This window comes from Balaenoptera borealis (assembly GCF_965194805.1).
Source record: "Balaenoptera borealis genome assembly, chromosome: 15".
NCBI lineage: Eukaryota > Metazoa > Chordata > Mammalia > Artiodactyla > Balaenopteridae > Balaenoptera > Balaenoptera borealis.
Genome location: NC_138871.1, coordinates 42606723 through 42678811, shown reverse-complemented (window position 1 = coordinate 42678811; position 72089 = coordinate 42606723). Strand labels below are relative to the sequence as shown.

The 72089-nt window shown below is 37.0% G+C and overlaps 1 long non-coding RNA gene across 1 annotated transcript; it reads left to right on the top strand.

The window, feature by feature from the left end:
* The first annotated feature begins 15402 nt into the window (after nt 1–15402).
* LOC309612517 lies at nt 15403–47798 on the top strand. The gene is made up of 2 exons (XR_014235239.1): nt 15403–18940; nt 18995–47798. It is a non-coding gene; the product is annotated as an uncharacterized lncRNA (long non-coding RNA).
* Nucleotides 47799–72089: the final 24291 nt, after the last annotated feature.

Here is a 72089-nt window from a genome sequence, read left to right as displayed (position 1 = left end):
AACCCAAGGTGAACCAAAAGTCCTTGTTGGTGGAGGCTGAAAATTACTCATATTTACTTTGATACTCACAGTAACTCTAACACCTAAATGGGGATGTTTGAATATGAAAATAAATTTGTTGAAAAGAATTTTTTTTTTGGTCTGGGGTAAATAATAAAGTGGTACATACTTCATGAACATCAGAGAGTTGTTCCTCTAAATTATAAATTGTTATTCTCTAATTAATACTAGTTTATCTATTTACTATAGCCTGAAAATGGTATGTTTTAATCTCTGCATGCTATATTAATATAAGGTACTTCTATACTTATAACTGATGATGGACTTAAAAAAAAAAAAAACTCTGCAAACTATTTTTTTCTTATAATGATAGTAATGCAAACCCACTTTAGATAAAGGCCCACTCTTACTATACCTGCTCTTTGATTTTATAAAAATCCCTTGACTGATCAATTTCTCCCTAATCTATTAGCTCCCTATCTGGCCTAATTTATACACGGTGCCTAGACTACATGGTTCATCATCTGAACTTGATTCTCTCCAAGCTCTTCAACCACTGTTCTAGCACATTCACTCAGCAACATCTTACCTCCGCCAAGCTAACAGACCACTTGCTCTGCTACACTTGGGATGCTGAGAAGAGCTAGAGAAAAACCTCAAGACCATACAGATTGGCACTACTACACATTTATGGTTTCCAATCTTGGGGCCTCAATGCCATTCCACAGTCCTTATACCCTGTCAGCTCGCTTTCCCATTTGAACTCAGTGATGCTTCAACCTTACCATATTCTTCAGTTTCCTTACCCAGCTGAGCTTGCCTCCTACTTCACAAAAAAATTAAGTCTATGAAGTTTGAGACCTCAGCTTATTCCCTGTTCTCTCCACCTCCACCCCCAACCCCCTTCCACACACACTAGTTTATCTATACCTACATTCATACATACTTGCTTTTCTCAAGTCTCAAAGGTTAAAGTCTACATCTTCCTGTTTCAGGCCCCCTCTTTCTGTGCTTTTGATTTCAGTGCTTGCTGTCTCTTCCAAGACTACACTCTCTTCTGTTATTTTCATGCTTTATTTTCTCTGGCTTGTTCTTCTTATCCTAGAGATATGTTCATGGGTCTTGCAGTCTTAAATGAACAAAGCAATAACAATAGCCACTGCCCCCCACATACATTCCCTATACCCTTCCCTTCTCTCCTCTCCCACTCTCCTTTTTTGCTCAGTCAGCTGCGTCTGAAGAAGAGGTGACTCTTGCTTCCCATAACTCTTCAACACTCAAACTTCTTGCAATTAGGTTCTGCAGAGATTAGTTTTGGGGAAAAATATTACCAACAACTTTTAGGTAACCAAGTCCAATGATCATGTTTTGCTTCCTATCCTAATAAGTCCCCCTGTTCCATTGAACACTACTGACATTTTCTTGCAGCTCTCTACTCCAATGTTGTTTCACTCTCCTCTCCCACCTCTGTCCACTCATTTTTCATTTCCTGGTAGATTCTTTCTCCTTGTCTGCTTCTTTTATATTGTGCCCCACAGAGTTCCAGTTTTTACTCACCGTTACTTCTTTTTTCTTTTACACACTCTCTTACACAATCTCATCATTTTCATTGTTTTAGCTCCCATTTATAATGCCAATGACTTCAAAAAAATGTGTCTTCAGCCCTGCCCTCTCCCTTCCCCTTTGTATTTATATATCCAACTGCCTAGTAGACAGACATATCCCTTTAGATGTCTGATAATAACCATATATGTAACATATCCTAAACTGAACCCATCATCTCCCATCATGCCCTCTACTCCCCATTTATTTCTATCATATTTCTAGTGTAATACAGTGACTTATAATAAGAATTATATATTTGGTCTGGTAGAGCTCCTAAAACCATTGGAATTTCCTAAGTGATAAGTGCAAAGAGAGTCTATTGTCATTCATAACAAACCCCTTTCTACCATACCTGAGTTTGTGTTAATGAGGTGACTATTGGAAAGTCCCTAAGAATGGGCATCTTGTTGCCAAGGGAACCAACAATGCGATTAGAGGGTTGGAACTTTTAGCCTCACCTCCCCACCTCCAGGAAAGGGAGAGGGGCTGGAAGTTGAGTTAATCACCAATGGCCAATTATTTAATCAATTGTGCCTATATAATAAAGCTTCCGTAAAAGACCCTTACTAAAAGGGGTTTGAAGAGTTTCTGGATTGGTGAACACATGGAGGTGCTAGGAGGGTGGCACATCTGGAGGGCAAGGAAGCTCCATGCCCCTTTCTTCATACCTTGCGCTACGCTTCTCCTCCTTCTTACTGTTCCTAAATTATATCCTTTTATAATAAACTGGTGATCTAGTAAGTAAACTGTTTTCCTGACTTCTGTGAGTCATACTTACAAATTATTGGACCTGAGGAGGGGACATGGGAACCTCCAATTCATAGCCAGTCTGTCAGAAGCACAAGTGACAACCTGGACTACAATTGGTGTCTGAAGTGGCGGGAGGGCAGTCTGGTGGGACTGAGCCCTTAGTCTGTCGAATCTGATGCTATCTCCAGGTAGATAGTGTCAGAATTAAGTTAAGTTGTAGGATACCTGATTAGTTTCCACTGGAGAGTCAAATTGCTTGGTGTGGGAAAAACCCTCACACATTTGGTACCGGGAAGTATTGAGTATAGAGAGAGGAAATAGAGTTTTTCCTTTCAGGTAGCAATGGTGATGTATCAAAACACAATCTGCAGTTGTCACTCCTCTGCTTAAATCCTTTCATGGCTCTTCATTACCTAATGTCAAAACTTCTTAGTCTCGTATATTATAAGGCTCTCCTTGACCTGGCACTCCCCTATTTCCCTGGTCTCATCTCTAACCACTCCCAGCTTAATGTTTTAAGCATTAGGAACTCCAAGCCGCTTATAGTTTTTCATGCACTTTATATTATTTTATGTTCTGCCTACTTGTTCATGCTTTTTCTGTGGCCTGAACTGCTATTCTTTTTTTTTTTTTTTTTTTTTTTGGCTCTGTTAGCTCTTATTCATCTTTCAAAACCTATCCCAGGCATTGTTTCTTCTAGCAACAACTTTTATTAACCGGTAATTGTGAGAAGAAAAAAAGCCAAAACAATTCATTTCTAAGGGTAGACTCTGTGAGGGTAGTGTTGGGTGAGAGTTTAAACATCCTTAATGCTCCTTGGTGGATATTTCAGAAGTACCTGCAGAATAACGAGGGCTCGCTCGGGAGTATTTTCCTCTTCTAAATACAATTGTGATAATCTATTTGGGCACCTCGTTGTTTCTATATTTTGTTTCAATTTCCTTACATCTTTCAGATGGAAACAGAACAAAATTACCAGGTGAAAAGTTAGTTTTCATGTCTCTTTCTATATACATGTTGCCAAATTATTTTCAGTTTTACAATTATATAATACCACAGCAGAGTTTTACTACATCCTCCCCAGCATTGAGTATTTTTATATTAAAAGTTTCTTTTGCATTTGTAAATTTAATAATGAAACAAAGCAGGGCATTTTTGTGCCCATTTGCATAATTTGCATATTGTGATGCTGTTCATTTCCCCCTATATTTGTTTACTAGTGGTAGTTCTTTGTTCAGCAATCCTATTTTTATTTCCATGAGTTTTTCTTGTTCTCTGATTGAGCCTCTTTTAATAGCATCCTGTTCATACTTTATGGATACAGTATTGCATGAAATATTCGTGAGGTATTATCAGAGATTATTTTTCTTTATTTTCTTTAGTCTGAATTCTGTCTTTCCTTGATGGTCATTTCTGTTCTTACTTCGTGATCATTCTCCTTCATATTACAGGTTTCCCTCAATGCCAAGTAATCCTTTTGTACATGTTTATATTTAAGAATGCAGCAATAAAAATAAATGACTATGTGCTTTTTGTCCAGGAGCAGAGTTTAACCACTGACACGCTTTGCTTTAGGGTGAGTAGAGTGGGAGCCAGCCATCAAACTGGGAGACCCTAAAGCAAGGAAAGAAAGCTTTGCTATGGGGTAGCTTTATCACACTCTTAAATTCTCCCCCAGAGAAGTGGTTCGTTTTCTTTGGAACAGGCAACTCTGATCTTGTTTCCTTTTTTTTTTTTTTTTTAACTTGGGCAATAAATGCTTGACTTCTGGGGATTCTGCCTGTGTGTGCATGTGCATGTGTATGCGGGAGAGAGTGAGACAGGGTGGAGAGAGATGGCAGTGACTGAATTTTGTGTACGTGTTGCCGATGAGCCCTTTCTTTCCGGCTCCAAGTCTCACTCCCTGATATTTCAGAGTCCAGCTGTGGGGCTCAGGAGGGCAGATCAGTCAGGCCCCCTGCTTTCTCCTCACTCTGTCACCAGTCAACATTCCTCTTCCCACCTTCCATTTTGCAAAAACTGGTTGCTATTTCTCACCCACAGTCTCTTTACGGTTGTGATATTTATCAGGGTTTTCCCTTTTGGACATTGCTGTCCAACTAATTTGCTTTACTCTGAACTTGAGCTCTTTCTATTTTTAATTCATTTATATAAAAGCTTTCTAAAATTAAGGAGTTAACACATTAACATTCACATATGATACAATTATTTCCTCACCATCTTTTTACTTTGGTTTATTTTGATGTAAAGAAAGTTTATTTTTATCTAGTCATCTCTCAGTTTCTCCTACGTTTTTATTCTATTGCTTCTCCATTTGGAAAATTCTACTCATTTTAGATATTTACTATAGTGAATTATGTGTTCCCTTGGATTTTCAGTGTTTTTCAGTGTTATTTTCAGTGTTATTCTCAATAACATTTTATTCCTCTAAATGTAGTTTGGTGTATGGCAAATTTTCAAACTTTTTGTTTTCTTTTTTTGGTGAAAAACTCTTTCTTCAAACAAAATCTTACATGGAAATTTAACTGATAAAAATGAGAAAATGGAATGGTTAGGTGAATTGGTGTTGGATGGTTGGGGGGGGGCAGGGGTCGATTCACTAAATCCCATCTCTCCTGCTTTCATCGCTGGTCCTATGTTTGACAGGGTACTTAGTTTTTGAGAAGGAAATTAAAAAGCACTGGTATATGGTGTAAAGTGAAAGTCAAAACTGATCCTTCCTAAATTGCCAACCAATTATTTAAAAACTGTCATTGGTAAGACTTTTCTTCCCCACTGACTTATAAAACCTTTACGATATATTAATTTATTACACATAGTACACTCTATTTGGAGGCTCTCTTTCTGTTCCATTAACCTGTCTATTTTTACAGCAGAACTCTATTGTTTTAACTAGGATAGAAATATTTTCATTTATAATAAGGTTGATACCCATTCATTGCACTTTTTCCCAGAATTAAAAAAATACCCTTGCCAATGTATTATTCCAGAGGAAACTGAGAAAAGTTATATTGTCTTTGGGTGATATGATTCTCAATCCATAGGAATTCTAAGCTATTAATTTTTGTTTTGATTCTCTAAGATCTTATTTATTTTAGCCAAGTTGCCCTGTCCCAGACTGATAGCACTATGTTAAAATATCTTCAAATAATTGTATTTCTGTTCATCTCTTTTTGGTTCGGAGACAGTTTATTTCCTTAGGTATTTTGTCATCCTGGCTCTGTTATTTGGCACTTAATCTCAGTCCCCATGCGATAACTGGCCTCAGGTAGGTCCAAATTCATCTGTGGGGCCAGTCTACAGGATGCTCAGAAAGAGTGCAATCAGCAGCTGAAGACCAGGAAGAAGATCTTTTGATGAGGAAAGAATGACACTGCCAACAGCCCCGGTAGATGCCGAGGCTGTTAGAACAAAAAGGGCTCGGTGCCAGATAGTCAAATAGGAAGCTGGGGATGAAGTAGAGGGTTGGGGGGCATTCTGTATTCTGCTGTATACTTCAGTGATTTGCTAAGTAAACATCTTGTTTTAAAATATACTACTTGCCTTAAAGCTAAACCTATATTTATCTTATTAGCAAAATTAAAATAATGAGTGATGACTTTTTGTTTTAGTGAGACAGGGACTTAGTGTTTTCGCATTCTATTCTAAAACTTTTCCTTTTTACTAGTCCTGGCTAATTTAATCTGGAGTCACAAGTACCATCATTAAAAAATATTTCCTGGGGCTTCCCTGGTGGCGCAGTGGTTGAGGGTCTGCCTGCCAATGCAGGGGACACGGGTTCGAGCCCTGGTCTGGGAAGATCCCACATGCCGCGGAGCAACTAGGCCCGTGAGCCACAACTACTGAGCCTGCGCGTCTGGAGCCTGTGCTCCGCAACAAGAGAGGCCGCGATAATGAGAGGCCCGCGCACTGCGATGAAGAGTGGCCCCCGCTCGCCGCAACTAGAGAAAGCCCTCGCACAGAAACGAAGACCCAACACAGAAAAAAAAAAAAAAAAAAAAAAAAATTTCCTTTATCTGATTTTTAAATTCTATTTTTAACCATGCTGACAATATAAACCCTTTCCTGATGACTTTTCTTTTCTCCACTCATTGCTATTGTTTTCACTGATTTTGGTTCTTATTTCTTACCCCTATCTGACACAGTTTACCATTGATTCATTTTTTTAAGTGAGAAGAGCATCTCTTAATAGCCTTTCAGAAATTATACCTGGATGATATATTTTCTGTGGTTTTTGGTATCTGAGAATGTCTTCTGGTTATCATTGCACATGAACAACAATTTAATTGATTTTAAAATTACTGGAACATTGACTTTTCTCTAAAAGTTCTATAGAAACTTCCCCAACTGTCTTCTGATACTTATTTTTGCAGATGCCAGTCTAATTTTCATTATTTACAAAAACAAATGTGTATGTGTGTGTACGTGCGTACACGTTTGCACCAATTGCTTGCCAAGTTCCTGTGTCAGTCAAGAAATTTAAGGTTTTACCAGGCTATGTCTAGGTACTAATCTCTGTTCCTAATTTCTGCCTAGTCGTGGTTCTCTTATTAGATCTTTTTTTCTGTTATAACTTGCTTATTGTTTCTGATCCATTTACTCAGTTCTTTATAACTGTTTAGATTCTAATTCATATTTTCTCTCTTTATGTAGTCACTTAGATGTCTGGGAACATTTCTCAAGTTTAGCCTCTGTGTCATTGATTTGATTCTTTGTAGTCTTAAGCCTTATTTTTTTCTGTTTCTAGTAAAGCTAACTCCATTTTGTTTAGCGTGTTTTTCATCTTATTCTACTTTCTACTCATCTCGTCCTGCTAATCTCAGGAGGGTAGCTTGGGGGTGTGTTGGACAACCAGGGAAGGGCAAAAGTTTAGGCTCTCCACTTGGCCTTTGCTGGAGGGGATGAGGAGTTTTTTTCTGTGGTGTTTGCTGTTATAGAGCAGTCACTGTCTAAAAAATTCTGTCCTACTAGGCTATCTCTTTCTGCTCCTTTGGCAAGACAGATCAGGCTTTTGCTGGGGCTTTAGGTCTGCACCCACTGGTGTTTTCTGTCATTTCTCTGCTCCCAGTCTGGAATACATGAGGCATAAAGAAAACCCAGAGAACTCATCACCACGTTGTTCCTTTGGTTCCCAGATCCCTAACTAGTCTGCTTTCTTGTCTCTACTTTTCAGAGTCTTCTTTGGTTTATATGTAACATCCAGGGTTTTTAGCTGTACTTAGTGGGAGAAATAGGGAAAAGGGCATTTAGTCCATATTTTAGGGAGCAGAAGTCTTTAGCTGAAAATTTAAAGATAAATAGGGAATAACGGGAGACAATGAATTGAATGCACTTTTTCCCATTCTCCAGTCAAATCATCATAATTTATATTTTCAAAGAATAGCCCTGGGCTCCTGGTTTGCTCTACCTGCACTAATCAGACACACAGGGAAAGCCAGGTCACCTCCACAAATGTGGTCAACACGTACTGTCTTAGAACAGTTGATATTTTAATTTTACAGTTAATTTCAGAATCATTTTTACTGCTTTCCCTACATTACAGCATTTGACTCATTTGTCTTTCAAAGGACTAGTAAACCTTAATTTGCTTTAGCAGCTTTGAATGGATTTTTATTGTTTCTTACCATTGCCTTTCAACTCATGTAATTTGAAAACGAAATGCAAACTGTAAAACTCAATCAATCTGGTAGTATTCTTTAATATCAATTTTTATATAATTAACCCCCAAACTGTGTTCAATTACTAACAATTAATCTTATGCACTTTGAGGGACAACACTAATTTCACACTTAGTAGCATTTAAAAGGAAGGTGGTGCCAATACTATGGGGAAAAATCCCTCCCTAAGGAGTTATGCTTTATTATCACTAACTGGAGAATAACAGTTCTTTTTCATTGCAATCCACTGTAGGATCCCACATTTCTTTAACTCTATACCAGTAGAATTGTGTAACAAACACACAAGCAGAATTACTCATACTTTAATTACAGTGAGACCATCAGCCTTTTCAAAAAAGATCCCAAATTTTCTGTGTTCTTTTGACAATTTTTTTGAGTTGGTATTCCTATCAATGCTATATGGTTAATTGCTCCATTGATACTGACTGTCAGATGTCAAACAATGGAAATGTAACAGGAGAAAGAATGAGGACAACAACAGCTGAAGGTAGAAAATTGTGGAAAATTTCTTATTATACAGGAAATGTCCATAGAAATCAAGAATTCCCCAAACCATAATGTATTTCATCAGTGCTTAATACATGTTATATTGCTATATGACTCTTTTTATATATTACTGGCTTTTTAAAAAATTGTACTGATTTTTAATTGAAGGATTACATTATATCTTATTAATGACTTGTATGTTCATAAGTATTTTCCCTTAATACTTGGTGTCTAAAGATGATATCAAGTCTGAATCATACTAAAATAATTTTTAGAGTACCATTTTAATTTCTTCTAATAATTCACAGTCAACTATTGATGCTATGAATAAACCAAGGTTTGAACTATCTCCTAGTGTCAGAAAAAATAAGGAATACATATTGCATTGTATGCAAGGTGTTTAGCAAAAGGTGCACACATATCATTTACTTTGGCCTTTCATGACTGACCTTTTAGGTGCTTCTTGTTAGTAACTGAGTGATGAAGAGTTGTAGCCAATTTTAACGTTTGTAATTCATACTCAGATATGCAAACTGATGAGCACATTATAAATTTTTAAAATTATAGGGACAATTTATAGTGCAAAGTGACATAGCTCCAGGGGCTGAGCACTGGCCTGGGAACTCAGAGCTGTGCATTTTAATTTTGATTAACTCTCAGTGAGACCACAGGCACAGTATCTTAATCTCCCTATATCTTGGATTAATCATCTATAATATGTGTGTAACAATTTCCTTCCTGCAGGTGAGTTGAGGAATAACTATAAAACAGAGTTTGAAAACAAAAGATATATATCTGTATCTATATCTATATCACATAGAAGACCAATATGAGGCAAAAGATTTTATGGGTTTAATAAACATCGTATTGTATCATGCACACAAAGCTAAGACAAACAGCCTATTGTCATGAGAAGAATAGAAATCATCATATCCCGATCTAGAAATTTTATTAAAATGCATGTAACATAAGAAATAAAAATTTCATAATAGCTATCAGACACTTTTGTGGACATTCACTATTAAATGAGCTTTATTCCTTATTTCCTGTTTCCTACAATGCTATATACATCTTCCAAATGTATAATAATGCATTTTTAAATGCTTTATTAGGTATACTCTATAAAGGCAGCCTTTTTTTCCCCCTCTCCCTAACAATGCCTAGGTTTTCATTAGGCACTTGAACTTTACACCAGGAAAACAAAAATCACACAAAGGAATTCAACTTAAAAGTAGGACGTTACAAAATAACACTAAAATTCACAGTAATTTATAGCAAAGGGTAAATCTCTATTTTTAAACTCACCTAGTTGTCCTACCTGTTAAATGATATTCTGTATCCTGAGAGCCACATAATACATAGGTGCAAATGGTGAGTTGATGTTGGAATTTGAGTCTCTTTAATTTCCATATATTGAAATATCCATCTTTTTGGCTTAATAAATAGCTCTGCAACATTGAATTTCAGCAGGGAGGCCATTCTCCAGTTGTGGAACAATACAATTTTGAGTCCTTATGTCTTCCAAAGCCTCCCTTGCATTGTGAAGCTGATATTTAGAAAGCTCTAGCAAACTAACACCTGCTAATCATAAATCACGTGCAGAAATCTACAACTGGACAAGCTCAGGAAGATATAATAGATCATATCCGTGAAGAACCTCACAATGAATTAAGAAAACCTTAAACTTAATCCTATAACCTGACAGCAGACTGACTTATGGAGAACTGTAACGTGGGAATTAGACTGAATGCCAGATGGCTTCTAGAAGTCAAATTAAAAAAAAAAGAATAAACTGCAGTCGATGATAAGCACAGGTAGGGAGCCTGAAGAGGACAAGGATGAACTACTGTTTTACACTATATTCTCTTTCTTTTGTTTCTCCCAGTCAGCTTGATGGAAAGTAGTAATGTTTGACTAGTTACAAGCCTAATACCATATGTCAGTTTAAACAGGTGCAAAAACAAAGAATAGAACACTTCCTTACGGAACATCATCAGTTTTCCTCTTTATGGAGTCCCTGATATGTTTTGTGGGAACCCACCTAGTAGGTTTCTTATTGTTATTCCCCTGCTTGTGAGAAATTCTATTCGATGAATACATAGAATGTTCCCTCAGTCAGTGGAAAGGGTTAAATAGAGGAAGGGCCAGTTAATTTACCTGCGACCTGGTCTAGTTCCAATAGGTCAACATTATGAGAGGATACAGAGCTGGAACTCTGAGATCACCCTAAGTGGAAATAAGCCTATTACCTGTTACCATCACCACATAACTGTAAAGTGCTATGACGTATTTCTACCAGTGAAAGATGGTGGAAACTTGCACTGCCCATTATCAATGTTAAATGTGTGGTCAGTACTAGGGCCTCATACAAACAGGCAGCTTGTTCTACACAGCCGGTTGGTAAATTGGATGCAGGCAGACAGAGGAAGACGATATCCCTCCTCCATAGGTGGTCTCTGTTTCATTAGGCTTCCAATTGATGTGGCCGCACAATAATCCAAAAATGTGTGATGGGAACATCACTCTCATTTTTCATTAACACTCCTTCACAAATGTATCAGAGGCAGGTCACAAAACAGAGATCTTTGCCAGGCTTACTTTTATCCTTTTGGAGACTACTGCATATCCAACATCACTGCTGGGTGCTTAGTTTCTACTCTTTTAGATTCATAGTTTGATATGATGAACTTCCTTAAGGAAGTTGTGGAACTAGTAGAAGAGCTGCTAATCTTTAAAAGACAAATTTGGGAGTTTGGGATTAGCAGATGCAAACTATTATATGGAGAATGAATAAACAACAAGGTCCTACTCTATAGCACAGGGAACTATATTCAATATCCTGTGATAAACCATAATGGAAAAGAATATGAAAAAGAATATATATATGTGTAACCGAGTCACTTTGCTGTACAGCAGAAAATAACACAACATTGTAAATCAACTATACTTCAATAAAATTTTTTTAAAAAAGACTAGTGATTTAGGAAAATCAGCTTATATATAATAATGAATAGTAAATGGCTACTGAAGTTAGGTGGGACAAGAAAAAAATAGAGATGATGCCTATTGTCTCAGGAACCAGAAATGTGTAAACCATGAAATGTTTTTGAGAGATGTTAAAGATCATCCTGGCTGATTTCCTTACTTTCATTTCGTAAAAGAGGAAGTGAAGGCTTACACTGGTTCTGGTTTTCCCACTGCAATGCAATTATTGACAACAGCTAAGACTGGAAAGCAGGACTTCTAACTTGTGCCCTATTCAACATACCATGTTCAGTGCATACTACGTGGGTATAGATAACTACTAAGAACTACATAATTCATATCCCCTGCTTCCATGAGCCTACATCATAGAGTCTATTCATATAATTATATCAAGACATCATCTAACATAGACCCCAATTTGTAGCTTTTGGAGAAATCATTAAGGATTATGCTGTGAGTAGCAGTGTTAATTTCCTGGTGTAAAATGTAAAGTGTTACACATTTCCTGTAGATTTCCTGAGGCAATAGTTACCATCCCTGCTTTTCCTTGTATCGCCCACCTTCAGTTTCCATGGTACTATTGGTTGAAAGCCCACCATGAATCCCCATCCAGTGATGCCAATTGTGCCACTCTGCCTTGATTATATCCAGAAGCCTCATCCCCAAGATGAGAGTGAACATCTCTCAGATGCCCAATATCTTTTGTCTAACTCCAGAAAAATGGCGGCCTCCTGCATTCCTGGCAACCATGCTTTGTCTACATGATGGGACTCTGGTTACAGTGTTTTTTTGAAGTAATGAAGGAGACCTAGTGCACAGGGCTTATCCAACTGCCACAATCTCAGAGCCAACTCTGACTCCATGGGTCCCATGTTTTTCTCTTCTGCTTTCATTGAATCATATCTTTATTCCCTCTACTCCTGGTAATTTCTTGCTTCAGTAAGTGGGGAATCAACACCCCTTAGTCATAGGCTTTGACATACACCCAGAAGTTGAATCACAGCTCTTTTTTCCCCTCAGGATTATTCATCTAGCTAGTTTAAGACTAATGTAATCATCCCAGAATATGAATATCAAGAAAAAGAATGACTAATTTCAAACTGTCTGAAATTCTTCAGAATATTTTACATGTATAAATACAGAATACTTTATATGTATATATCACAGAGTTTGCTCAAAATTTCCAGTATGTATTATACGCATTTCTTTGCCATAAATGTTAGAATTCATACTACCCACTGTGGTTCATCTTTGTTCTCTTTTAAGAGCATCCAATCCTCATCACCAAAGAGAGTGTTATATAAGTAACAGTAGCAGATGAAAGAAAAATAGATGGCATATTTTAGTTACATTATTTTCTTGTAATTAAGAGTCATGTAATTAACCATATCCTACTTCTTATAGTATGAGTAAGAAGAACATGTTAATCACATAATCAAAACAAATGGTATGTATACTAAGGGCATCACAGTGCCTCCAGACATACATTAATTTCATTTGTAAAATTCAGCTGTCTTAAAATCTTTTGCAAATTTATCAGCAAAAATAAACAAAATGATTAGTAAACTGAGAAACTTAAAAATATATGATACTATGTATAAAATAGATAACTAATGAGAACCTATTATATAGCCTGGGGAACTCTACTCAATGCTCTATGGTGACCTAAATGAGAAGGAAATCCAAAAAAGAGGGGATATATGTATATGTATACCTGATTCACTTTGCTGTACAGTATAAACCAACACAATATTGTAAAGGAACTATACTCCAATAAAAATTTTAAAAAAATAAATGAAAGTAAAAAAAATAGGAATAGCCACCCAGATTCTTTGAAAAAATGTTTCCTGATTCATATCAATACAAACATTATTTGTATAATAAAGTTAAATGGAAGTATTTAATCATGGATATTTGTCACTAGGCCACTTTGTTTAATGTCATATATGTAGATTTAAAAATTCACTTTAATGGAATTATATTAAAGGTACTGTTTCAGGATAATGTTCAAACAATGTATTTTGCTTACAATTTTTGCTTAAGTAAAAAAGATCTGTTGGGTTTCAACCAGCATGTGCATGGTATGGATGAAACCCTCTGCTCCCATTAGTGGGTTTCAGGGCTGTATCTTTCATGAAACCTTTACATCCCCAGGTTCAGAGTCAGCTGGGAGGTACAGTAGTCAGGCCTAAAACAGATATTTTTAGAATTTGATTTCTAGATTGAATGTGATGTTAGAAATAATAAAAATTCCATTAAGAAAATGAATGAGAAATTTAAATATCTGAAGAGTAGAATTTGGAGCATGGCTATGTTGTCACTAGGAAACCAGATCATTTGCCACAAATGATCTATGTTCCTTGTGGCTATAACAAAATAGGAAAAGAAATATACTAAAAAATGGAAAGTTAGACAATCAGTTAGTATCTGTGATGCTACAAATAACAGAAAACCCAACTCAAGAGCCTAAATGATAGAGGAGATTGATTGCTCAGGCAAGGAAAATCAAGAGGTAGGGCAGACTTCAGGGCTACTTGATCCAGAGGCTGTCAAGGACTCAGTGTTTACCTCTCTAATTTTCTGTGAATTAGGGTAAGGGCATCATCCCAAGCCTACCTCTCCTTGAGGTGAGATGATGGTGCCCAGCTTTAGTGGAGTTCCGTGCTTCCTTTCCAATTCATGGGAGAAAAGTTTTTAAGCAAGTCGATAAGATTCTCCGAGAGCTGAGAGACTGGGAGTGGGCTCACCTTTCCCTAAAAATATGAATTATATAGGGAAGGAGTAAATACATATCCCTTCTACCCTCCCCTCCAACTTCTGATTTCCAAAAGGATGGGGAATGTGGGTAGGTAACTAATATTTGTGCATTATAAAATTAGACAGAATTTTCAAATTAGATTTGACATGTACCAATGAAATACATTAGTCTAGTGCCCATGATTTTATTTAGGGAAAATATCAGGAGATTTTAAACCTTAAATCTTAGTGTATGGAAGGACTTCTATTACAAGAGATATGTAGATTGAACCTTACAAAACACGAGGTTTGGGGGAAATGTAGAGCCACATTTTTATTAACAATAATATTGAGGAAAGGCATATGAAATACTTGATATTTCTTGCTGGTGTGAATCTAAATTTTCATATCCAATAACCCTCACTGCTTTTGTCTTTTGTTCTTTTTAGGCCATGAAAAAGAAAAAAAAAGGAAACTCTCTCAAAAACTAACAATCAGAGCTGCCTGGTTGACAGGGGATGCTTGGGTTGCAAGAAGACCCTGAAGCAAAGATTCTAAATCAAAGATTCAGAGGCAATTTGAGTTTGCATTGAAGATCCTTCTGCCTGTAGCAGTTGTTTATGTGTTATGTTCAATTGACATATAAGCACTGTGAAAAATACTCTATTACAATCTCTAATGACATTAGTATTGTATATGTCATAATGTAATTGTAGATAGAAACTTGGTTTACTTAATTCAAATTATGACTATTCTTTAAAAGCAGAACTTGAAAATTAAGTTCATCTACATAACTGATCAACTTAAGTATTTATTATGTATACTATTCTATACCTAGCAGTGAGCAAAGTGTTATAAAATAAAATATATAGAAAATGAAGTCCCTTTTCAGAGGCTAATTATTTCCCATTCCAAGTAAGAAATATGATATAATGGCCAGAATAGTTGTTTGATTTATATGACAAATATTATTACTTTGACCAGGTGGTTTTACCAATATAAAAGGAATCTGTGGGGAATCGTTATGAAAAAACAAACAAACAACAACAACAAACCTAAACTGATTGTAATCCTCCCATCTCAAAATAAGAGAATTGATTTGACTTAACCAGTGGAGAATAAGTCCTTTGGAGTCTGCATTTCCAAGGAGTTGCAGTTGGCTTTTCATGTAGTGGCTAGTCTTCTTTTTAAAATGAACTTGTATATTCAAATCAGTAGCTAGGGGAAAGCAAACTTCTCCTTCAGTCAAACAAAAGTTCGACATTAGGAAAGAGAGTTGAAGGAGTTTGTGAGTATCCTTTCCTTTTTGTGCTTTTAGGGAATGCAGGTGCATTTCTGTGGCAAAGGAAAAAATTAAAGGAAAACATTCTTCTCAAGAATCTTGGAATTTCATACGTAGACTTAGAAAACAGTGTTGCTAGAATTGTTTACTCTGAATAATACTCTTCAGTCATGTGTGAGCTATTTTATTTGGGGTAGAGCTGCTAATTTAGATAACACTTTAGAAAGAAAAAATAACGATTACAGTGACACATATACTTCTGAACTAGATTTTTTTGTTTGTATGGTCAGATATTATATGGATGGAAAATTTTCCCAATCTTTATTTTTCCTTTGTAAATGTCTTTACAAACCAGCACAGTTCATGAAAAGGTCTTTTATTTATCTATCTAAACTAAACAACTCAAGTTCTAATCTATGTCTAACATCTCAGCCTTTAAATTTCTATTCATTTTATTTTTGATGGTACGTGGGCATTCCTGTTTAATTAGTGGTATGAGTGGGAGAATCTGAGGTCTCACATTATTAGCCAAAGTCACTGGGTTACCTCCTTAAAGCTGATCAGATAGGTTTTCTTTCAACCGTCCTATTACAGGAGGTTTTTGTAAACTAGTGTTATAAACGATTATTTTTAGTTAAGAGAAGCCCCAGGAAAGATTAAAAAAATGGATATAAAGACATTCCAGTTCTTGATCTTATCTTTTTCTCATCTCAACCTTTAGAGAGTCTTGCTGGAAGAACACAAGGAAAAACAGGAAGGCTTCTTACAGATCTTTGAGACCTCCTTCCACTCAAATCCCAGGGGAGCTAGAACGCTATACCTCTGTGGTTCAAAAAGTCTTTGGACCAGAAAAGGGGCCTTTATCTGCCAACATTTCAAACATATTCAATCAAATATTGATCTAGAAAATCAGCTACTTTTTCCTCTAGCAAAGAAATTAAATTAGTACTACCTACTGAAGGCCTATACATGGTCCTCGGGAAGATAATGATGGTACCCTAGGCTATTCCTAGGATCAAAAGTTTATATGGACACCAAACTGATTTAACATTTTCTGTAATGCATGGAGACAAAAGGGTGAAAGATCTGCTTGCCAATAGTAATGTGCTGGAGATTATCTCATGTGGCGAGTCCTTGCATCAAGAAGCCAGGTTATGGTTTTCAAATCCATCTCATCTCTGAAAATAAAAGGAATGGAATGTGGCCTGTTTCACCTCACTGAAAGGTTTTCATCACCAGAAATATCTGATGGCTCTTATTCAAGTTGACAGGAGCACATGTTTCTCTGACTCATAAACAGTCCCTCTCTCTATTGTGTCCTGTTTCCAAGGAGTACCTGATGCTATGTTATTAAAGAACAGGAGGTTTGTCTGCCTATTCTTCCATAAATATGAGGACATCAAAAAAATGATAAAAAGCTTCCCAAATTCTAAAATCTTTTGGAATGTCAAGTGTAACTTATAAAATAATGTGTTCAAGTTAGTGTATGATAGAAAAGATAATCTTTAGCCTCCATATACTGAAAAATGTGACAGCCCAATTTTAATTAGAAATGTTAGGTTGCTTGTCTCTTCCAATAGTACCTACGATTTATTTATGTTACATTTACTTACAGTCTTAAACAGTTCTTTTTCTTGAGATGTCTTTGAATTTTTCTTTACTTTATCAAGAAAACAAGAATGGATTATATACCTTACAAATTGTGCATGCTCAAATCAAAATTGTTATGAATTAGTAAAACTAGGAAAATAAACTTTCCTTGAATCTTACATGCGGTAGCCATGGCCATCAGCATTGTGAACCTACTAATTACAAGGCAGCGTTGCAGAGACTAAGCATGTGGACACCCACTTTACTCAGCAAATTAAAGCTTTCCAGGCTATGGGATTGTTAGTTGTTTGACACAGAGGTTAGATTCTTAGGTAAGATGGGGCATATTTTGGAAATCTGGAACTGACTTTGGGTTTTTAATGGTACTGACCCTTTATTGGGAAGATCATTTCAAACATTTTCACCATGAGGTCACTCAGTTAACTCTTTTGACTGAATTGACTGATGATGCAACCAAACTATTTCTCTGAATTGACATGTTTTCAGCAACATGACAATGCAGTCAAAGAATTATGGAAAGAAATAGTGTTCATGAGTGACTACTGTCTGTCAGTCACTTTGCTAATTGATGAGAATACAGTGATGACCAAAAATATACATGGGTCCTGCTCTCAAATAATTGCTTAGTAAACATAACATTCCTTCTGTGATAAGAGATGTGAAAGAGAGGTACAGACATTTGTTAAGCACCTGGTTTGGGCAGAGCACTTTGTTTATTCACAAATCAGTATGGAAACTTGTACGAAGGTTAAAAAGATGAATTGCAAGTGGAAGAACTAAGGAGATCTGACTTAACGGGATTCATATAGAAAAAATACATAAGAAGAGTTGGGTTTATGGCAAGCTTAGTAGGAGACCATGTGATGTGACTTTCAAAATAACTCAAGCAATTTTAGAATGATTAACAGGAGCCCGAGGTATAGATTAAGAAAGGAAAAAGGCATCAGTGTATTTGACACTGGTCACATGTTTTAGGCTCCTTTTCTGGGAAGTACAACTTAAAAGGGTTATTAAAAATCTGGTGGTGTCCCAAGGAGCTGACTCCGTATGGTGAAAGGTCCAGAAACCACATCTATGAGAAACATTTGAATAAACTGGGAAGCTTGACAAAGAGAAGACAAGGGAGAGTACGATAGTGTCTTTAATAATTAATATGCTGTCATGGAAGATGAATTGGATAATGTTGTATAGCCTTACGTGACAGATCTTAGACCAACCAAAGGGTGGAAGTTACAAGATTAGGTTTAACATTAATGATGAACCTTTCGACAATAAAAGCTAGTTGAAAATGTAATGAGTCCCTTTGTAAGGTATGGAGTCTATGGCATCAGAAATGTTCAAATAGTGGCTTGAATTAAAGCATTTTTCAAGAATGCTATGGAAAGATTTTTTAACATTAATTGAGACACTAAACCAAATATTTTCTAAGGTCTCCCAACTCTGATTTCTATGATTTTGTATTATATTTGATAGAAAAATTTGTCTTCTAGAATGCACAAATGTAAAATTTTCATTTATTCTGCAGAAATTTAGTGAAAGTCTATCACTGTGGGAGGAAAATAAATCACACACAGTCTCTGATCTCCAGGTGCTGCAGCCTAGTAGACATGACAAGCATCTGAAAACAAAGAAGTGACTCAGGATGAAATCAGTGCTGTGACACAGTTATATGCAAACTTCTCTGAGAAAATATGGTAGTATTCAATCCTGATGGAGGTGGTAATAAGGGAGAAGTAGAAAAGCTTAACAGAGAAGGCAGGAGATAATTCTTCCTGTTTTTGTTTTATTTTTGAGGTATGGATAAAACGTAAAAGAGTCAATGACCCAAAGCAAAGGGCACGTTTTGCTACCTCCTGCCAAGGTACTTTAGTATACTATGAGATACACACACACAAGATTAGTAAAGTATAGTTCTGTGTCTGTCCAATATTGCATCCTATATTCAGTACAGAGAATAGAGATGTGGGGCTTTGTTGTTGAGTCCCATATGTAAGCTACAGAATGTGTATACCTGTGTTGGGCATAATATGCTGTATAGATATATAAACAAAACTGTGTAGATCCTAACACATTATGTAACTTTGCACCTAAAATATTTTATTTATTTTTATTAAATATCTCCACTGGAGATATGCAATTTCCTTTCTCCATAGTGGCTTTAAGAAAAAAACACAGCAGCCTTATTGAAATTTAATGCAAATACCATGTAATTCACCCACTTAAAATGCATAATTCAACTGTTTTTAGTATATTTACTGATATGTACAACTATCACCATAGTTAGTTTTAGAGCATTCTCATCGCCTCAGACCCCATTCACTTTAGCTATGACTCCCTATCCTTCTATCCTCCTTAGCCTTAAGCAACCATTAATCTACTTTCTGTATATATTTGACTATTCTGGAAATTTCATGTAATATGTCATATTTTATGATTGGCCTTTTTCACTTAGCATAAAGTTTTCAAGGTTCATTCATGTTGTGGAATGTATCAATACTTCATTCTTTTTGTGGCCGAATAATATTGCATTGTCTGGCTATACCACATTTTGTTTATCCATTCCATCAGTTGATGGGCATTTTGGTTGTTTCTACCTTTTGGCTATTATGAATAATGCTGCTACAAACATTTGTGTACGTTTTTCATTTACCTCAGGTATGTAACTAGGAGTGGAATTTTAACTGTTTGAGAAACTTCCGGACTGTCTTCCAAAAGTGGCTGTGCCATTTTACATTCCCACCAGTGGTGTATGAGAACTCCAATTTCTCCACATCTTCATTATTATCTGATGTTTTGATTCCAGCTATCCTAGAGAGCATGATGTTGTATCTCATTGCGGTATTTCCCTGATGACAAATGATGTCAAGCATTTTTTCATGTGATTATTTGCCACTCGTATATATTCTTTGCAGAAATGTCTATTCAGATCCTTTGCCCATTTTAAAATTTGGTTATTATCTTTATATTATTACTTGTAAGACTTGATATATTCTAGATAAAAGTCGCTTATCAGATATATGATTTGTAAATATTTTCTCCCATTCTGTGGGTTGTCTTCACTTTCTCAATATTGTCTTTTGAAGCACAAAACTTTTAATTTTGATGCAGTTCAATCTATTTTTTCTTATGTTGCTTGTGCTTTTGTGTCACATCTAAGAATCCAGTTCTGAATCTGAAGTCATGAAGATTTACCCTTATGTTTTCTTCTAAGAATTTTATAGTTTTAGCTCTTATATTTAGGCCTTTAATCCATTTTGCATTAATATTTGTATATGATGTGAAGTAAGGATCTCACTTTATTCTTTTGCATGTGGCTATCCAGTTGTCCCAGCACCATTTGTTGAAAAGGCTATTCTTTCCCCATTAAATGGTCTTGGAACCCTTGTCAAAAATCAGTTGATTGTAGATACATGGGTTTATTTCTAAACTCTTCATTCTAACCCATTGATCTATATGTTTATCTTTGTGCTAGTACCATACTCTCTTGGTCACTGCTTACTTTGTAGTAAGTTTTGAAATCTGGAAATGTATGTTTTCCAACTTTGTTCTTCTTTTTCAAGATTTTTTTGGTTATGGTGGGTCCCATGACATTCCCTAAAAAAGTTAGAAGCGGCTTGCTAATTTCTACCAAAAAAAACCCCACTGGGCTTCTCATAGGGATTGTATTGAATCTGTAGATCAATATTGGGAATACTGTCATCTTAGCACAGTTAAGTCTTCTGATCCATGAATATGGGATAGTTTCCCATTTATTTAGATCTTATTTAATTTCAACAATGCTTTGTAATTTTCAGAGTATAAGCCTTGCACATTTTTGTTAAATTTATTTGCAAGTATTTTATTCTCTTTGATACTTTCTTAATTGGAATTGTTTTTAAATTTCATTTTCAGATAGTTTATTGCAAGCACATAGCAATACAATTGGTTACCTTTTATCCTACAAACTTGCTAAACTCATTTATTAGTTCTAATAATTTTTTAGTAAGTTCCTGAAGATTTTCTATATACAAGATCATGTCATCTGCAAATAGAAATAGTTTTGCTTCCTCCTTTCCAATCTGGATGCCTCTATTGTGGCTTATTAGCAAAATCTTTAATAGAGAGGGAAAAAAGAGTGGGGTAAAAAGATAGATACTATGCTGAAACATGCACATTTAGATTTTTGTGAACTCACATTGTAAGAATATTACAGCCAAAAATAGGTAACAGTTTTATAACACTTTGCACCAGTCACTTTATACTTATTAACTTATTTAATAGTCACAACATCCCTATGAAGTTGTTGTATTTCATTTTATAGATGAGGGTGCTAAGGCATAGAAATGAAAACGACCCCACAGCCCATAAGTGGCAAAGCTGGAATGAAGGACTTAATGACAACAGCTAAGAGTTGCATTCTACTTAACAACTTACAAGGTATTTTCAAATAATTTATATTTCAATTAATGCTCAGTATAACTAAGCAGGAAATATGTACCCATTTTACAAATGACAAAACTGGTGTTCAGAGATATTAAATGATTTGAAAAAAAGTCCAGAATTAATAAGGCAAAATCATAATTAAAGTTCTTTTGACTGAGGCTTTATTTATTATATCACAAGTATACTTCTGAAAGCCTTTCTTCACACTGGATATGGAACAGCCCAGTGGCTTGTACGCAGGATAGAAAATATTGCTATTTCAGCTAAGTTTCTTTGGATGCATTGGTCAAAACTATCCTAGCTAATCCAAACAAAAAGGGAATTTATTGGAAGTGATTAGGACAGCCATTGGAACTGGAGGAAAAGCATGACTATCAAGCTTTGGAAAGTCAAATCTCAGGGTAGACACTGGGATCTGGTATACAGAATTAGTGAACAGTCTTTCCAGGGCTTTGTGATCAAGAGGAGTCAGATCCAGCTACTGTCTACTCTGGTGACACTCTACTCAAGATTCTAATTCCAAGAAGAGTCTGATTTGATTGACCTAGCTTGATCCATTGGCCCACTCAATGACTTCTAAGTCCCAGGAACTCTAAGTTCAATGGAGGATGGTGAAGAACTGGGATGCTGTTTTCAAGAAGAGGAAATGGGCATTGTGATAGCTGAGCTCCTCTATCTATTTTGCTAATATGTGCAAACCACTTTTCGTTGCACTACCACAGGTCACAAATCTCTAAAATGGGGAAACTAAAAAGTGATCAGTGGGCATATTTTGCAAATTAACCTTTCAAAGGATTCCTTGAGATTCATGTACGAACGCATTCCATTATTCCATGAATATGAACCCTATACTTATAGTATCTTGTTTTATAGACTCCCACAAGGTACCATGTGTCTATATGTGTATGTATGTGTGTATATACATATGTATATACATACATATATAGTGTATGTGTATATATATCATATGTATAAAATATGTTATATAAATTATATGTGTACATGTATACATGTATATATGTGAGTATATACACATATATACATGTATACATAATATATATATAACACACAATAAAGAAGAAAAATGATAATTTTTTAGTGTCAAAAAGGAGGATATGAATTTTCCACTTTTCAGTGGGAAAAAAAGTATTATCAATTTACTTTGATTTTTATTTTTTACTTTGATTCTCACCTTAGGACACAGAATAAAGTTATAATATGGGAAAGCCATTATGAATGCACTCTAGGTTCAATAGTTTATCAGCATAAAAATGTGCCTTAGCACAACAACAGCTTTTCTTACAGGTAGGACCAATGTTGTAAATTGTCTCCATTGCTTCATGCAGAAATGTACCATGGACTGCTTAATTATAATTTTTTCCTATTAGTTTTGTTTTTCTTCATTATTGTGCCCTCGCTGTAAGGCTCTATAATGCAGCTTACAAAAGAAAAGCCACAAGATGCTGGGGATAGAATGAGAACAATCAAGAGGAGGTAAAGAGACAGGCAAATGAAATTATTATGAATGGTGCATTGCAATATTTCTGCACTGTACTTTTTTATATAAAGGAACAGAGCAATTTAAAAGGTGTATTTTAGCTGTGGTGAAAGAGCAGTTTAATTGGTTATAAGTAAGTGTTCATGACACAGTACAGTTGGATTGCCCCTGGTGAAATCAATTTGTATTCTAACATTTCTTAAGACAGACCTTTGTTTTTCTGGATGGGCACTTTTATTGGCTTATCAGTGAAGATATTTGTGAATTTGGCTGCAGGAGATGTAGAGTGGCCAGTGAGCAAGTTGCAAAGAATGTGGGCTTTAATAAATAGGAATTCCAAAGGATTTTGCAGGTTTAGCTGAGTGGTGACACCTGCTCTCTTCCCTGCTGCCAGAGCATGGAATATGATTTTTGCACTGCCATGTCACATTGGCCCATGATAAACAAACCTATTTATTTTATAAGAAACAATAGCAACATGATATGACAACTTGAGCTGGCCCAGTGCAATTCAATTGTGTTATTTTCTGATAACAGGAGTATAGCTTGTGTCATTGCTGTATATCACTTTCTCTGTGTAAATTTGGGTTTTTTTCAAGCCTAAAAGACAAATCCAGCTTTTATTGCTTTTATTATCTTTGATAAGTGACGTAGCAAGAGCTGCTGCTCCTTGCATTAAACCTAACATTAAAAAATGATATAAAGAGACTTGAATTAAGATTCAATATGATTGTAATTTATAACAAATAATTAGACTGCTTTCAGATGATAATATTGTCTACCATTTGGCTTCTTTTTTGGAGGAGTGGGACATAGGTCTATGTCCAAAGGAACAGTAGTTTCCAGCTCTATTCTTTCTTTCAAAACTCTTATCAGTTGAGATGTTTCTGTTTTAGATTATCTAGAATAATAATTTACTTACTTATATAAAAAGCACAGAAAAGCTTTTGTTTTGTCATGAAAATCAGAAGCACACCTAGATTTTCAAATAAAAAGGATGCATTTACATTTCATGCAACAAATTTTAAAATTATTTTTACTGTGAAGTTTCCATGATAGAAAAGTAGAATTTAGCACAAAAGAACTCATTTTAAACTTTTTTCCCATCTCCAGAAAAAACAATAAGCATGTATACCAAACTTTCAAAGTATTATAGCACGCTTGTTTCATTTTCAAATTCTGCTGTAAATTCTCCTTGCCCCTGTATTGAGAAAAACCAGGTGCCCATAAAAACTAGGGAATATCTGTGTCTTTGATATGAACAGACATTGTATGTTAAGTGTACAAAACAACTACAGAAACTTGAAAAGCAGAAATGAAACACAAAGCAAATTCATGTTTTTGCTGATTGTTTAACAACGAACAATTCTTTACAAATCATCATAACCTAGTCATGAGGGGTAATGCACTTTGCAACTGAGTTTTGAGCATGATGTTGCCTTTTTATTTTGAGTTGTCTTTTCTAGTAAGATACATTTACCCTTCAGGGCTTGAATTTTATGTCTTTTCTTTCTGACATTACTTATATCCACTCATGATCACTTCCATAGATTTATGCTGGGTTGAAAGTTTTTACTCTGACCATCATACCCCATATGACTGGGCTAGAGCTGTAGTGACAGTGGGTAAGGAAACGTGAAACAAGAGCAAAATCTAAAACAAAACAATAACAATAAAAAAAAATAGCCACTATGACAACATCTTTTATTCTGGGAGAGGTGCTTGACTGCATCTGAGTGGAAGAGGTGATATGACTAAAAGTGAGAAGATGATTCCCACTGTCCCTCCTTTGATCCAGGTAATAACTGGAGATGAATATCACAGTGTTGTTGGCATGTCAGTTCACACTTGCCTCCCGGCTCACTTATGACAGGTTGACCTGTCATTTGATTTGCATTCCTCAAGCCAGAGGGCTGCCCTTAAGAATCACTCAGAGTGAAAGAAAAACGGAGCTGGAGGAATCAGGCTCCCTGACTTCAGACTATACTACAAAGCTACAGTAATCAAGACAGTATGGTACTGGCACAAAAACAGAAATATAGATCAATGGAACAGGATAGAAAGCTCAGAGATAAACCCACGCACATATGGCCACCTTATCTTTGATAAAGGAAGCAAGAATATACAATGGAGAAAAGACAGCCTCTTCAGTAAGTGGTGCTGGGAAAACTGGACAGCTACATGTAAAAGAATGAAATTAGAACACTCCCTAACACCATACAAAAAAATAAACTCAAAATGGATTAAAGACCTAAATGTAAGGCCAGACACTATAAAACTCTTAGAGGAAAACATAGGCAGAACACTCCACAACATCACAGCAAGATCCTTTTTGACCCACTTCCTAGAGAAATGGAAATAAAACCAAAAATAAACAAATGGGACTTAATGAAACTTCAAAGCTTTTGCACAGCAAAGGAAACCATAAACAAGACAAAAAGACAACCCTCAGAATGGAGAAAATATTTGCAAACGAAGCAACTGACAAAGGATTAATCTCCAAAATATACAAGCAGCTCATGCAGCTCAATACCAAAAACACAAAGAACCCAATCCAAAAATGGGCAGAAGACCTAAATAGACATTTCTCCAAAGAAGACATACAGACTGCCAACAAACACATGAAAGGGTGCTCAACATCACTAATTATTAGAGAAATGCAAATCAAAACTACAATGAGGTATCACCTCACACCAGTCAGAATGGCCATCATCAAAAAATCTAGAAACAATAAATGCTGGAGAGGGTGTGGAGAAGAGGGAACCCTCTTGCACTGTTGGTGGGAATGTAAATTGATACAGCCACTATGGAGAACAGTATGGAGGTTCCTCAAAAAACTAAAAATAGAACTACCATATGACCCAGCAATCCCACTACTGGGCATATACCCTGAGAAAACCATAATTCAAAAAGAGTCATGTACCCCAATGTTCACTGTAGCTCTATTTACAATAACCAGGATGTGGAAGCAACCTAAGTGTCCATCGACAGATGAATGGATAAAGAAGATGTGGCACATATATACAATGGAATATTACTCAACCATAAAAAGGAACGAAACTGAGTTATTTGTAGTGAGGTGGATGGACATAGAAACTGTCATACAGAGTGAAGTAAGTCAGAAAGAAAAAAACAAATACCTTATGCTAACACATATATGTGGAATCTAAAAAAAAAAAAGGTTCTGAAGAACCTAGGGGCAGGACAGGAATAAAGATGCAGACATAGAGAATGGACTTGAGGACATGGGGAGGGGGAAGGGTAAGCTGGGACGAAGTGAGAGAGTGGCATGGACATATATACACTACCAAATGTAAAATAGATAGCTAGTGGGAAGCAGCCACATAGCACAGGGAGATCAGCTCAGTGCTTTGTGAGCACCTGGAGGGGTGGGATAGGGAGGGTGGGAGGGAGACACAAGAGGGAGGGGATATGGGGATGTATGTATACATATAGCTGATTCACTTTGTTATACAGCAGAAACTAACACACCATTGTAAAGCAATTATACTCCAAAAAAGATGTTAAAAAATAAAATAAAATAAAATAAATTGTAAAAAAAAAAAAAAAAGAATCACTCAGAGTATGGAAGGGCAGGGCTACAGCAATCTCCCAAGCAGGACTTCTTCTCCCCTATTATGCCTGGGCAATGGGGAGGGGTGGTTGAGAGAGGGAGAAAGATTCCCTTCTTAACATCCCAATCCAAGGGAGGAGGATGCCACAGTGTAAGGAATTTATAGCCTTGAGAAGTGCATTGTACCTGCTCCTAAGGCTTCTGCGAGACAAAAGAGTACCTATTTGCAACTGTGCAGAAGTGACACTGGTGACAAGGACACCACTTTCTCAGAGTAAATGAGATGATGTAGATGTTTTTTGTCTTATGGGAGGAAGAATCACTCTCATTATAAGCGGACAGATTATGTGATTTCTAAGGGTCTTTCTAGCTCTGTGTCTTATTGTCTTACAACTTAGTCAGTTTGTACGTGTTAAGGAAAATATACAAGGCTTAAAAAGAAGAGTGTAATGAAAACCTGAAAAATGTGGAATATGAGTTATTTCTAGGCACCACATTCTAGCTCCATCTCTGTTACTAGCCAGCTCTATGACCCTCAACCTTTCAGTGGCTATTTCCCCATCCATCCAATATGAAATGGAAATAATATCTGTTCTGCTCATGCCACCAATTATTGTAAGGCTCAAGATAAAAATAAACAGGCTTATACAAAAGTGCTATGCTTTCAAGCACTATCATATATAAGCCTCCTGGATTTGCATGCAAGCAAAAGTCCTCCACTTCCTGCACATTCTCCCTTAGCATGACATCTGTTACTGGAACTTCTTTCCACAAAGGCTTGAGTTGAAAGAGTGCTCCCAAAACTTCATTCATTCATTGATTCACTCATTCAATCAACAACTGCTTAGGCACTGTGATAGGTGATGGGGATACATAGAAGAAAAGGTCATATTCCTGCCCTCAAGAAATTTATGTCACAAAGAGGCAAAATACGAAAATTGATGAAATGATATCATGTGACAGTTACTGGAAGGAAAGTGGGCATCATCTACAATGGGAGCCATGAGAAAGAAGTATCTAAGTATGAATAGGAAATCTGGAAAATTTTCATAGAGGAGGAAACAATTGAATTGACTCTTGAAGGGAGCATGGAAATTCACATGTGGTCAGAGGTGGAGAGTGAATTTCAGGGGACAGGACTACTATGTGCTAATACTTGGAAGTGTGACAAAGCACAGTCCATTCGTGGAATAGCTCTTATGTACTATAGCCTAAAAAAAGGAGAGGGTTTGAGGAGGATATGGTAATAGGCAAAATCTTAATCAAGAAGGACTTTCCACGGATAGGAATTTGAAACTTACCCAGTAGGTGATATGCTGTAATTGTTGAATATTAGGTAGTATTAAGATTGCATTTGCAGTTTGGAAAACTAATTTTGGGGATGTAACTACTAGAAATAGTAAGAGTGAAGGATAAAAATTCTATATGAAACGTATTCAAGGAATGTAGGGTGTGGGTTTTTTTTTTTAAAGGAAAAAAGAGACTAAAAGAGAGTAATATTGTCCTGAGGTAGTTATTTAGAGGTTGTTTAAAGGTTGTTCTAGAATGAGAAAGAGAGCAATGAAGGACAAAAACCTGAATGGATCTGGAAAGTTGTAAAGGGTCTGTGAAAAAGAAAGGGGAAAAAAAAAGGGAGAGAGAGAGAATCTTATCTCATGTGATCAAGTTGGCTAAGATTGAATGAATTTATTGTAAGGTTGTAAAATGAGCTTTAATAGTAATAGTGTACTGATGTAAAGCTAGAGTTTGTTTTTCTCTCTCAAAAGGACAGAGTTTCTTAGATAACTGATGAGCTCTTAGCATAAGACTGTAAAAGGTTTTTCTTTATTTTTTGAATAATCCACGTAGGAAACAAAGATTCTGTCTTTATGCTGTGGTGTGTTGTCTTTATTTTGTGCTCAGTTATTTAGGAGAACTGAATCTTCTCACCAACATTTAGATAAGCTAAGTTTTTTTTTTTCCTTTTTATAATCATTTTACCTCCTATATTTACTTTAAAAGTCTTTTATTGTTTCATAGTGATATGTGATCCTATTTAATCAGTTGCTCAAACTTTTTGTCATTTTTCACAACTTTTGATATTTTATCTTCCTCAAGTCAAATCCTAAATAAAATCTTGATCTCGAACTGACTTTGAGATTTCCCAGAGGGTTCCTAGAAAATCTCAAAAGATTTGTTCTTTCACCTTGTGAAAAGAGAGATATTTTGAAAATAATTAGGTTATTTCATATGTTTAATTGCATAACAACATTGTCAAATAAAAGCAGGGGATTTCTCTGGTGGTCCAGTGGTAAAGAATCCTCCTTCCAATGCAGGGGACGCGAGTTCGATCCCTGGTCGGGGAACTAAATTCCCACATGCCGCGGGGCAACTAAGCCCGTGCATCACAACTATTGAGCTCATGCGCCTCAACGAGAGAGCCTGAGTGCCGCAAACTACAGAGCCCACGCGCCCTGGAGCCCGCGCCCCAGCTAGAGAGAGAAAACCCACACGCCACAACTAGAGAGAAGCCGGTGCACCGCAACTACAGAGAAACCTGAGCAGACGGCGTGGCGTAACGAAAAAGATCCCGCATGCCTCAACAAAGATCCCGTGTGCCGCAACTAAGACCCCATGCAGCCAAAAATAATAATAATAAAATAAATAATAATAAGGAATTAAATAAACAAATATTTAAAAAATAAATCCACTGAAAATCTACATTAAAAAAAAATAAGAGGAGATACTTAACTTTCCCTGGGTTATATTTGCATGGGTACATATTGTTAATATAAGTATTTCAAAATTATGTAAAATTCATAGAAATTTGTCAGTGTTCATGATATCTCCTGATAGGTTATCAGTCATAATTCCAATTATTGTCCTTAATGTTGTATGTCACAGAAACAACAACATTTTCTTATCAGTTGCATTACAGTCGTCCCCCCTCATCTGCCATTTCACTTTCCATGGGTTTCAGTCAAACATAGTCTGAAAATATTAAATGGAAAATTCCAGAAATAAATAATTCGTAAGTTTTAAATTACGCTTCTGAGGAGCATGATGCAATCTTGTGCCATCCTGCTCTCTCCTGCTCAGGATCCCCAACTGCTGACATCGTCTGCTCCTGACATCTAACCATCAACATCGTCATGGTTCTTTGATCCAAGATCACCTGAAACAGATGACCCTTCTTCTGACTTTCTGTCATAAGGTCAAATAGTAGCCTAACACTACATCACAATGCCTATTCCATTCACCTCCCTTCATGTCATCTCATCATCCCAATAAGAAGGGTGAGTACAATACAAAAAGATATTTTGAGAGAGAGAGTGAGAGGGAGTCCCCATTCACATAACTTTTCTTACAATATAGTTACAATTTTTCTATTTTATTATTAGTTATTGTTGATAATCTCTTACTGTGCCTAATTTGTAAGTTAAACTTTATCATAGGTATGTTATGTATAGGAAAAAAACACGGTATATTTAGGGTTCAGTACTATCTGCAGTTTCAAGCATCCACTGGGGATCTTGGAACGTATCCCTTGTGGATAAAGGGAGGATGACTGTATTTTTATAATGAACTCTTCATAAATCTTTAATGATGGCCATTTTAAGTCTTTTGCTGTTCACAGATAGTTATTATTTTATTCTGATGCTTTCCTGAAAGCTCTTGCAATCAGCAATAAGCCAGAATGCTTTGTTCTCAACAAAAGGGACTGTCTTAGATATCCATGGAAAGGATTATGACAGGTACTCTGGGGTACAGGCTTCTGGTGGTATTGCTTAAATAACTTTGAGATCATACCACTGGACTGAGTAAGGATTTCCAGAACTTTAGTGGGGAAGCTGATGGGTTCAAAAAACAGCTAACCCAAGATCGATCAGAGCAAGAATTAACAACATGGGACTGAATGGACTGATGAGGAATGATTATCATTTTTATGGCCTTACGTTTGGAGCATTGCTAGTTCTTTAATATTCTATTTTCTGGATTTAAGGAATCCCTTTCTGTTTTCTCTTAAGCTAGCTATAACTCACAACAATTTAGTAAATTATACCTTTCTAAACAAAAATGAAACATTTGTATTTTCCTCCTTACCTGATCTCTCCAGAATTTGGAAACTCTTATTGAGTATTCTTATTTTCATGGCAATATAGTTATTTGCCTAGATTCAATAGGAATCTGTTTTCCTTGTATTGTAATTGGGAAAATTGGTGATATTACCAAGGCTTTGGCTGGAATGTCATACTTGAGAATAGCGTGCATCAGATATGAGCAGACAGTTGTAAGGAACTACAGTTGACTTTATGGAGCCAATGTTTGCAAAGCCCTCTTAAAAAAACAGGCCGGTACTGACTTACAGGGTTCCCAGTATTACAGATGAGTAAGGAAGGCCACTTAAGTTTCCAGGTCTATGAAACTTAAGCTGCTTTGGGAACCCCAAGGAGAGAGGAATTCACCCAAATCTACAGGTAATGTAGGTGAAGTCTGGTAGCAAGTCCTTAGCTTGGTGTCCTAGCCTTGAGAGACTTTTAAAAGTCCAATCTGAGATTCCTTAGGAAAGTTCCAGCAAAGCAAAGTTAAAAAGGCCTATGTGGACAATTATCATTTTTGCTGAAACTATATAAATGACCAGGCCAAATTTAATGAGACTAGACTCATTTTGTAAACAAGAGTTATTTTACTTTGATTATATTTGATCAGAATGGGGGTGATTGTACAGAGAAATTTTGTGTTTCAATGGAAAACTACAACCCATCCTTGTGAGTTATCAGATTCCATTCTTGTTCATTGTCTTTGAGCTATTTTTTACCTCTTTGTAAACTGGATCCTGCATTCATGCACATTTTGTCAGTAATTAATGCTTCCAATTTTTCTCCTACCCTCCTGGCTTGGCACCTCTGAAAACTAAAGCTGCCTTTTTCCTTCCTGAAGACCTGTAAGCTGAAGGTGGTTGCCTTGATATAACTTCAAAGGCTTTATCACCACAAGTGTTGGCCACTTAGAAGTTTCACAGGAACACTTGTGCCTCCCAATCTCTGCTCCAGGAAATGACCATGACAGTAACATTACCAGTATAATGCTCACTAAAGATGCTTCAAGCCCAAAATTGAGAAATCTTCTTGACAAGCTGCCCTCTGGACTTAAAAATTGGGTTTATCATCCTCTCCAACCTTTAGTCTTTGTTTTTCTCTCCTTTTGCAGACTTCTCACAACTTCTAACCTGAATCTCTCTCCACAGCAGTCAACTTAACTTCTTTTCTTGTCAAATTTCTAGGAAAGTTTTGATAGGGAAATGTGCAGACCCACTCAGACCTCCGAAGTTGCTGTAAAGATTATTTTAAAGTGAAAACATTTGCACTAAAAAGATGCAGAAAGAAATCTTATCTGAACTTCCCTTATCTGACTAAAGCAGAACCTCCAGAAAATACAGCTGCCATTAACCCCCTCCAGGGAGTTTTCTGTGAATTCAGCTGCCACAGAAACAGGCTGCCCGTTTCTATTAGCATCAAAAAGCCCAATAGTACCTTTCATACCTTTCTATTGAAACATTAAACACCCCCCTCACTTTTGTTACATTTTGTATATAAATTTTCAATCTCTGGCTATTGAGTGAGTTACTCATAGCTAAACCTCCTGCATGTATGGAGTACATGTGTAAATAAACCCTTTCTTTTCTCCTGTTAATCTGTTTACTGTCAGTTAATTTACAGGCCCCCAATCACTGGACCCAAGTTGAAAGAGGAAAAGTGTGTTCCCAAAAGTGACACAGTGAATGGTGGAATGTAGGCAGTAGTTTGACACCGGGAAGTCAGAACTGTTAAGATGTATAGAACTTCAAATGAAAATGTACATGATCCATAGTGGGGTGGAAGAGAAACATGGTGTCTAGAAATGGGTCCTCCAGGGAGCTTTCCATGATGAATTCATCACACCTCATGATTGCTTTCCAGTCTTAGAAGCCCTATTTATCATTATGCTGAGGAGGGATCCAGTTCTTGCAGGTGAACTTAACCTTAAGTAAATTCACTAGACTGAGTTACAAAACCTGAGGGTCATGGTTAATTTATTATAAGAACCAGATACCCTACAAATCAGCAACCCAATCCTAAGACTCAAGAGAAATGAAAACATACCTTCACAAAAAGATCTGTACATAAATGTTCATAACAGATTTAATCCTAAGAGCAAAAAACTCAAAGCAACCCAAATGTTAGGTAGTATATCGATATAATGGAGTACTATTCAACGATAAAAAGAATGAGTTCCTGATACAAACAACAACATGGACAAATTTCAAAAACCATTATACTGAACTAAAGAAGTCAGACAGAAGAATTCACACGATGTGGTTGCATTTACATGAAGTAATAAATTAGGCAAAACTAATCCACGGTGATAAAATTTTTTAAATGGTTGCTTAGAGGAAAGTGTGAGCAATTGACTGGAAAGATCCTTGTGGGAACTTTCTGGAATGATGGAAAAGTTCTATATCTTGATTGGAGAGGTGATCAAAGTATTTACAGTTCATGAAACTATACATTTAAAATACGGGATTACTATAAAATGTAAATTTTACCTCAATAAGATTATTGCAAATAAATATACACAAGGGAAGGAGACACCGACATGGAGTGAATGTGAGAAACTTGATAATGTAGGAGAGCTGATTTGCAAGTGAATTTAAAGTTTCAAAGAACAAATACAAGGAATTGACAAAGAGAAAAATTATGCGTGTCACAGTAGGAAAACAAGACATAGAAAAAGCAGCAAACCACATATTGAAGAATTAGGTGAGTAGGGTAATTTGTATATTTTTCATTGTCCTAAGATTATAAGCATGAGAGACAGAATGGAATTAACTGGCCCTTAGGGTGCCAGAGGGGCTGAGGACTCCTGGCAGCGTTCATCTGGGGTCCCTGCTGATTTGCCTTTAGTGTCCTGATGACCAATGTACAAAATGATAGCGGCTGCTCAGAGTTATAATAGATTCATTCTGGGAAGTGGTGTCCTAGGAACCACTGTGACCTGGCTCCTGGGTGGAGGCCTTGGGAAGGCTCAGGCTTCCAGAGGAAGTGCTCTGCCGCGGCCACAGCGGACTCAGCCTCATTTAAGGTATAAAATGTCAGTTTTCAGTCAGAGTCACGGCAGACTTGCCCCGAAGATTCTGGAGATTTAAGTGCATTTGAATAAACATAATTCACATTCTTAGCCAAAATCTGATCAGAATACTCCAAACATTTCATGCCTGCCATGCTCAGTTATAAATCCCTTGAGATGCACTCTATTTCTGGTTCCCAATTAAGCTGAAACAAGAACAGCTTTTTGCATCACATTTTGGCATATTCACTCAACCCAGGTAGGCCAGAGATTAGTGAAAGTGGAAACTAACAAAGGAATGAAATTGCCCTATCTTCTGAAAAAGTGGGAAATTTGTTTTTGCAGTACTGGGTAAATGTTTGTGTGGTTCTGACTTTCCTAAATGGATAGTGTGATTTTTACTTTCATTTTTATGCTGAAACAGCTCCCTTCCTAGATAACCTCTCTATGTACAGCATGTGAATCCATATGATTTAATTCTGACATTTCCTGTCATGGCACTCTGAAATCTTGTCATTACTTTTTAAAAAGATCTACTCAATGTAACATTTCTTTTCAAATTCCCTGGAAATCTCATAAAGAACTATATTATTGCCTACTTCAATTTGCAAAGTGAATTTCATGTTAGCTAGGTTTTTCCTAATATATTTTCACATATATAACTACAAATATATGTTTTTGTAGATTCACATATCATGTCAAAATTTATGATTTGATTCATTGTGCCCCTAAAATTTGTGACTCTTGAAAAACATTTTTGATAAAAAAAATTCATACTGGTGTTGACGCATATAGAACATGAATTTTAGCTTACAAAAACCTAATGGTTAAAACTTATAACCTATACAATTCTTAACGGTTTTTATACTTGTACTTCCCTAACCTTCATTAACAACTAATTTCAATTTATTTCACATATGGGCATTTTTTGTTTGACTTAAATGATGTATTTTTGTATGCTTGGTGTCATTTGTTGTATGAGCTATTTTTAACATTACTCATTTCACCAATTTAAAATGTTATATTTTCTGGTGTCATTATAGTATTATATATCACTTGTTTATCTGAAATTTTAGAATTACCTTTACAGTTCTGAAGGCACAGTGCTGAGTTACTGGAATGCAGTCGAATAATCTAGGTAAGAATATAGTTTTTAATGTACTTTTCATATAAAATATGTTTATTTTTTGAATTCCCCTTGAATATGTACATATATATAAATATTTTTGTATGTGTAATGTATACACTGAGTGCAGTGGGTAATTATAAATTACACAGGTAATAACACTTTGAAAACTGGTGAGATATACTAGCAAGTTTCCTACTTATGACTACCAAATTATGTTTAAATTTTTATTTACAAATTGGCTTTTAGAAACTTTGAAATCGTTATAAAACAAAATAAAATGAAAATTTAAATTCTAGTCAGACTTAATTTGAGGGTACTTCCCAGCCACAGCCACTTCTCTGAGAACTGTCCCTTACCACAGAGGTGACCGTGATGTTTCAAAGTGGCCATCAACTATGCAAAAGTTGATTGAACAAAAGTATGGGTGCCTGGTTAGAGTGAAACCAATCCAGAAGCTAGGTTTGGCCAGACCTATTCTCTCTCTGAAGAATCAAGGATTAAGAATCGTGACATGGTGAGAATGAATCCATTGTAACAGAGGATTTGCCTAGAAAGTCATTTGCTTAGAAAGTTGGTGCAGGTAGTTGATGGGGGATGGGAGGATGCATCTTTTGACCCTGGGCATGATGAGTGGAGAAATAGTTGGTCTGCACAGAGAGAGAGAAATTAGAGAAGAGCACCCATGGTGCCCCAGAGACTCCTATGTGACAGCACATATAAGTTCCTGATAGATTTCTAACTCCTGGCTCTAAACCCTTATTCAGTCAAGCAGTGCCCCCTACCTTTCTGTTCCAGGGGATTCCCCATTCATTCTTTAATAAAATTATCTTTTTCCTTTGGTTAAATGGAGTTTAAATTTTTTTTTCTCCTATGTCTCCAAGAGATCCTACCTAAGTTATCTGGCTGAAAATAGCTCTATTAAACAGAACATAGCAGAATTACCAATACTACTTACCAATGTTTGGGGTTCTGGGAATAGCAGTACATGTGAAATAAGAAGAAGGAGGAGAGAGTTTCAATTTTTCTCATGAATTTCAGGCTAAGTTTAGACAAAATTTCAAAATAGGCAAAATGTGAGCATGATACCTTGCTACTCCTTTTCTGTACTCTGGTCTCCCATTGTTCTTCCTGATATCCTAAGCCCTCTACCACAAATTCTTATTTTGAGGACGATAAAATAAATCTATGTCGCTTCCCAAAGTTTCTAACATCACAATACTATTTACTGTTTCTACTCAACAAAATTGATATAGCATTAAGTGGAAGGCACATAATCCCTGGAATGTGAAATTACAACTATGTCACATACCTGCAATTACCCTGTGGTCTTGGTCAAGTTTTTTAAACTTTTGAACCTCAGTTATCACACATCTCTAAATCTAACCCATTCACATGTATTGTGATTTCAGTTAATAGTGACCAAGAACTCTGACTCAATTATTTTAAACAATAAGGCAGATGAATTCATTCATATAACCCAAAATCCTAAGGGTGTCCAGTAACTCAAGTATTTAAGTTAGTGGCTAAGTAACATGACTAAGGACACTGGAACTTTCCATCTTTCTGTCATCCATTTCCAGGATGGTAATTTAACAACCTCCTGGAAGTAAGATGACTTCTGCAGTTCTGGTTTTATTCCCTTTGAAGCGTATGTAGCCTCACATGCCAATACAGGTGTCCCCTGATTTTCAAAAGTTCACTGTATACCACTTCACTTTTATGAAATACATTAATACCTATTTTTGCTAACTGGAAGAAATCCAAAGAATATTTTCATTTTTAGGAAAAAAAGTTGAAAAGGAAAAATAGCGTTCAGTGTTCGTTTTGCAGGTGCAATTATAGAGGCAGCAACACCCTGAGCAGCGAGAGTGGCCCCGCCAAGCTCCTTCCCCAGGAAACACACTCAGTATCTCAGTATCAAGCTGCCATAGCTTTAAACAGTGTCTGTGAGCTTCTGTGCTTTATCTCGATTTATTTTGTGCATCCATTTGCAAGATGTGTCCTAAGTTAATTGCATCTTCACTTGATGCCATTTTGGCTTATGAAAGGTTTCATAGGAACACTCTCTTTTCAGGTACCAGGGGAATCTGTATAAGAACATCTGATGGAAGAAAAGGGACAGATTTCTTCCTGTGCATCCTTTTCCTTCTTCTTTTTTTTTTTTAGATCAAAATAACCTTTTCTGGAAGCCCTTCAACAGGCCTCCTGCATATCTCATTGTCCTGAAATGAACTACATGCTCACCCCAAACCCATCATTAGTAAGGCAAATGAAAAAAACCATGACTAGTTTAGACTTTTCTTGCTTTAACCCTGAGTCACAATGAGGTATGGGAAGTACCCAAAATCAGGGTTTTATGCAAGCAACCAATAGTAGGCAACCAACAGTGTCTTTGTGTCACATGACATTTATGAGTGTCACGCTAGATAATACATGTGACAAGTCTTTTTAAATTTTAAAGATCTGGGGGCTTCCCTGGTGGCGCAGTGGTTGAGAATCTGCCTGCCAATGCAGGGGACACGGGTTCGAACCCTGGTCTGGGAAGATCCCACATGCCTCGGAGCAGCTGGGCCCGTGAGCCACAACTACTGAGCCTGCGCATCTGGAGCCTGTGCTCCGCAACAAAAGAGGCCGCGATACTGAGAGGCGCGCGCACCGCGATGAAGAGCGGCCCCCGCTTGCCACAACTAGAGAAAGCCCTCGCACAGAAACGAAGACCCAACACAGCCATAAAAATAAATTAATTAATTAAAAAAAAATTTTTTAAAGTTCTGAAAAAAATGTATACATATTGTTTTACAACTACTCTAATAAATAAAAACTACCATTCTGACAATGTAGTTGCTTTAAGTTATTAGGAGGAAAGCAATTATATTAAACATTTTCAGGCTAATTCCCACTAACTTGTGAATCACTATTATATAGTGATTTATATAGTCTTTTTATTCTCTTGAAAGCTATTTGTATTTCAAGAAGAGGATGCTAAATAAGCCAATTAATTTACTGATGAATAGATTTTCCTGGATAAGTCAGAGCGACCTGACAAATGTTGGCAGTACGGGAGAAATTATCAGGAGGCTTGGTGAAAACACATCCTCCAGTTGCCTCTGGAAACCACCTGCAAAGGCAGCGCTCCTAAAGTGCTCCCCCTTACCACCGCTTCTTCCCTTCCTCTTGTTCAGAACTCAGAGTTTCTGCAAAATGTCAACATCGTCCTGCAGTCTTCATACATATGGTAGAGGGGTCATCAGTGATCTTAGGAATTCCTTTGAGTGTATATCATTTCAAAATTGTCTTTGGATTTGGCGACTCGCTGTATCAAATTTGGCACAGTTTGAAAAATTGTAGAAATTTTATCTTTCAGAGCTTCAAGGTTATGATGGAAAATTTAAAGTTACTTGGGTTATTTTTAGTGTTGCCTTGAGAATCCTCTCTATCTGAAGACTTGATTGTTCAGCCTAGTGAGAAATAGGTATGATGACTAATCCTTACACAATTTTAAGTTTGGGCTCGAACGAAATGCAGTCAGTACTATGACTGGCATGCTTTAAGACAACACGTATTTTGCCGAGTGCCAACCGAGCAGAAATTCCCCTATTACATTTATTTATATGGACAAGTACATTGCCTCTGGCTCTGGCATGGTGGCTTTCACATAATAAGCTTTCAATAAATCCTCGTGGATTTGAATAGAAAGGAACTGAATTGAAAAATGGTCATATTTTTATAGGCCTCCTACCATTGACTTGGTAACAAAACTCCAGTTTTTAGATATCACCAGAGTTCTGTCTGTTGTCATTTCATGACCCAGTTTTATAGTATCTGAGTCTCTCATGTACCTACAACACACTTCTGGAATGTGTCATCTTCCTTAAAACTTCTTGATTAATTACTGAAAGATCAAGTACTTTTGCTCATCCTATCTAGTCTACAACACAATTCAAATATCTTTTTCCCAGTTGTAAAATGTGTTTAATTCTGTCATTGTATGTTCTCTCTATAATATAGGCTCTTTATTATGTATTATGTATTTGTTAATGAATGTATATATAGTGATATAATAATCCTTATCTCCGTGAAAGAAAGATTTTACTCTCCAGTGAAATCATTTAGAGCACTTGTGTAAGGAGGTTGGAAAGATATGAGATAGTTCCTGATATTAGGCCTATAACCCACTTCTTATGACTTCATTACTTTTTTCCAGGTAGTTAATTATTAATGTAGAAGTCTGTGTGGTCAGTAAGGAGCAACCCCTTCTGCAAGGCCAACAACGTTGATGAGGCAGATGTCTTTACTGAAGAGATCTGTAACCTACCTTTCAAAAGGCCACCTTTTAACTACCTGTGTGTCCAGCCTGTGTATAATCACACAGGGGAACTGGCCCTTGTCCTCAATGACTTTATTTTGAGACCCTTTTGTTTAAAAGTTTAAAATTTTACCTGGAATTATTGTATATTTTGTGAAATTTAGAAAGGTATAGGAAAAGCTGTCTACTCAAAATAAAAAATTTTAAATAAAAGTTAATGAGCTTGAAAAAACATTTTGAAGTGAATTTATGTTCTTAAAAAATCTATACATTTCAATTATGCTTAAAGAAATATTTTAAATGCATTTTTATTGAGTTTAAATTAGGGATAAACAGAAGCAGCCTAAGTAACTTGCTGGCTCCACTTCTTAGATCTTTCTTCCAAAATACTTTAGACCTAAACAGTGCCAGTTTTATGCAAAATAAATAAACAGATAAATAAATCTGGGAGAAGCATTGAACTTCATAAGCTCGTTTGGCTTGAGGTAAATTTTGGTTTTGATTTGTTAATTTTAGTCCTTTGGCCGGTTGACCTATCTAAAGAGTAGATAATGGAGAAGAATTGGTTCAGTTTTAAGAGAAAATTGGATCATATTTAAGAGAAGATTTTTTTCTCCTTAAAATTTGCTACTGAGACTGAGAGTAGGAATAGTAAATGACTGCAAATGAAAGATCTTTTGGGGCAATTAAAATGTTTTAAAACTGGATTGTGGTGATGGTTGCACAATTCTGTCAATTTACTAAAAATCATTGACACGTACACTTAAAATAGGCATATTTTATGTTATGTAAATTACTTCATTAAACTTATTAAACACATATGTACATAAATAAAATAATACAACCCTCACACAAAGCAAAAAAAAAAAAAAAAAAAAAGCCTGCTTCTGGAGAGATAATATGATTTAAACATCTGTTAATGAGCTAGATTTATAGCATACTTGGTTAGATAGTAAGTATATTAGCCTGCTTTAGTAAGAACATAATTAAAACTAAATAGTAAAACAAAACCTACCTGTGTAAATATTCAATATTAAATGGTCACTGTTTCAGAGTCATTGACAGGCATCTGTTTTCCCCCTTGGGCAGAATCCTCCTCTTATAAGATTCCAGCAAGCACCAAAGAAAAGCAAAAACTTGATCTTCAAAATAAGCTTTCATCAAAGTAAAATATTGCTTCATATTGTCTTTACTTAAAATTTAACTCTCCATGTAATAGGAAAACCTCTTCTTTCATCAATTGGGAGAAGGGGTAAAATCTGGAACTAAAAAAACAAAAACTAAAAAACAACCTCTTCTTAACAGCTTAAATTAGATTTAGGGGCCAATTTTTTCTCTTTTATTCCTGGAGTAGCAAAAATATATCAATATCCTTCCGTTAAACTTAAAAAAATTTGCTAAGTAGATTATAGAGCCAAGATTCAAACCCAGGAGAATTGGATCTGAAGCCTGTGTGTGTATATCACTACATTGTAGTCATTCATATGTGTGCAGACAAAGGGGGAGTCTTCAAGATGAACCCCTGCAATTTTTTTCCTGACAAAAATTGATTGAGGCTTATAAAATATGTCCATTGCTTCTATGAGAAAGAGATTATAAGAAGATGGTTCTGAGGAGAAAATTAAAAGTACTAATGAGATGTGTGAAGAACAATAGCACAGGGATAAAATGAAGTTTTCCATTCAAGAATCTGGTTTAGTGAGCCTGAAACAGTCCACACACAGCTGCTGTGGTCAGGGTAGGAATGTGAAAGTTCTCATGCGGGAGGTAACAGTAAATGAATTCAGCTCCAAGGTGGGAAGGCTATATCAGATTATCCTATTCCCATTCTTAAAAAACAAAACAAAACAAATCAGATTATATAAAATGTCCCTTTTTGTCACAGGGAACAGAAGGTTAGAAATGGGTCAAATACAGATAATTAATTTTCAAGATAAGATAACCAGTCATTTGAAGTGAGCAATTTGAAATATCACATATCTTCCTATGTTCCAGAATTACATGGACAATTGCAGTAGCTAGTAATCACAGAGCTAGTTGAAGAGAGAGAAATACAATTGATTAATACTGAATCTAAAATGAGAGCCTTTAAGAGTTATCTAAAAGAGAATAAATGAATAAATCCTTTCTGCAATTAACAGCTAAGTTTTTTGTTTTTTGGGGTTTTTAAAATAAATTTATGTATTTTATTTTTGGCTGTGTTGGGTCTTTGCTGCTGCGAGCGGGCTTTCTCTAGCTGTGGTGAGCGGGCTTCTCATTGTGGTGGCTTCTCTTGTTGCGGAGCACGGGCTCTAGGCGCGCAAGCTTCTGTAGTTGTGGCTTGCAGGTTCTAGAGCGCAGGCTCAGTAGTTGTGGCACATGGGCTTAATTGCTCCACAGCATGTGGGATCTTCCCGGACCAGGGCTCGAACCCTTGTCCTTTGCATTGGCAGGTGGATTCTTAACCACTGCACCACCAGGGAAGCCCAACAGCTAAGTTTTAAAAGTAAGAAAATAGTCATTACAATATGGAGATAATGCATTAAGATGTGAACAGCATAGGCTATAGAAGATCCGCTCATGTGAAAAACAAACAAACAAACAGGATAGAATGATCAATCTGAAAGAGATCTCAGACTAGGGAAGAACAGAAATATTTCCTTTAGCCACAGTTGGCTGAGAGATTCTTTTCTATTTCCTAGTCAGGAGAATTTTGCAGTTAATACCAGAATCGCTTGTCATTTTGCATTACTTGTCTAAATAATAAACTGTAGATAGCCTTCATTCAATGAATGCTAAACCTATCACTCTAAATCTATTATTTTGTGGTTTTAGAAAGTTTAGCAGCATGGTACAGCAGGAAAAGAACAGACTTTGGAGTTAGAAAGACAAGTGTTCTCTTATGAGCTCTACCTCTCACTAACCATGCCCTTGAGTGGTTTACTTAATCTTTTCTCATCTGTAAAATAAGGATAATAATATCTATGGTGGTGGCTGTAGATATCTTTGTAGGAGGAGCCTAGAGATGGAAGTCTTGTTGGTAAGGGGTGAAGGGATTTGTCTTGAAGCTACATTTGGAGAAGAAGCACACTGTTTTTACTTAAATTTATTTGAAGTGATGGAAATTATAGGGAAGTTAAAGATCACTCCCATATTCAAGTCCCTCATTGGCACCACCATGGGATGTAGTGGGAAGATTTTTGGGGTAACTGAAGCATCAAATTCACTAGGTACTCAGCAAATATTAGTTCTCTTCACTGTAACTCTCCTGTGAATTCAGATTTTACATGGGTAGATATTAGAGTAAAAATTCTGATTACTGGAGGGAAAAAAAATCAGGTAAGTTGCACATCTGACAGGCTAGCACTTGGAGAAGAACTGTTTCTATCTTGATTGGCTACATATAAAAAAGCACCAATTATTAGGGGCATGTTGAATTACAGACGAGAACAAAGAAGTTTCTAATATCAGAATATCTTTGTTCCTCTCCCTTTCTCTCTACTGACTGTGAATTTATGAAAATAACACCACAAGCATAAAATTGGAAAATTTAGAAAAGACTAAAGAATGCAAAGAAACAAGTAACACTCATAGATGATCCCACTACGTAAATATAACCGCCATTAACATTTCATTCATTCAGCAATTCCTAGGAATGCCTGCTGTATGCTATCTACTTTTTGGCAGTGTGGTTACAAAAATGACTAACACAGTCTGTCCTCAAGGAGGAGTAGAGAAAAGAGATTTTTTTTCCAGCTTTGTACCGTTAACATGTAGTGTGCAGATTAGGAATTTATTTTATATTCTCTCTGCTGTTTTAAATCTTTTTATAAAGTGCAGTATTTTGTAAGATAGGGAAGTGAGGTCTGGTCTCTCTGCTATTCCTGTAGGCAGCAGTTGGGAAATAAAAGCACACTGCCCAACCAAGATCCTCAGGAAAGGTGGGTCTGGGGTGAAGGTTACGTACAGAGACCTTTCCTTGCCCTGCAAACCTGGCATTTCTCATCTGAGTTCATCTTTAAAGATGTCAGAGAGCTTTTGCAATGTTTTACAGTATTTTCCATTAAAAATGTGTCATGTAAATCAATCATGGCTTCAATTTTTCTGTCAGACTCGCATAACCTTAAACCAAAGCTTTCAAAATTAATCAAAAGAGTAAGTCAATTTAATTTTTCATGAGAGAATAACAGTATGGGGTTTGTCTTCAGTTATCTCAACTATAAATATGTATTAATACATTTTGGTTAATAAATTTCTATTCAATTAGAAATAGAAAGCAAGTTTAAAGCAAGTTTAAAAGATGGGTAATTTTTAAAAGTCTAGTCTTAATTTCTGCATAAATAACCAATTGCTTTTTAAACACAACTTTCCCGTTTCTGTGCAAAATACAGAAAACCGTGACAAAAATTAGAAGCTAACTATCCTACATTCTTGATTCATTCACTTATTCACCTAACCACCCACCCACACAGTCTATAAATATTTGTAGGCCTAGCATTCTATGGCATGCTAGGCCTTTGGTTGGGCATGAGGAATGCACAGCTAAACAAGAGCCAGTTAGTCTCTATCTAATGGTAAAGACAGACATAAAATCAGAGAGTTAAAACATCATCAGAGAAGTGATAACCACAGACATCATGAGGGAGGAGGGAAGGCGCTGGTATCAGCCTGAGGAGCAAGGAAGGAAGGGTTATGGGAAGGTATCTTGGAGGAAGTGCTCCTGGGCTGAATTTTAAAGGGGAAGTATCAATAGAATGAAAAGTTTGAAGATTTTGGAGGCATTCTAGTTGGAGAAAATCACATGAGGCAAAGCAAAGAGATGAAACAGTGGAATGTGGACAGAGAGTCCTCGAGTGTTAACCAAGGCCAGAGAGACGATTAGGAGCTGGACTATCGATTAAAAATTACTTGATAACATCAGTTTGAATAGCTACATGATGTTCTATCATATCAGTGAGTCATAATCTATGTACGTGCTTCCCTAGTACTCAGTATCTTGATCATGTATATTTTTTCACTGTTATAAAACAGTTCTGATGACAATTATTGTGCATAAGGCTTTGTCTACTTTCCCGATTATTTACTTAAGAAAAATATCTTAACAGGACACCTTCAATCACAGCTAACAGAAGAAAGCAACTCAAAGCGGCTTAAATAATGTAGGGAATTTTTCCATCCTATAACTTGAAATACAGATGAGGGAAGATTTCAGGGTTGGTCAATCCATCAGCTCAATGATGTCACCAGACACCCAGTTTCTCTCTGTCTCTCTGCCCCGCATCCTCAGTTAGCTTCATCTGAAGGCTAACTCCCCTGGGGTTGAAGAGTGGCTGCCAGCAGTGAACAAAGCTGTTTGATTTCTTGATTTTGCCCAATGAGAGACTCAAGCAACTGTCAAACAAGAGGCTAAGATTAGTCAGCTATCCCGAACCAGTTCTGAGTCCACACACAATGCCATGCGCTGATCATTGGCTCAGGTTGGGTTATATGAACCAGTATTGGTTTCTGTCTCATCAATCGTTAATGTTCCAATAAGTGACCAAAGAATATGATCATGAATATGAATAATTTCTGAATGAGGAAATGAAATATCAGATATAGATAGGAAAAAAATACCTCATACAAACTGAACATTTTCTCATTATTTTTTTGTTTACGAACAAACAAGCCAATAGTAAAGGAATTATGTTTTCCTTGAAGTTTAATAAAAATTTTCTGAGACTCTCTGGTATTTGTACCATAAAAATAGTTTAAAAATACTTTTTGAGATAGTTAAAATAATACAAATAAATAGTCAATGTTTCCTTCCCCCAGAGAGATGTATATCTATGTTGACATAACTACGTTGACTCTTTTCTACAAGTATACAAATATATGTATTTTTACCAAAAAATAGCACAATACTTTATATATGTTATACAATTTTCTTTTTTTAACTTAATATAACCTATTTTATTGTCAATTCATAGAGAACTACCTCATTCTTCTTAATAGCAATATAATATTCCATTACATGGAACTAGTATAATTTAGTCAGTCTATTTAGATGGTCTAATAATTGAAGTACTTGGAAGAGGCAATTTCAAAGTTTAGTCCTGGTCTTTACATAGCTAAAGAAGATATTAATATATAGTTGTATATTGGTTCCATGGGGACCCAAGGGATTGGTTCCATGGTTCCAGGACCCCTGCGGATATCAAACTCCATGAATGCTCAAGTCCCTTATATAAAATGTCATAGTATTTGCATATAATCTATGTACATCCTCCTTTATGCTTTAAATCACCTCTAGATTACTTAAAATGCCTAAAAGAATGTAAATGTTATATAAATAGTTGGTGGTGTGTGGTAAATTCAAGTTTAGTATTTTAGAATTTTCTAGAATTTTTTAAAAATATATTTTTGACCTGCACTTGGTTGAATCCATGGATGTGGAACCCACAAAAGAGAGGGTCAGTTGCACATATTTAATATAATAACATAATTTATTTTCTACATTGGTTAGCTCAGTCTGGAGCAAGCATACTGCTGGAGAATGCAGTATTCATAAGTATGCACCCATTTTATGAAAAAGGGGTATGATTTTCCAAAAAGGAGATGGAGATATATATGAGGATTAGGAGAAGAAAATGCTCCCATTGTGGGTTGCCTGCAAGCTTGAAGATAGAGGAGCAGAATATCTTTAAAGGAGAGGGTTGAGTGCCATAGTGCCTTTTCTTGTTGATGTTGTTGGCTGTGCCCTGCGGCATGCGGGATCTTGGTTCCCCGACCAGAGATGACCAGGGATCGAACCCGTGCCCCCTGCAGTGGAAGTGCAGAGTCTTAGCCACTGCACCACCAGGGAAGTCCCAAGTGCCACAGTGATGGAAAATCTTTCTTTTACTCTAAACTTTTCATGAAGCTGGCTATATGCCCAAAGGCCTTGTGTGAATGATGTTTTCGTAGTAATCTCAGAAAAGGAGGGTTGTGTTCCTATGTGGGATGACGCACTGAACAGGGACAGTTTACATGTGACAGAACTAATTCCATGGAAGCAGGATTTTGGAACCAGAAGAGACTAGGAAACATCTATGCTTTCTTCTCCTCAGAGTTCCCAAGAAGTATTGGGTGGAGTGCAGGACACACTTCTAATACAATTAAGATCTCAAAGGATGGGGTACTTTGCATGACATCTGTGTTATATTTTTCTTTGTGTACTTGCTAAAATACTTTTTCAAGATAGATTTCTAGAAGTGAGGTTGCTGGGGCAAATCATATAAACTTTGGCAATGGTGGCCTGGGTCTAAATTTGGTAACTGATTCATATGTTACTTTGAGCACTCCACGAGAAGCTGACTGACAAGGCACGTGACCTATGTGTGTGTGTCTGTATAAATGTCCTCCTTTTTGGAGGATTTCCTTTTCTCTCTCTTGTGACTTGCAGGTATTTTATAATTAAGGTATCTGAAATAAATGGAAAGATATCCTATGTTTATGGATTGGAAGAATTAATATCGTCACAGTATCCATTCTTCCCAAAGCAATCTACACATTCAATGCAATCCTTATCAAAATTCCAATGGCATTTTTCACAGAAATAAAAATAATCCTGAAATTTGTATAGAACCACAAAAGACCCCAAATAGCTAAAGTCATCTTGAACAAGGAGAATAAAGCTGGAGGCATCATACTGCCTAATCTCAAAATATATTACATAGCTATAGTAATCAAAATCATGTGGAACTGGCATAAAAACAGACACCCAGACCAATGGAACAGAATAGAGAGCCCAGAAATAAACCCACACATATATAGTCAACTCATTTTCTGCAAAGGCTCTAAGAATATAAAATGGAGAAAGGATTGTCTCTTCAATAAATGGTGGTAGGAAAACTGGATATCCACATGTGAAAGAATGAAATTGGACCCTTATCTTATACCGTACACAAATGTCAACTCAAAATGGATTAAAGACTTAAACTTAAGAGCTGAAACTATAAAACTTCTAGGAAAAAAAAACAGGGGAAAACCTCCTTTACCTTGTTCTTGGCAATTATTTTTTGGAATTGACACCAAAGGCACAGGCAACAAAAGCAAAAATAAACAAGGAGCACTATACCAAACTGAAAAGTTTCTGCACAGCAAAGGAGACAATCAACAGAATGAAAAGACAACCTACAAAATGGAGAAAATATTTGCAAACCACATATCTGATAGTTAATATCCAACATATATAAGGAACTCATATAACTCAATAGCAAAAATAAATAAATAACTTGATTAAAAAATTGGCCAAGGACCCAAATAGACATTTTTCCAAAGAAGACATACAAATGGCCAACATGAATATGTAAAAATGCTCAACATCACTAATCATCAGGGAAATGCAAAAAAAAAATCCCGCAATGAGGTATCACGTCCCAACTGCTAATGGCTATTATCAAAAAGGCAAGAGACAGCAAGTGTTGGCAAGGATGTAGAGCAAAGGGAAACTTGGGCACTGTTAATGGGAGTGAAAATTGGTACAGCCATTATGGAAAACAATATGGAGGTTTCTCAAAAAATTAAAAATGGAATTACCATATGATCCAGCAATCCCAGTTCTGGGTATGTATCTAAAAGAAATAAAATCACTATCTTGAAGAGATATCTGCACTTTCATGTTCATTGCAGCACTACTCACAGTAGCTAAGATATGGAAAGAGCCTAAGTGTCCATCAACAGATGAATGGATAAGAAAATCTGGTATATGTAAACAATGGATTATTCAGCCTAAAAAGAAGAAAATCCTGTTATTCAAGAGAATGTGGATGAAACTGGAAGTCATTATGCTAAGTGAAACGAGCCAGACACAGAAAGACAAACATCACATGATTTCATTTACATGTCGAATCTAAAAAAATGTTGAACTCTTAGTAACAGAGAGTAGAATGGTGGTTGCCAGGGGCGGAGGGGTAGGAGAAAAGGGAAGATATTGATCAATGGGCACAAACTTTCAGTTATAAGATAAATTCTGTAGACCTAATATATAGCATGGAGACTATAGTTAATAATGATGTATTACATACTTGACATATGTTAATAGAGTTCAAATGTTCTTACCACTCCCCCACACACACACATACACACACACATACACACACAAAAGATAACTGGGAGGTGATAGATATGTTAATTTGTTTGATTGTGGTAATCATTTAACGATGTGTATGCATATCAAATTATCACACTGTATACCTTAAATATATACAGTTTTTGTCAAAACAAACAAAAAATAATTGTGCCTAACACCAAAGTCCTCAACTTCCCCATCTTTCCCACACTGCTGCTTTTTTATTTTTTAATTAATTTTATTGAAGTATAGTTGATTTACAATGTTGTGTTAATTTCTACTGTACAGCAAAGTGATTGAGTTATACATTCTTTTTCATATTCTTTTCCATTATGGTTTATCACAGGATATTGAGCATAATTCCCTGTGCTATACAGTAGGACCTTGTTGTTTATCCATTCTCTATATAATAGTTTGCATCTGCTAATCTCAAACTCCCAATCCTTCCCTCCCCCACCCCTGCTCCCCCCTGACAACCACAAGTTTGTTCTCTATGTCTATGAGTCTGTTTCTGTTTCATAGATAAGTTTGTTTTCCACATCACTGCTTTAAGTAAAGGTGCCAAACATATATGCTATGCTTATGTTTGTCCAAAGATGATATCCCTGAGTTGGCCAGTCTTTGCTTGGTTTGCATGTCTGTTCTTAAATTAATGGGTTTGCTGATCTTTTAAACTAAAAACTGCTAACTTAATAGTTTCTAATTTTACTTTAAAACAATGTTTATTGAGTCTGGTAAAGTGATGGTAAAAACATGTGTTGTCATTTTATTTTCCCGCACTAGAAGTCCCTTGTTTAGTTTATACCTATGCCCTTGGGATGGGTGGTAATCAAAAACATCATAAAGGATGGACTCTCTTTGCATTGTTGTCCTTGTTGCAGATAAGAGCTGTCACAGTTGGCTCTTGTCTTTTTTTGCTTATACAGATGAAGATTATTTTTAAGTAATAATTTCAGCTGACATTCTGATATCTCAGTGGTTAGGCCTTTTTTAAATTTTGTTTTTTATTCTTGTTCTACTTTCAACTTAAGTATCCCCTGCAGAGAGTATAGCAAAGAGAGAAAAAAAATGCTTTTTGAACTCTAAAGGAAAATGAAAAGGCCAGATCTATAGGAAATTCTTTCCACGCTTACAGACTAAGGACACAGATTATTGCTTCATTACTTGGATAACTCTGTGCTATAATCAGAATATCTCATGAATATTAAAAATGCCCACTAAATATTCTTCAGGATATATTATGTGAAAGACAACCAGAAGTAGCTAACCAGGGATCTAAAATAGCTATGGGTAAATGCCGAGTGGATGGTACAAACAATAGGACAAAAGACGACAAAATTTGACAAAAGATGGAGCTTTGGAGAGGCCAGTTACAGAAGAAGAGTGGAGGAACTGAATAGCTTCATAAGAAAGATGTGGTTTATATATGTAGAGAGTAGGTTGTGATTGGGTGGTGGCGGTTGTGTGTGTGTGTGTGTGTGTGTGTGTGTGTGTTTGGGATTCTAGGGAGACGCAAATTTGCAACAATTTTTCAAGGAACTGTAGATGGGCTAGAGGTTCACATACAGAGCTGGGGAGACATAAGTTTGTTCAAGCATGTCAAGGTCAGATTGTGGGAAGCCCTAAATGAAGGTCAAAGTCTGGACTTTGTTCACTTGGCAAATTGAAATACTCTGGCAGGAGAAAGCACATTTGTTATTCACAGAAAATAATTAATTAGTAAAGAGCTCACACATCTGGAGTTACATTTTAGTGTTATTGGCATACATACGAGGTGTTCAAGTAAATTTTTCAACAACCCTTTTATTTATTTGTACAAAGTTTCCTAATTACTCTCTGTATGGAGAATCATGTCAAAAAATGGCTTCTTTCCCTTCTTCTATAAAGAAGCTAACATATTCATCATATTCAGCTGCTTCTGTGTTAGCCCTCACAGCTTTACTCACTTTTATCATTATGAAGACAATCACCTTTCCTAACATTGCTGAAACCAGCCCTTTTTATCCCCCAAAGAAAGAGTCCACCATTCTTACCTCCTTCAAACCTGTTTCAGAAGCTCAAACCAGGTCTCCCCTGGTGGCACAGTGGTTGAGGGTCTGCCTGCCAATGCAGGGGACACGGGTTCGAGCCCTGGTCTGGGAGGATCCCACATGCCGTGGAGCAACTAGGCCCGTGAGCCACAATTACTGAGCCTGCGCGTCTGGAGCCTGTGCTCCGCAACAAGAGAGGCCGCGATAGTGAGAGGCCCGCGCACCGCGATGAAGAGTGGCCCCCGCTTGCCGCAACTAGACAAAGCTCTCGCACAGAAACGAAGACCCAACACAGCCAAGAATAAATAAATAATTAATTAATTAATTTAAAAAAAAAAAAAAAAAGAAGAAGCTCAAACCAGTAGCAACATTGATTGACTAGAAATTCATCAAATTTCTCTTACCGTGGGAGGGAGGGAGATGTAAGAGGGAAGAGATATGGGGACATATGTCTATGTATGACTGATTCACTTTGTTATAAAGCAGAAACTAACACACCATTGTAAAGCAATTATACTCCAATAAAGATGTTTAAAAAAAAAAAATTTCTCTTACCTGCCACCCCTCTAACGGTGGTAACAATGAGTATATATAAGAACCAGAAGTAAGTCAATCTTCAGAAAAAAGAAAAGGAACAGAAACCTGAAAATCAGTGCCTGGATCAAGGAGACTTTATTGCATTCGGATCAGTACAAGGTGTAAAGATTTATAGAGTTATTTTATATATATCCTAGTTTTTATGTTTTCCAATAGCCTGGAAATATAATCGAGTAAAAACCCTACAAATATGAATATGCTAATTTTTGCAGTATACCTTATCAAAGAAAGTATTAAGACCCAAGTTTTATTGAGACATTCAGCATGTTGTTCTAATTTTAAAATTTGCTTGTTTCTTGCAGAGATAAAACTAGATGAAGGGTACTATATAAATACAATGGGAAAAAAAAACTTCACAATTTCTTTGAAAGAACCCAGGTGTGTTGAATATTCTGCTTTCCCCCAAACTTGTGGCACCACACTGCCCCCGATTATATTCCTTTCTGTGCTTCAGACTTGTTCAGGTCATTCTTGTGATTGTGTTTATATTGTAGATTTGCTTATCTGACGACAGCATTATGAGTAGTTATCACATGCTAAAATGCCAGATACTGTTTAATTGTAACGGTGCCTATTTTTTATTGAAACTATTCATATTTTATTACTGTAAAACAACTTGGATCATAATGATGCCATTCAAAAGAGCTGATCAAGCTGAGAAAAATGACACTACAGTTGTAAAGTCACTCTATATGTAGCTATTAACATTTTATAGTGCATCTAAGGAAAAGCGTTTTTAAGTTGCAACCGTAGACAAATAAGAAAATTCATTTTAAACACAGAACTATCCCTTTGAAGATTAGAAATACTCTACTTAAGTAACTACTGCCAACACATACTTTCAGATTCTAGCAAATGACCTTCAATACAAAGAACAGCATATACTGGCTTTTGCATTAGAGAGTTTCAAATCATCTCACTTTGCCAGGGTGGAAAACAAGGACTTTCCTACCAAGGAACACAGAAGAGAGAAACACACTGTCACCTCACTTCAAAGCTCTTCTCTGGTTACGAATCAGAAGGGACAAGGTTACAGATGAGGAGTTTTAAGAGACACATTCTTGTGGCACTTCTAGGATCTAACACACTCTTCAAATGAAATTAAAGACACTTACTGGGTGCCTACTGTGTGTGTGGCATGTTGCAAAGTGGGACAGAGAACATGGCCTCTGACATAAAGAAGCCCATTATCCAGTTGAGGAGAGATGAGATAAACACATGAACAATTAAAGACTAGCATCTCTATTCCACAAATATTTAAATAACAGTGTCACAACAGTAGAAGCAATACAAGGCCATGTGTACACATAATGCCCAAGAAAACTAGAGAGAAATAACCACTACTGGAATTCAGAGGAGTTCAGTTGGTGTGGTCACAGAAGGTTTTATGAAAGAGCTGTTTAGCTAGATCTTGAAAAACTGGTAATCATAACATCTCACATTTGTTTAATGTTTTCCAGGGTGTCAGGAAGTATCTGAAGCTGTAGGACAAACATGACTCGTCTTCCTGTGGTATCAATTTTACTTGATAGAAAGTAACAACATATTTTTATATAAAAATAAGCAGGGTTTATTGTTACTATTAAAGTATCATTAATGATACTAAAATTATGAGCTGCATTTGTTTTGGGAATGTCTAAGTGCTTCACATGTATTATTACTTATAGTGGAGTTTATCATATAACTGAATTCGTTTTGTTTGATTTTCACAGATAGATCATGGGCCTGGGGGAGGTTTTGCTCTTTGGTAGGCTTCTTTGAGATAACCGCTCCCTTGCTCGGGGCATCTCCTGCTCAGGAAAGTATGGCTTGCCAGGTAGTTTCACTGATGTTATTTGCTTTAATCCTCATAGCAATTTTGTCAAGTAGGGAGCACAGGTCCTAGAAATAAGGTTTGTTCAAATAAGGGTGATCTTAGGACTCCAAGTACAGTGCTTTTCCTCTTATATAGCAAGTGACCTCAGGGCCAGGTGGGTGGCATATAGATTGCAGTGGGGTTGGGGGGTGAAGCAGTAGGTGGAGACTGTGGTGAGCTGGAGAGTGTCCCCCAAAAGTCATTCAAAGTCAATTAAACAAACAAACATGGTGTCAAACACTGGAGAGTGGATTGGATGGAGGTCAAGGGGGGCTTTAAGCTTCATTTGAAATTTAAAAAAAATTCACTGATACATAATATGCTGCTTAGATAATTAAAAACAGTTAAAAACAAAGCTCCTAAAAGAATCAAACAGAGAAACAGAACCTTGAGGTGGTAAACAAAACCCTATGGCTTTCAGGCCATTGTTTCTGCCTAATCTCTGCAACTTGCTACTTGTCTGTGATGGCACATAGGATCAAAGGAATGGAGTAGAACCTGTAGGTAGAATCCTGTCAGTAAAGCTGTGTGGCATTGACCTACAAGGTGTGTCAGGGCACCTGGCTTGCCCCTGTTCTCTGTGCCGACTCTCATATCCCCCTCGGCTGGGCTGCTCTCTGCTCTCCCACATCTGCTCTGATCATTGAAGATTATTTGCAACCTTCCCTCCTCCTCAAAGCTCCCCCAGACATGGATTTCAATTGCTGTGTTAAATAATATGGATGGGCTTCCCTGGTGGCGCAGTGGTTGAGAATCTGCCTGCTAATGCAGGGGACACGGGTTCGAGCCCTGGTCTGGGAAGATCCCACGTGCCGCGGAGCAGCTGTGCCCGTGAGCCACAACTACTGAGCCTGCGCGTCTGGAGCCTGTGCTCCGCAACAAGAGAGCCCGCGACAGTGAGAGGCCCGCGCACCGCGATGAAGAGTGGCCCCCGCTTGCCACAACTAGAGAAAGACCTCGCACAGAAACGAAGACCCAACACAGCCATAAATAGATAAATAAACAAATATTTTAAAAAATAATAATAATAATATGGATTTTATATTGCCTTGCAAGGTTTGCTGTCATTTCACTGATGATAGTCAAGTTTCCCTCAACCATTCATTTTTTAATTAATTCATTCATTCAGTGAGCTCTTATTGGGTGTCTCTTTTGTGTCAGGCAGTGTAGTAAGGACTGGAACTCTGAAGATGAAGAAGACAAGCCTGTCGTGTAGCCCGATGTGTGTGTACACAGAAGCAGCTCACTAAGTGCCTGAGTTTCTCAACCTTGACACTGTGGACATTTGGGGCTGGATAATTCTTTGTTGTAGGGGGCCGTTCTTGTACTGCAGGACATCTAGTATCATCTCTGGCCTCTACTCACTAGTTGCCAGTAGCAAACAACCCCCCATCCCACCTGTGACAAGCAAAAATGTCCCCAGACATTGCCAGTTAACCCCTTGGGGTGGAGTGAGTGGTGTGAGAACCTGATTGAGAACTACTGGACTAATACTTTTGAAAGTCTCCAAGTAAAAACAGCATAACATCAAGCACTTCTTAATGACAAGTTATAACAAAATTCAGTTATAACAATATACAACCACAAAAGAGGTCCTTATATCAGCAAAGAGATATTTTTTTTATTTGAAAAGTGGTTTCAAATAAGTTTGGGGAAATTTTGGAGATTCAGAATGTTTTTGAGCATATTAAAAGAATGAGAAATTCTCAGGGAAGAAATCTTACTTAGTTACACTAAACTTATTTGCCTAAGTCATTTCTTTTCTTTTTTCAAACACAGTACTTATTAATAGCCTATGAATTACTGATCCATTAAACACGCTTTGAGAAATTTCATGTTCTATTTTCATTACATAACTATTGCTGATTGACATGCTGTATGCATTGCTATCCCATTATATCTACCCTTGACATAAAAATATCATGGATGCTAGCCAGGCCCCTGGTAACTAGGAAGGAGAAATAAAGGCATTGTTTTAGCTCAGTGGTCTCAAAATTTAATATGCATCAGAATCACCTGGTGGGCTTGTGAAAACACAGATTTCTGATTTAGGTTGGGGTGGGGTCTGAGAATTAGCCCTTCTAACTGGTTCCCAGGTCATGCTAATGCTGAATCTCCAGAGATTTCACTTTGAGAACCACTGTAGAGTATATAACAAGTGCATCAGACCAAATTTTTATTTCTATTTAGAGAAAAAACGCTTCTTGATCTTATGATGTGGCTAAACCCTATGACAGCTGTCTGTCTGCTTCAGAAAGCCAGAGAGTAGGGACCCCAGAGGGGGCAGGAGCCTTTACAGCAGGAATGGTAAATGTTGGTGGACAAATGTTGGTGGCACTTTTCTATACCATTGCCATGGCACACTGGCTGTCTCTCAGTAGTTGGAGACCTACTACATACATTTAGATGTTGAGAGTGTTATGTAAAGGGCTAAACGAATTATGAATAAACCTCAGATACCTTCTCTGCCCTCAGTGAGCTAATAAGACAGTTGAGAGCCACTTAACAACACAAAACAGCATATTGTAAAGGCAAAGTTAGTAGAACAGAAAATTAAGAAGAGAGGGGGAAATAAATGGACATCATTAATATGTACTGTACATAAATTAATTCATTTGGTTGCTACCAAAAAAAAAAAAAACCCAGTAGGTGGGTATTCATATTCCTGTTTCCAGATAAGAAAATAGAGACCTAAGAGGAGAAGTGATATGCTCCAGGTGACTGTCTCTGTGAGGGGGCAGAGCAGGGGCTCGAACCCAAATCCGTTTAACCCACAGCAAGGTGCTGTTTCTTCATTGTTCACATGAGGGCTTCTTGCATCCATTTTTCTTGAGCTGTTTCTCCTTCGTCAGCTACGTTATTTGCCTATTTTATTGACTAGTCTTCGTTTCTTTTTGCTTAGTAAATAAAAATGTTGGAAAATCATTAGGCTAGCAAAAATCAGAGCTAAATATATCTACAGTAGAACATGATTGCACCAACTTCAAGACTCAATTAAATGACAAAGTTTACAAATGCGGAGTTGACCTAAAAGAACAAGACAACTCTGATTTATCCTTTAAAAATATTTTTCAGTTAAATATGCTTTCTATGATATGGTGAGTCCAAATAATTGTAGCATGCCTTATGTTGCCATCCCGAACTATATAAATGCATGGAATCCACATGGGGCAAAAATCCCTAAATAAATAGATAGCACTAAATGATATGGTAAGAAATAATTATAAGAGAAATAAGAATTTTGGAGCTTGAAAAGAAATGAGATTTAAATGAACATTTTGCCCATGTTAAGAGCCTGTGCCTGTTTTATGAAAATAATCAGGTCAATCTTCATAGTTAGAAGAGATCAGACAGAACAAAGATGTGCCTTATATAGAAAGCTTTTTCCTATTCAGAAGATCGTGTCCTGAGAATTGGGTCCAGAGGAGCTTCATAAAGACCTTTCTACAACATTGGTTCTCACACTTTAAGGTGCATCACAATTACCTGATAGACGTGTTAAAATATAGCTTGGTGGAATTTCTGATTCAATAGATCCAGGTCAGGTCAAGAATGTGCATTTTTAATAAGTTCTCAGGTAATGCTAGTCTGGGGATCACATTTTGACAACGACAACGCTAGCAATGCCAGCTCCTTACACCCTGTGGTCTCACCTCACTCTGTCTCACAATGTTCCAGAACAGAAATCCTGCCTGGGCTCTGCTCATCCCATAACCCTCCCCTTCTAATTCTGCATTCTGCTCTTTCTCTCTGTGAAGGTCGGGCAACCACTTTTATTTTCTAGTCCTTGCAGAAGCATGATAAAGTGGCAAGAGAACTGGATTGGGAATCAGGTGACTTGGGTTTTAGCCTTGGATCTACCAGTAATTATCTTAGGCGTCAGTTACCTCATGCAGAAATTGAGAGATTGAGACAAGTTGATCCCTCAGGTATTATTCAACCTTAAAATTCTGTATTGGACTTTCTCCCTTTCTCCAATAGAACCTCCTCCTCAATGGGCACAAGAGAATTCTTAAATATTTTCAACAGCGTGTGGAGATCCTCACAGGCATTCACATCCCTGTGCCATGTCTGAGGTCCCATGTCCACCTCACCATGGGATAGTGGCTCCACCATTGCCCTGGGAGTCAGAGCCTGTGGTGTTCAGCCTGGATCTGTTTTTGATCAACCCTCTGTGAGTCTCAATTTCCCCATCTAAAAATGCATGAGTGTGCATTTGATAATTTTGTAGCCCCCCCATTGTCTATACTACATAGATAAAAATTTATATAACTTCAGTCTTGTCCTCTGCTGACCACCCCCAAATTAATACTTGCTTATCATATGCCCAAGGTGTAAAAAGTGACAGAGCTAAATGTGATCTCTCACTAAGGGTATTTCATAAGTGAATAATTCCTTAATAATTAAAGAGAATAAACGTATCATGTTATCATTTCAGATATGAATAGCTGATTGGGCTGTGGTGGTGTTATTTTTGGATAATACATTCTCTCATTGTGTTTAAGCAACAGAATGAACCACCTTCCCTGCCTGTGAGAAATACCAAGTCCTACTATGTAAACAAAAGTGGAGGCTGGATACAGATCATCCATCTCCTTTATTCTCCAATCTACCTCTTTTGATCCTGGTGAAAAGGAGTTAAAACAAATCCATTTTAGTACTTGTTAGGAGCTGTTGGGGAAATATCTGTACCACCTTTGTTCCCTTAGTAAGTCAGAGACTTAAGAATGGGCTAAACAGAAAAAGGAAATCTAAAAATTGAAATACCATTTTTTATATTTGTCCACAACCAGTTGTGAGATGTGATTTCCCTTGTCTGGAAAACAAGTTAGAAGGTCCCCACTGTAAGTGGGTCACACTCATCACAGTGATGTGACTGCATTTCTGTTGCTATACGTTTGCCTTAGTGAACGTGAATACAGGATTACAGCTTCCTTCTTCAGGGAAGCAGCAGAATTCCATGGAAGGAGCACTGGCCCAGATGGGAGGAGAGCCAGGACCTCAGGGTTTAGATCAGTGCTTGGATAAGATGTCTTTTTAAAAATTATCTTGAGGTTGCATTTTATCCTTCAATTAAATAGGAACTGATTAAATTAGAAGTTGAGTTCAGAGAAAAGCATGACCCTTTGAGCCCATGGAAGTCACTTTTGGAGATTTCTACAGAGGTTGATAGAAGGGAGAAGAGATCAGTGAATTTTAGAACATTCAAGCTGAATACGCTGACACTTGTGTGAAATAAAAGGGAAATCAGAGAGGTTCACTGACACTGACTGAGAACACAAAAAAGTAAAAGGTGCCCTAAAAGAGAGTCAGAGACAAGATCTTCAAGTAGTTAAAGAAACTCTTCCACTGACAATGGGAGACAGGTAGAAGGAAAGGCAAAATCGCCGAAAATATCAATCCTAGTCATCCAGTGGTCATTCACTTCTATTTTCAAAATGCCTTTCATATATGCATTTACAGGTGTGTGTGAGGAAATGGCAGCAGATTTTAGCTAAGCCAGGCGGCTAATGGTCTGAGCTCCCTGTTCTAACGTCTATTCCAATGGTACCTCATTCCTGGTAAGAGGTAGGATGAATTCAGGCCTGATCTGTTTGCAGCCTCTCCTAACGTCCAACAGCCATGACATTGGATTTTTTTAAAAGCTCTATATTTTAACAATGACTGTACCCTCACCAGGCAAGCATCTTTGCAAACTAGATTAAAAAATTTTTAAATGTGTTTGCTAATACAGTTTAATTTGTTCAAGTTCCTAATATTTTGGACATATATTGTAAAACACACACACATACCTAACAAATAAATCCACTAAAAAAATGGATTCGAAATTACTCATCACGATTGGGCCAATGATAAAATAAAGTTTTAAAATTCTTTAAAGCAATTTTAAATTTTGAAAAATTAAACATTAAAATAATCTAATACATACATTAAATGTTCTAGTAGGTTGTACAATACATTAAGTGATTGTTGAGCGTATAAAAGAATGTGCAATGTTTAGCATAGAATGGGTAAAGCAACATTTAGACCCTGCAGTTGCTTATAGTTAGTGACTAGAGCTTTTGGTGGTTTTATGAAGAAATAAGTCTTCTTCTTTCATAATAAGTCATTTAAGCTATTTCCACTTCAGACTTCCAATATATTTATCAGGACTGTTGTTATTGCCATGAATTCATCTTTAGGTTTTCAAGTTTAAAACTGAAAAGTTCATTGCCAGGAACAGGATTTTACTGGCAACCATGAACCAAAAATGCTAAGAGAGCTTGAACTGAGAAACCATGGCAAACTCCAGCATCAGGGAAAAGGCAGATGTTAGAATTTGTCAGTCTTCCTTGACGTCCCTCCTCTCCCCTAATTACTGTTCAGGCACATCAGGCCTTTTACCAGCAGGCAACAGGCTTCCTTTTACAGACTAGAATTCAGATGCAGGACTCCATGTCTTTTAGAGAAAAGGAATGTAGAGTAAGGACCCACGCTTAGGTGCCCACGAGAACAAGAGAGAGAATAAGGAACAAGTGTACCAGAGAGAAACTCAGAATTCATGTGGGAATTGTGGTAACAAATTTGGATGTTGGTTACAAGAAGGAGCATGCTCATTCGCTGGAACCAGAAGCAAAGTCAAAACAGGAGAAGCAGAAGCACAAGACAGGTTTGCTAAAGAGGTAACATGACAGGAACACTCACATATCCTCTGCCTGAGGCCTTGTTTGTCCCAGAACCCAGTGGGTCTGGTTCTGAGGTGGGATAGATACTTACAGTTTTTTCAACCTTTGCTCTTACAAACATATCAGATCCCAGAGAACTTACATCTTCCCAGGAGACGGACAGAAGAGTGGGAGAAACTTGAATGGACTGAGTTTGAATCTTAAACTTGACTAGAGGAACATATGTTTATAAATTAGAGAGACAGAATGATCATGGAGTGGGAAGATTAAGAATTTTCCACCATCAGTAGAAATAGTGAGTGTGTGTGTGTGCGTGTGTGTGTGTGTGTGTGTGTGTGTGTTTAGTGGAGGAGCTCCAGAACTAAACTGACCTTAGAGCTAGAAAAAGAATAAAGTTCTGCATGTTTGTCTTGATTTTTACAATTTGACCTAGCAATACAAATCTGTCTTAATTGCATGCCCCTTTTCATTTTTGTCTTTCAACCAATCAATCCCAGCAATTGTTCACCCTCAAAGTCTCAAAATAATAGAGACTGAGATTTTAAATATGATTTCATTAATAGAATCAGCAATAGGGGCAGGACAGAGGATTTTTCTTTCTCTGTATTTCTTTCAGCCCATCTGGTTCCAAAATAGTCCTCATATGAGATATACCGCAACCAACATTCTACCAGCTTTTTTTCATGGTTTGGGTAAAATTTTCCTGAAAGAAAGTCCCTTATGCAGTCTTTGAACAAATAAGGATGGCTGCTGCTAATCCTTTTACTCAGAATTCCAGAGGGAGCTTAGGGAAGTGAGTGCTAAATTCATTTTGGCTGATCTAGAATAGCATGTTTGGGATTGAGTATTCTGTAAAAAAAAAAAAAAAAAAAAATTGGCAAGAAATTGTTCTTGAAAGATCCCTTTCCCTTCAAATACCTAGAAATGTGGGGTTGTTTTTATCACTAATCAAGGCTTCTCAATAGCAGCATTATTGATACTGGGCTAAGTAATTCTTTATTCAGATGGATGTGCATTATAGGATGTATAGCACCCCCTGCTCCAGATGCAACAATAGAAAATGCCTCCACAAAAAAATAAAAGTGTCTCCAGGCACTGCCAAATGTCCCAGATGACAAAACTGCTCCCAGTTGAGAACTATTGATTTAATACCTTCAAAATATTTTGATTCTTTAGACAAGATGACTAATTAGATTGTTAACAGTATTACCAATAGATAGGTATCTGTATGCAATATTATATTTTATAACTTTAAGGAAACATTATGCATATGCACAATATAACATGATGAATATTGCCTTTTTAACATCTCTCCTGCCATCCAACCAGCAAAATGTAATGCTGTCTCGATCATGGATTATTCAGCAATTGAGAACAAAACAACGATAAAGATAAAAATTATTGGATGACCCATAAACCAATATTAGAATAAATAAGAACTGAAATAACCAGTAATTCTGTTTCTACAGCAAGATCATTTTTGTATTTTATCTCCCTTCTAAGGAGCTATTTTTCATTCATAGCACTGCTGTAAATTATGCACAGCAGACTTCTTCATTTAATAGGTTCAGGTCAGAGAGTGATTGTATTTCAGCAGTTGGTATTCAGGGATTCTGTAATTTATGAGGTTTATTAATTTAGCAGATTATTTTCTTAAGATGCCACCATCCCTTCATGAAGCATTGACTGTGAGAATTTCTGTTCACCTTCGTATTTTCAAGAGAAGCTTCAGTATTAAGAACAGGCTCCTATTCCTCAAAATTATATAAATTCTGTAAAATTTAGCCCATAGGCAGTGGCTAGAAGGGAAAAAAAAGAACTATTTTTTCCTTTTGTGACTGTGAAAGAGGGTGGGTGGGAGATTGGAAGCTAAGGGTGGAGGGGTAGCGCTTTATTGTTCCCAGGGAAGATTCAATAGGGAATGAAAATGTGAAAAAACAGGTAAATGCCCACACAGGAAGTGCTTGCAGAATTAGACCCCCTAAAGAGAGCAATCCCCAGCATTTCTGAGAGAATCTCGAATTGATCTACTGCTTCCTCAATCACATTACAAAATAGGCAAGAACAGAAAGAGCAGGGAGGTCCCCCTGCTGATGCAAAATGGGAGAAAACGTACTCGGTGATCGGTGGCTCAGAAAGGCATAGGCAAGTTTTTTTCTCTGTATTTAGAAATATAAACTGTTGCTACAAGGAGAGATTTTTTAAAAGATCAAGTTATGAGAAATTAAATAAAATGGTATGGTTGGCAGGGGCCTATGTGTCCTCCAAACTCCAAATCTGACCCTTGGGTTCCTTTCCGTGTCCAAATGGATATCTGGTCAGTGGTTCTCTAAATGCCATCAACAGTTGGGAGACTTCTCAGAGTACAGACCTTTAACAGACGTCCTCTGGGGAAAGGGGCCTCGCCTAGGTAATTAGAAGTAAGTCAACTTGACTAAAACGAATCAGATATTTTTCTTTTAAAATAGATTCCCCATATTCTACATGGAAAAAAGCTCACAGCTTATCATTCTGGCCTCTTTGTCATATGTACCTTTTCAAGAATCTTCCTCCTGGGGTCAGTGCTGGTCTCCTCCCTGCCCTCTGCACAAGCTTCCAACATTTCCTCACCTCCACACTTTGCTTTTATCTTTTCTCTCATGTAGAATTTCTTCCCATCCCTCTCTATTTGCATCCTACCATCTTTGAAGCTCTGGCTCAAGACTCATCTTGTACCGAAGCCTTATTTGAACTCCACTCTCCATACCCACCTTGAAGTAATATCATTAATCTCCAAACATTTATGGTCTCTAATGCCAGGACTAGTCATTAGTCATAGCCATTCATTGTTTGTATATTTTAATATTTTAGATGTACGTGTTTTATATTCTTAATCATAGAGTTGGGACCTTAAATATAGAGATGATTAATACTGTGGCATATCATTTCCACATAATTGTATTTTTAAAATATGTAAGTGAAATTAATTGAGAAGGAGGTGGTTCCTTTTTGTTGCTTGTATAATCTGACATTCAGCATTTCTCTCCTTTCTTTGTGAACCTCCCCATTAATTCCAAGCATCATGATACCTGTACCACGATCCTAACTGACTCTATGTTTCCAATCTTTCCCACAAGTTCTAAAATCGAATTGTTCCCTAGTTGGCAACAATAATGGGTTAATCAGGCAGATTATTTCCTGCCCAGGAGTGAGTCATTAAAGCCAAGTTACTATGGACTTTTTGCACAAAGCATGCATACTAGTGTGTGTTTGTGTGTGTGTATATGTGGGAAAGGGATGAAGAGGTTCTTTCAACATTCAGATTATGCCCCTGGTTGCTGCCTATTGCACAAGAATAAGCTACTTACAGCTATAGTCTACAGGTAAACGAGGAGGTAAAATGATACAAGCTAATAAGTATAAGGCAAATGATTTTAATCCACACTTATTGAACATCTAGGAGAATATATGATGTGTGATAAGAATGTATGATGTGATTATTCTCAATGAGACTTTTAAAAAACGTTCAGTTTTAAAGAAGTTCACTTGTTATCCTAGACCTTGCAAGCCAATGCACTGTTTCTCTTCTATGTGTGTTGAACCAGGGTCAAAATCCCTTACAGGTGAGGCCTGGAAATCTATAAGGGGATCCTTTGTTCTTATAAAATTGACCTAAATTTACTACTTCATTGTGATAACATTGAAATTTAATATTAATTCTATACCATTTAGGGCTTCAGTTTCTAACTTTATCTAACAGAGAATGATTGTGCCTTCCCCTATCTCTTCTCTTTCTGTAGAGTTATTTTAAATGTTCACTGGTTTTCTTGAAACTTAGCAATCAGATAAAACTGTCTTGATTGATGTTACAGAATCATGGATTTCCCCACCAAACCAAAGGAAGCCTTCCTCATTATCTCTGGTCTCTTCAGCTAGGCCATGCTCATCTTCAGGTAAATGTATTTATTCCCTTATCTTCTCAAATCAGCTATCCACTTTTCTCCAGCCAAGCTTGGATGTAAATTGACAAGATCTCCGGTTGTCTTTGTGATTTCCCTGCAGAGTGCAGCGGGTCCCCTTTCAGTTTAAAAGAAACAGGTGTGGGGGTGACTCTGCTCAACCTTTAAAAAATTGCTGTCATAAAAGACAGAGATGGAGCGGTGACTTAAATCTGGTTGTTTTTTTTTTTTGAATGGCAGAAGCATCATACTCTTCTGGAATAGGAAACGTATACAACATAAAACAGGCTCATAACAAAGCATCAGGCTTACTGGCTGTGTCTATTTGTTCTTCATTTTTTGGACAAGAAGAAACTATGATATTCAAGCTCACAGCTTTCAGAAGTCCCAAATACACTTAAAAAACCTAGAAAGAGTGAGGTTAGAAGGGAGTATTAGCTTTGAATCCTTCCAAACGTGGTAAACACCAGAATAGATTTGTCATAACAGAAGGAGTGATGAGGTAAGAATTAAAAAGCATAGGGCTCTAGTTCCACCTGACATTAACTAGCTGAGAGATCTTTGATAGGTCATGAGAGCTCTCTGGACCTCAGGATTCTCATCTGTAAAAGGAGGAAATTGAACTATTGAGTTGGCCCAAAAGTTCATTTGGGTTTTTCCGTAAGATGCTCTAGAAAAACCCGAATGAACTTTTGGGCCAACCCAATAATCTCCGAGTTACTTTCTAGCTCTAAAATTCAAGGGGTTCCCCTGATATTTTCACCTATTTTATTTCCATTGGTGCCTAATAAATGCAGCTTTTGTTTTTTCCTAGAGAAGATGAGAGACATTTGAAAATAAAAATGGTAATGCTTTTAGACTTAAGGCCAGAGATGTTAACAAGGAAGTTGAGTTTGTGGAGATATGATGGGAAGGCAACTACCTATTAATGTTCCATTCTTAGACATGAGCATATGTAAAATTAACTGTCTTAAAAAATCCTCAAATCCTCTTAATTTGTTATTAAAATTGTTTGCATTAAAAAAAATTGAATGCATGAATTGCATTAAAAAAGCCAATCTATTTTTGCATATGCATTGGTAGGTTGACTGGATTTGGCCGATCTTGGCTGGGCGTGGCTTGAAGCTCTGCTTTAGGCCACTGGTCTGTGGGCGAGTTAGGGTGACCTTGCTTCATATGCCTCTTGTCCTTCTTATACCAGACAGTTCAGCCAGGGCATGCTCTTCTCACGGTGATGGTAGAAGTTCAAGGGTAATCCCCTTAATTTATAGATGAGAAAACTGAAAGCCAGGTTATATAATCATAAAACTCATGCCAAACTAGGCAAAGGGAAAAAGGGAACAGGGGATGATTCATAGGTTTACAAATTGGAAAATCCAAGTGGATGGTATGGCTTCAAGGCATAACTGAAGTTACTGGTTCCAATGATGTCTTGTGTCTTTGTCTCTCTCCATTACTTGGCCCTGCTTTCCTGTGTAGTGGTTTCATTCTCCAGCAGGCTTGCTCCATGTGAGAGTACAACAGCTGCCTGAAGCACTGGCCTCCAGTGTTCACAACTCAGGAGACAAATATTCTACCTCGTTATCCATATAACATTTGCAAGCCATTTAGATTGGCTGAGCTAGAGACAAGAACTTGCAAGGGCCACCCGCCTAGCCCTGAGATAAGTGAGGCCGTTTGATGTCAGCAAGGGAGAGGGGGAGGTAATCCATGAAGGAAAAAGATGCTGAGTACCTGACATGAATTCGTGGTGTCCTTTCCATCCTATTCCAACAGTGGTAGGAAGCAGGCCCACCTAATGATTAATCAATGCAATTTCAAGGCTTACATAGGCAGAAATGACACCCAGGACATAATAATCTGACATCTCTGGATTCTGGAAAGACATTTGGGCCACTTGTTTAATCTCTGATGATCTATCAGATTGAGGCTGATCAGACTGTCCAATCAGCCAACTCCGTGCTTTAATGCCTGGAATAAATAACTTCTTATGCTGGAAAGAGTGACTGTATACTTACTTGCATATGCAATCTCTCTATGCAACTGAAAAAAAAAATTACTTTTTTCCCCCTGAATATAACTTACCCTGCTACTGTGTTTATTTTATTCATCTGCTTTGGAACAGAATCCATGAGCTCTATTAAAGACTTTTCTAAACAGAAAGTGATTAATTCAATATTAGTTTCCTAAGGCTGCTGTTAACAAAGTGCCACAAACTGGGAGGCTTAAAACAACACGAATTTATTGCCTCCCAGTTCTGGAAGCCAGAAGTCTGAATCAAGGTGTGGGCAGAGCCACGCTTCCTCTGACACCTTGCAGGGGAGAATCCTTCCTTGCCTCTCCCCGGCTCCTGGCGGTTTGCTCAGCCATTCCCTGGCTTGCAGCTGCATAACCCCGGTCTCTGCTTCCATCTTCACATGGCATTCTCCCTATGTCTCTGTCTTCACATGGCCAGCATCTTATAAGGACACCAGTCATATTAGATTCAGGACGTACTTTTCTCCAGAATGACCTCATCTCAACTAATTATATCTACAACCACTCTATTTCTAAATAAGGTCACCTTCTGGGATACTTGGGGTTAGGACTTATATCTTTTTGGGAGAGACACAATTCTTACCCTTCTAGGTCTTCCCTGCTCCCGTCCTTGCTTCTCCTCCTTCTCATTTTTAAAAAATTATTTATTTATTTGTTTGTTTTATTTTTGGCTGTGTTGGGTCTTCGTTTCTGTGCGAGGGCTTTCTCTGGTTGTGGCAAGCGGGGGCCACTCTTCATTGCGATGTGCGGGCCTCTCACTATCGCAGCCTCTCTTTTGCGGAGCACAGGCTCCAGACGCGCAGGCTCAGTAATTGTGGCTCACGGGCCTAGTTACTCCGCGGCATGTGGGATCTTCCCAGACCAGGGCTCGAACCCGTGTCCCCTGCATTAGCAGGCAGATTCTCAACCACTGCGCCACCAGGGAAGCCCCTCCTTCTCTTTGTCCTCTTCCTTCCCAGTTTGAATGGCCAAAGCGCTTCCAACCTCCAAAGATAAGGTCTTATATTTAACTTCTGAGAACATTTTTCACATTTATTAATTTATTGTATCTTTTGCTGACCTGTGAATTAAATTAGGCAAACTTTATCATCTCTTTTCAGTAAGTGACAGAGAGATAGGCAGATAGAGATATGAAATGACTTGCCTAAGTTCACTCAGGCGGGAAAGCTGGGATTAGAATGAGAATGCCAAATTCTAATACCAGAGCTGCTTCCATTCCTCTACTGCCTCCAAATGCCAGCAAGACCCATGGATTTGGAAGGATTATAAACTGATCTTTTCTTTCTAAAGTGCCACAGCTTCCCTGGCCTGTCCCATACCGTCATGCCTCTGTTTTTCACGACACACTGACGATCCACGCACAGCTTTAAACGGGTCCCGAGAGCTTTCCTCCGGGACGTGCCCCTATTTCAACCACACGGCGAGCATCTTCACTTGGAGTTCCCTGAAATACGGCGAGTCAGTATTTCCAACCTCCCTAAATCTCTCCATCTTCTTGAATTTCCCCACATCTCTGTTAATGGCCACACCAGTAGTTCAGAACAAAAATCCCGGACGTCTTTCCACTCTTCCTTCGATGCACACAGCTAACTCAGTGTTAGGTCACATGGAATTTACCCCCAAACTCTCTCAATCTGTCTCTTCCTTTTCATCCCAGCTACCTCTGCTTTAAGTTTGATCCCTCATCAGCTCCAACTGGACTGTGGTTTTTCTTCTCCCAGACTCTTCCTGCTCCAACACATCCTCCACACTCACTGCTGCAAGTGTCACTCATCAAAATGGCCCATCTAAAGCTCTCCAGTGGCTGTGAGAGCTGAACTGTATAAGAAATATTGTTGGACGAGATACTGGAAACAGCAGGGGAATTATGAGGGTAAACATGGTAGGAAGGTGGTCACATTACTAAAACTATACAAAGACAGTCTCAGAATTCTAAGGCGCCAAAGAATATTAAATACTCAAAGGAGAGTTTTGGTAAATGAAAATGGTTGGTAAATGGGGGGAGGCGATACGTGGGAACTCTGTACTATCTGCTTAATTTTTCTAAACCTAAAACTTCTCTAAAATAATAAAATCTATTAATTAAAAAATAAATTTAAAAGAGTTGAGAATGGATTCTCATCATTACAAGCAGTTACAAAAGTAATATAAATAAAACTAAGCATAATTGCTTTTAGATGTTACAGCTGATCTACATCCATGTTTAGGGTTCAGAGGACTGAAAGGAAGCCCATTTACTCAGTCATATTAAAACCTAACTTGCTGATATGCTGCCTGGCTCTAAATTGCAAGTTTCATAAGCACTAAAAATTGGCTGACCTACTTCACCATAGTAATTGAAAGGGATTATTACTGACAATTAGCAACCAAGCAATAGTAATAGATAATTTACTTTCCAAATATTTTGCAAGCAAGCACTTTTTCTTTTTTTAAAAAAAGGAAACACATTAGACAGTTGTTTCTTGGCAAATTACAATGTATCTTATTTCTTGACAAATAATTCAAACTGCAATATTTTTTACAGCCTAATTCTAATGTGGCTGTTACATTCCTTACGTCTACAGACACTTTGTCCGGATAAGTATTCAGTACAATGTGTGGGGACTTAGCCACATAGCCCTCATTATAGCTGATAGTCCCCCATTTGTGGCCTGGGCAAAGCTCAGGGTAGAGGCCTTTTATCACCAGATTTTGCCCTTGGAGGAAAATGAGGTCATTTTCAATGTAAATGTTAAAACTCCTCCAGCTTCAGATAATGTTATATTCTTTCCAAGATATGTTTTTTTTGACCTAGTGAAAAATAAAGTTATGGTATATCTGGATGCATATCTTTCTCTTCCCACATAACAGAACAAAAATCGCTATATCTTTAGCAGAGGCTAAGTAAGGTGAGGGGTGGAAGGCTCTAATGATTCAGGATGTATATCATTGGACGATATCTTAACTTACTTTTAGGAAAATATATTTTGAGATTAAATTAATCCATGCTCATTGTGTTCTATGTCTGGTCCCTATGCCATTGTTTAACACTCAATTATACTCTAATTGGACGCTGGTAATAACAGTTTCCATGACTTCTTTCATATTACTATAAGGTTAAGTTTAATGTTAGATACATATTAGGTACTTCAAAATTACTTCATTAAATTTAGTCCTCTTTGAGTTTTCCTGCAAAGGTACTACATTAATGGGTTCCCCAATGTCAATGAATTTATTCATTTTATTTATTTTTTATTTTTGGCTGCATTGGGTCTTCGTTGCTGCACGTGGGCTTTCTCTAGTTGCTGTGAGCAGAGGCTACTCTTCATTGCGGTGCATGGGCTTCTCATTGCGGTGGCTTCTCTTACTGTGGAGCACAGGCTCTAGGCGTGCAGGCTTCAGTAGTTGTGGTGCGTGGGCTCAGTAGTTGTGGCTCGTGGGCTCTAGATCGTAGGCTCCGTAGTTGTGGCACATGGGCTTAGTTGCTCCATGGCATGTGGGATCTTCCCAGACCAGGGCTCAAACCCGTGTCCCCTGTATTGGCAGGCAGATTTTTAACCACTGTGCCATCATGGAAGCCCCTCCAATGTCAATGAATCATTTTCTTTCCTTATGCTCAGGAAAATAAATTGTTTCATGTAGAGACAAGATAAAGGGAATTACAGTATTTGCAAGTGAAAAATTCTGGAAGCAGCATGCTGTCCTTCATTCTAATGAAAAAGCCTGGACTATTCTAAGATTATTTATCTGTGTTAATACAGTTTCTTTTTCCTGGAATAGTACTCAAAAACTGTTTGTTGTATGATCTAATGAATGAATGTCCTTCTCTCTACATTCACATCCCAGGATCCAGTGTATTCTTTGAGTTCACCCTTACTTCTATGACTTAGGTCATAAACCACCACATATTGTCATTATATTTTGTGCATGTTTCCCATCCACTAGCTCCAGCTTTCTGTATAGTAAGTGTTAGTAAATATCTGATGAATTAATGATTCAGCTGACAGTAATTTACTTGCCTTCTCAATAGCGTTTGGCACTATTGATACTCTCTCTTTCTTGAAATAAACTGTAGTCTTGGCTGATTTTTCTCCTGCCCTCTACCTATTCCTTCATGGGCTCCTTTAGGAATTTGTCTTGGACCATCTTCTCTTTCTATCTCCTTAGTTGACATCATCCATTTTTTTAGGCTTAAATACTATCTAAATGTTGAAAACTCACCAAATTATATTTCTTTCCCATACCAACCTTCAATCTTCTGAGCTTTGGAATTCATTTATTTAATATATTTTACATATATATATATATATATATATATATATATATATATATATATATCATCTTCTTTAATCCAGGTGTATTAGTCAGTTTGTGCTTCCATAATAAACAACTGTAGACTTGGTGGCTTAAATAACAGGAATTTATATTTCACAGTTCTGCAGGCTGGGAAGTCCAAGACTGAGGTGCTAATTGATTTGCTTCCCTTATGAGGGCTCTCTTTCTGGCTTGTAGATGGCAAACTTCTCACTGTGTCCTCACATGGGAGAGAGATAGAGAGACAGGGAGAGACAGAGAAAGAGAGACAGAGAGAGACAGAGAGAGAAAGCTCTCTGTCTCTTCTCATAAGACACTAATCTTATCATGAGGGCCCTACCCTCACGATCTCATCTAGACCTAATTACTTCCCAACTGCCCCATCTCCAAATACTATCACATTGGGAGTTAGGGCTTCAACATACATATAATTTTGGAGGGAAACAATGCAGTTCATAGTAGCAGCACCAGGTAACCACTCCACGTACATAGCAGTGAACAAAACTGTTAAGGAATCCTTTCTTATAGAACTTACATTCTAGTTGAGGAAAGCAAACAGTAAACCAGTTTTAAATAAAGAGAGAATTTCTCATAGTCCTAAATGAGACAAAAGAAGCAAAGTAACATCACGGAGTAAAACTAGGATGGGGTTAGGGATTTGAAGGGAATTAGAGGCAGGGCTCAGAGATAGTCTTTCCAGGTAGATGAACATCTGAGCCCTAGATATGAATGATGAGAAGGAACAAATTAAGGTCTAGGTTAAGAGTTTTCTAGGTACAACAACCCTGAGCTTCGCTAATATAAGAAACAGAAATAATTTTATAACAAAGGCTATAATTGGCATCTCTAGTTGGCTACCTCAAAGACATCTCATAAATATAATCTTAAAACCAGATTCTAGATTACCCTCCAGAAATGTGCCTCTTTTCTGATCTTTCCTACTTCCATAAAGGTTCTACCATGCACCTCTTTGATTAAGCAAGGCACCCAGGAGTCATTTCTGTTATCTCTTTCTCTCTAATTTGCAGCATGTAGTCCTTCTCTAAGACCTATCACCAAAATATATCTGTCCACTTTTATCTCCTTGCAATGGCACGGATACATGTCACCATGATTTCTCCACAGGAACTAGTGTAATCACCTATTAATCATTCTCATTGTTTCCACTTTTGTCCCTCCTCAAACCATTTCATACAACATTGAGGGAGTGATCATTTTAAAGTATATATTGTTGGGTGATGCTGCAGTAATCAAGACAGAGAGACACTGGCATAAGGATAGACACATAGATAAATGGAGTTGAATTGAGAATCCAGAGTAAACCCATAACTGATGTTTGACAACAATTCCAAGAAAATTCAATGGGAAAAGAATACTCTTTTCAACAAATGATGCCAGGACAACTGGATAGTCACATGACAAAGAATGAAACTACACCATACACAAAAATTAACTAAAAATGGACTTTTGATCTAAATGTAAGAACTAAAACTGTCAAACTCTTAGAAGAAAACATAGGAATAAAATCTTCATGATCTCAGTTTAGGCACTGGTTTCTTAAATATGACAACAAAAAAAAACAAGTGACAAAAGGAAGAAGCAAATAATAAATTAAACTTAATGAAAATTAAAGTTTTCATGCTGCAAATATCAAGAAAGTAAAAAGACAACCACAGAATAGAAGAAAATATTTGCAAATCATATATCTGATAAGTGATTTGTGTCTGGAATATATAAAGACCTCTTATAACACAGTTATAAAAAGATACCCAGATCTAAAAATGGGCAAAGGATTTGAACTGACATTTCTCCAAAGAAGATATAGAAATGTATGATAAGGTCATGAAAAGATGTCACCATCCTTAGATATTAGGAAAATGTAAATCAAAACCACATGAAAAACAAAGAAAACAATAGCAAAGATCAATCGAACTAAAAGCTAGTTCTTTGAGAAGATAAACAAAACTGATAAACCTTTAGCCAGACTCATCAAGAAAAAGAGGGAGAGGACTCAAATCAATAAAATTAGAAATGAAAAAGGAGAAGTTACAACAGACACCGCAGAAATACAAATAAGCATCATAAGAGACTACTACAAGCAACTCTATGCCAATAAAATGGACAACCTGGAAGAAATGGACAAATTCTTAGAAAGGTATAACCTTCCAAGACTGAACCAGGAAGAAACAGAAAATATGAACAGATCAATCACAAGCACTGAAATTGAAACTGTGATATAAAATCTTCCAACAAACAAAAGTGTAGGACCAGATGGCTTCACAGGTGAGATCTATCAAACATTTAGAGAAGAGCTAACACCCAGCCTTCTCAAACTCTTCCAAAAAATTACAGAGGAAGGAACACTCCCAAACTCATTCTATGAGGCCACTATCACCCTGATACCAAAACCAGACAAAGATACTACAAAAAAAGAAAATTACAGACCAATATCACTG